This window comes from Triticum aestivum, chromosome 1A (assembly GCF_018294505.1).
Source record: "Triticum aestivum cultivar Chinese Spring chromosome 1A, IWGSC CS RefSeq v2.1, whole genome shotgun sequence".
Classification (NCBI taxonomy): domain Eukaryota; kingdom Viridiplantae; phylum Streptophyta; class Magnoliopsida; order Poales; family Poaceae; genus Triticum; species Triticum aestivum.
Genome location: NC_057794.1, coordinates 200,067,123 through 200,139,211, shown reverse-complemented (window position 1 = coordinate 200,139,211; position 72,089 = coordinate 200,067,123).

Genomic DNA, 72,089 nt, shown 5'->3' with positions numbered 1-72,089 from the left:
GGTGCCCCGATGTTTGAAATTCATGCCCATTTGTTGCATGGGACCTAAGCATGCACCCAAGGACATAGATTTGATTTTTCAACCAATTTATATGCACTGGAGAGTGTGCATGTAGTTCAAATTTGAATTATGCACATAAAAGGCATCGAAAACTCAGTTAATGCATAAAAATGTCCAAACGAACCCCGAAAAATCACAAAAAATCACACAACACTCCTGGTGTTCTTTGTTGACACGAGATCAAAATTTGAAAGCAATAAGATGCAATGGATATTGTTTCGTCCCCAAAGGAGGGAAGTTCCCTACCGAAAACCATCATGCTTGTTGTGAGAAGCTCCAGTTTGTGAGAAGCATATACCCAAACCTGCCCCATATGGGACAAAATTTTTACCACGGCATGTTGATGCCGCTCTATGATAGCATGCCAAGTTTCATGGATTTCAGACGAGTATTGGATTTACTAGAATTTAAAAACCACGGATCTCAATGTTTTGCCGGCAACCAATGGTGCCCAGTGTTTGAAATTCATTCCCATTTCTTGCATGGCAACTAAGCAAGCACCCAAGGACACAGATTTGATTTTTCAACCAATTTATATGCACTGGAGCATGTGCATGTAGTTCAAATTTGAATTATGCACATAAAAAGCATTGAAAAATCTGTTAATGAATAAAAATGTCTAAACGAACCCCGAGAAATCGCAAAACTTCACACAACACTCCTATTGTTCTATGTTGACACGAGAACAAAATTTGAAACCAATAAGAGGCAATGCATATCGTTTCATCCCCAAAGGTGGGACGTTCCCTATCGAAAACCATCATGCTTGTTGTGAGAAGCTCCGGTTTGTGAGAAACATATACCCAAACCTGCCCCATATGGGACAAAATTTGTACCACGGCATGTTGATGCCGCTCTATAATAGCATGCCAAGTTTCATGGATTTCAGACGAGTATTGGATTTACTAGAATTTAAAAACCACGGATCTCAATGTTTTGCCGGCAACCAATGGTGCCCAGTGTTTGAAATTCATTCCCATTTCTTGTATGGCAACTAAGCAAGCACCCAAGGACACAGATTTGATTTTTCAACCAATTTATATGCACTGGAGCATGTGCATGTAGTTCAAATTTGAATTATGCACATAAAAAGCATTGAAAACTCTGTTAATGCATAAAAATGTCTAAACGAACCCCGAGAAATCGCAAAACTTCACACAACACTCCTATTGTTCTATGTTGACACGAGAACAAAATTTGAAACCAATAAGAGGCAATGCATATCGTTTCATCCCCAAAGGTGGGACGTTCCCTATCGAAAACCATCATGCTTGTTGTGACAAGCTCCGGTTTGTGAGAAACATATACCCAAACCTGCCCCATATGGGACAAAATTTGTACCACGGCACGTTGATGCTGCTCCGTGATAGCATGCCAAGTTTCACGGATTTCAGACGAGTTTTGGATTTACTAGAATTTAAAAACCATGCATCTCAATGTTTTGCCGGCAATCAAAGGTGCCCCGATGTTTGAAATTCATGCCCATTTGTTGCATGGGACCTAAGCATGCACCCAAGGACACAGATTTGATTTTTCAACCAATTTATATGCACTGGAGCATGTGCATGTAGTTCAAATTTCAATTATGCACATAAAAGGCATTGAAAACTCAGTTAGTGCATAAAAATGTCCAAACGAACCCCGAAAAATCACAAAAAATCACACAACACTCCTGGTGTTCTATGTGGACACGAGAACAAAATTTCAAAGCAATAAGAGGCAGTGGATATCGTTTCGTCCCCAAAGGTGGGACGTTCCCTACCGAAAACCATCATGCTTGTTGTGAGAAGCTCCGGTTTGTGAGAAACATATACTCAAACCTGCCCCATATGGGACAAAATTTGTACCACGACATGTTGATGCCTCTCCATGATAGCATGCCAAGTTTCATGGATTTCAGACGAGTTTTGGATTTACTAGAATTTAAAAACCATGCATCTCAATGTTTTGCCGGTAATCAACGGTGCCCCGATGTTTGAAATTCATGCCCATTTGTTGCGTGGGACCTAAGCATGCACCCAAGGACATAGATTTGATTTTTCAACTAATTTATATGCACTGGAGTGTGTGCATGTAGTTCAAATTTGAATTATGCACATAAAAGGCATCGAAAACTCAGTTAATGTATCAAAATGTCCAAACGAACCACGAAAAATCACAAAAAATCACACAACACTCCTGGTGTTCTATGTTGACACGAGAACAAAATTTGAAAGCAATAAGAGGCAATGGATGTCGTTTCGTCCCCAAAGGAGGGAAGTTCCCTACCGAAAACCATCATGCTTGTTGTGAGAAGCTCCGGTTTGTGAGAAGCATATACCCAAACCTGCCCCATATGGGACAAAATTTGTACCACGGCATGTTGATGCTGCTCCATGATAGCATGCCAAGTTTCATGGATTTCAAACGAGTTTTGGATTTACTAGAATTCAAAAAACCATGCATCTCAATGTTTTGCCAGCAATCAACGGTGCCCCGGTGTTTGAAATTCATGCCCATTTGTAGCATGGGACCTAAGCATGCACCCAAGGACACATATTTGATTTTGCAACCAGTTTATATGCACTGGAGCATGTGCATGTAGTTCAAGTTTGAATTATGCACATAAAATGCATTGAAAACTCAGTTAATGCATAAAAATGTCCAAACGACCCCGGAAAAATCACAAAAATTAACACAACACTCCTGTTGTTCTATGTTGACACGAGAAAAAAATTGAAAGCAATAAGAGGCAATGGATATCGTTTCGTCCCCAAAGGTGGGACGTTCCCTACCGAAAGCCATCATGCTTGTTGTGAGAAGCTCCGGTTTGTGAGAAGCATATACCCAAACCTGCCCCATATGGGACAAAAATTTTACCACGGCATGTTGATGCCGCTCTATGATAGCATGCCAAGTTTCATGGATTTCAGACGAGTATTGGATTTACTAGAATTTAAAAACCACGGATCTCAATGTTTTGCCGGCAACCAATGGTGCCCAGTGTTTGAAATTCATTCCCATTTCTTGCATGGCAACTAAGCAAGCACCCAAGGACACAGATTTGATTTTTCAACCAATTTATATGCACTGGAGCATGTGCATGTAGTTCAAATTTGAATTATGCACATAAAAAGCATTGAAAACTCTGTTAATGCATAAAAATGTCTAAACGAACCCCGAGAAATCGCAAAACTTCACACAACACTCCTATTGTTCTATGTTGACACGAGAACAAAATTTGAAACCAATAAGAGGCAATGCATATCGTTTCATCCCCAAAGGTGGGACGTTCCCTATCGAAAACCATCATGCTTGTTGTGAGAAGCTCCGGTTTGTGAGAAGCATATACCCAAACCAACCCCATATGGGACAAACTTTGTACCACGACATGTTGATGCCGCTCCATGATAGCATGCCAAGTTTCATGGATTTCAGACGAGTTTTGGATATACTAGAATTTAAAAACCATGCATCTCGATGTTTGGCCGGCAATCAACGGTGCCCCGGTGTTTGAAATTCATGCCCATTTGTTGCATGGGACCTAAGCATGCACCCAAGGACACAAATTTGATTTTTCAACCAATTTATATGCACTGGAGCATGTGCATGTAGTTCAAATTTGAATTATGCACATAAAAAGCATTGAAAACTCAGTTAATGCATAAAAATGTCCAAACGAACCCCAAAAAATCACAAAAATTCACACAACACTCGTATTGTTCTATGTTGACACGAGAACAAAATTTGAAACCAATAAGAGGCAATGGATATCGTTTCGTCCCCAAAGGTGGGACGTTCCCTACCGAAAACCATCATGCTTGTTGTGAGAAGCTCCGGTTTGTGAGAAGCATATACCCAAACCTGCCCCATATGGGACAAAATTCGTTCCACGGCATGTTGATGCCGCTCCATGATAGCATGCCAAGTTTCATGGATTTCAAACGAGTTTTGGATTTACTAGAATTCAAAAAACCATGGATCTCAATGTTTTGCCGGCAACAAACGGTGCCCCGGTGTTTGAAATTCATGCCCATTTCTTGCATGGGACCTAGGCATGCACCTAAGGACACAGATTTGATTTTTCAACCAATTTATATGCACTAGAGCATGTGCATGTATTGCAAATTCGAATTATGCACATAAAATGCATTGAAAACTCAGTTAATGCATAAAAATGTCCAAACGACCCCGGAAAAATCACAAAAATTAACACAACACTCCTGTTGTTCTATGTTGACACAAGAAAAAAATTGAAAGCAATAAGAGGCAATGGATATCGTTTCGTCCCCAAAGGTGGGACGTTCCCTACCGAAAGCCATCATGCTTGTTGTGAGAAGCTCCGGTTTGTGAGAAGCATATACCCAATCCTGCCCCATATGGGACAAAATTTGTACCACGGCATGTTGATGCCGCTGCATCATAGCATGCCAAGTTTCATGGATTTCAGACGAGTTTTGGATTTACTAGAATTTAAAAACCATGCATCTCAATGTTTTGCCGGCAATCAACGGTGCCCCGGTGTTTGAAATTCATGCCCATTTCTTGCTTGGGACCTAAGCATGCACCCAAGGACACATATTTTAATTTTCAACCAATTTATATGCACTTGAGCATGTGTGATGTAGGGTGGAACCCTAATCACCCGATCTTTCACAAAAGGAGCGGATCCCGCGAAGAACACGATGAGGGAAACGAGGGAAAACACAAGGGGAAACACAAGAGGAACACTCATACTAACAAGAACAAGTCACACATGTGCTAGATCCTCGGACACATAGAACGATACACGCATCCACGGACAACTAAGGACGATAAAAGGGTAGCCGGTTCTTCTCTGTGAGGAGGTCTTGAATCCAGAAGGGGATCTTCCCATAAAGGGGTCTTGAATCCACGGTGGATCTTCTCCGAAGAGGGGCCGCGGTCTCTCTCAAGGAGTAGATCCGATATGGATGAGTGAAGCTCTATCTCTGAGTATGAGCTAAACCAACGCTAACCCTAGAAAGGAGGAGGTGGAGGAGTATATATAGTCTAGGTCCACGAAGTGTAAGTGAGGGGCGAAAGGGTACATGGGCTTCGGCCCGAGTGTCTGCACGCAGGCAGGGCCAGAAGTTCCAGGGACGGCCGGAAGGTCCGGGCACCGGAGGTTCCTGGCGAAGGTCCAGGCAGGGTCCGGGCTATCCAGAGAGTTGGCACACTCTTGGATGGCTTCGGTGCAGCAGGGTCGGAAGCTCCGGGATGGCCGGAGGTTCCGGTGGCCGGAAGTTCCGGGCTTTCCAGAAACTTGTCCAGGCTTCTTCTTCCTTCTCTTCCACGCTTCCCTCGCGGATGGTGTAGGTGATCCTTGGCGCTTGCACTCCTCCTCGTCATCCGTGAAGCTCTGACAATACCTATGCATGCACGATGGAGGGTCAAGTAGTATACCATCCTCGAAGGGGTCAAGTGAGCACGTGTAAAGGAGAGGATTCACCTTTATGTATGTGAAGTAGATGTCGCACGTGTCACTTGCCGAATGAACTCTTGACATGGTGATGTCCATAGGATGCTCCGCATCATCCCCTCCCCCTTGGGAAAGATCCGACCTCGGATCGAAATCCAAATCACCATGGGAAAGAGATGGCATCGCCGTCTAGTAGTGGTCTATCACCAAGTTCTCGTCATGTTGAAGCTTGAAATGGGAACTCTCCAATGTCGCATCGTCTCGTGATTCCTTCAAAAGGAGCAAGGAGAACAAACACTTGGAAAAACAAATGCGGTTAGCGTTAGTGCAAAACCAAGCATTCAAGAGGTGATTCACCCAACAAGTGTTGTCATCGAGCATAGCATATGGTGTGACAAAGGATTGTGACATGGCATGTAATCACATAAATTGAGCACAAAGAAGAACATCATGGAAACAAGCATGTGAATGTGAGGTAGTGATGCCAATATGTGTGACAAGAGAAGAAGCATCTACCTCAAGTTCATAGCAAGCATTCACAAATTACTCAATGTAAGGTCGATGGTAGGCATATGAATCATTCACAATACCAAGTAAAATGAAGTGTCTAAACACATGGGTCAAGTGCATGACAATCCAAGCATAATGTGCATGGGGTGTAGTGAACATAGTGTGGCACTCAACACAATAGAAAGAGCAATTGTTCATCATGTGTGAGGCAATCATGTCAAGCATAGTAATTGATGTAGGGTAGAGACCCTATAGGCCGATCTTTCACGAAAGGAGCAGATCCCAATGATGAACACGAAGAACACGGGGAAGAAGACGAGGGGCAACACAAGAGAGTCACTCAAACCAAACAAGAACAAGTCACACATGTGCTAGATCCTCGGATACATAGAACGATACACGAATCCACGATCAACTAAGGACGATACAAAAGGGTAGCCGATTCTTCTCCGAGAGGAGGTCTTGAATCCACAAGGGGGTCTTTCCGTAAAGGGGTCTTGAATCCAAAGTGGATCTTCTCCGAAGAGGCCGCGGTCTCTCACGAGGAGTAGATCTGATGTGGATGAGCGAAGCTCTATCTCTAAGTATGAGCTAAACCAACGCTAACCCTAGAAAGTTGTACGGGATAGAGTATTTATAGTCTAGGTAACGAAAGGGTACACGGGCCTTGGCCCAAGTGACTGCGCGCAGGCAGGGCCGGTAGTACCGGTCAAGGGGGCGGTTGTTCCGCTGGGAGCTCATGCATGGCGGAAGTACCGGTCCTGGAAGGCGGTAGTTCCGCTGGGAGGTCTGGTGCTGGCTTGCGGAGATGGACGTCGAAGGGTCCAGCGGTTGCACCGGTTGTCGGGGCGGCAGTACCGGTCTTTTGGTAGTTACTGGTACATCCGGTGTAGTGCCGGCCTTGCACTGCTCGATCACAGAAGGCAGACCGGTTGTTGGGCGGTAGTCGGCCGGTTGTTCCGCCCGGGCGGTGGTCGGGCGGTTGTTCCGGTCCTTCAGGGCTGGGCAGAATGTCTCCATGCTCTTGATGTCCATCTTGCACCGTTCCATCTCCTTGGTTGCTTATATGGTACCTAAGCACACAAAGCAACTCCGATTGAGGTAGTAGCCATGTCTCACGTGGGTCAAAGGGAAGTTCAACAAGGAGAGAGTTAACCTCGTTCTCGATGGTTCTCGCACGGGCTCTTGTCATGGGTCCAAGTGGTGTCGTGGGAGATGTAGGTAGGTCCATGGGGATGGCCTTGGGATGCTCCGCATCATCTCCCCTCCCTTGGGGAAGATCCGTCCTCGGATCAAATTCTTCATCACCATGGAAGGGAGAGAGATCTTTGACGTTGAAAATGTCGCTCACGTTGTACTTGTCGCGCGAGAGGTCGATCTTGTAAGCGTTGTCGTTGTAGCGTGCAAGCACCTTGAAGGGTCCATCCGCTCGTGGTCGAAGCTTGGACTTGCGTTCTTGTAGAAAGCGGTCCTTGCGAAGGTGTAGCCACACGAGATCACCAGTGTTGAAGACCATAGGTTGCTTGTTGACGTTGAGCTTGGTCGCAAGGCGTTGTACTTGGCGCTCGATGGTGTTTCTTGTATCTTCATGCACCTTCTTGATATGGGTCGCTCGTGCACTTGCGTCCAAATTGATTCGCTCTTGGAGTGGTAGAGGTAGAATGTCCAATGGTGACAAAGGGTTGAATCCGTAGACGACCTCGAAAGGGGACTTGCCGGTTGTTGAGTGTCTTGCTCGGTTGTAGGCGAACTCGGCGATGGGTAGACACTCCTCCCACTCCTTGATGTTCTTCTTGATGAGTACTCGAAGTAGAGCGGAGAGTGTGCGGTTTGTCACCTCCGTTTGGCCGTCGGTTTGAGGATGGTATGCCGTGGAGAAGAGTAGCTTGATTCCGAGCTTGGCGCATAGGGTCTTCCAAAAGTAGCTAAGGAACTTGACGTCGCGGTCCGAGACGATAGTCTTTGGCACACCATGTAGACGCAATATTTCCCTACAAAAGAGATTAGCCACATGTGAAGCATCGTCTATCTTGTTACAAGGAATAAAGTGTGCCATTTTCGAGAAACGGTCCACAACGACAAATATGGAATCTTTCCCATTGCGAGTCCTAGGCAAACCAAGTACGAAGTCCATGCTAATGTCTTCCCAAGGTTGGTATGGAATTGGTAAAGGCATATAGAGACCATGAGATTGAGCTTTGGACTTAGCTTTGCGACATGTAGAACACCGGTTGGTGAAGCGATTGACGTCCCGAAACATCTTTGGCCAAAAGTAGCTCTTTGAGAGCGTGGCGAACGTCTTGTCGCGTCCGAAGTGTCCCATTAAGCCGCCTCCATGAGATTCCTGCAAAAGCAACAAACGAAGCGAGGACTCGGGAATGCAAAGTTTGTTAGCTCTCATAAGGTAGCCATCTTTGATGTAATAGCGTTCCCAAGATGTATTCGACAAACACTTGGCATAAGGAATGGCAAAAGTCGTATCATGCTCATATAAGTCTTTGATATGCTCGAAGCCAATGACATCTAATCAAGTTGCGTGACAAGCATGCAAATGCGGGAAAGCGCATCCGCCACAACATTTTCTTTACCCTTAATGTACTTGATGACATAAGGAAAAGACTCAATAAATTCACTCCATTTAGCATGACGCTTGTTCAACTTAGTCTGTCCCTTAAGATACTTGAGAGTCTCATGATCGGTATGAATGATAAACTCATGGGGACGAAGGTAGTGTTCCCATTCATGCAAAACGCGGACTAAAGCATATAGCTCTTTGTCATAGATGGGGTAATTGAGTGCGCTCCGGAAAGTTTCTCACTAAAGTAAGCTACGGGGCGCTTCTCTTGCGTTAACACACCTCCTATGCCATTACCACTAGCATCGCAATGAATTTCAAAGGGTTTGTCGAAGTTGGGTAAAGCAAGCATGGGAGCATGAGCAAGCAAATTGTTAAGCTCATTGAATGCGGTATCTTGGGATGGTCCCCAAACAAAAGGCGCATTCTTCTTGCTGAAAGCATGCAAAGGCGAAGCAATGGTGCTAAAATCCTTTACAAAAGGACGATAGAAGCCCGCAAGGCCAAGGAAACTACGCACTTGATGCAAGTTGGTTGGTTGCGGCCAAGTCTTAATAGCATTGATCTTGGACTCATCTACATGAACACCCTTAGAAGAGACAACAAATCCTAAGAAAATGAGCTTATCAACACCAAAAAGGCATTTCTCCATATTAGCATAGAGACGCTCTTTCCTAAGAGTTTGCAAAACGGTGCGGACATGGGTGACATGCTCTTGTATAGATTTGCTAAAGACAAGAATGTCATCGAAGTAAACCACAACAAATATACCAATGTAAGGGCGAAAGACATGATTCATAAGGCGCATAAAAGTGCCCGGTGCTTCCGAGAGACCCATAGGCATGACTAACCACTCATACAAACCAAACTTGGTTTTGAAGGCGGTTTTCCATTCATCGCCCTCTTGTATGCGGATTTGATAGTAACCACTCTTAAGATCAATTTTGGAAAATATAGTGGCACCGCTAAGCTCATCGAGCATATCATCTAGGCGTGGAATGGGATATCTATAATGAATGGTGATAGCATTGATAGGTCTACAATCGGAACACATGCGAAAACTACCGGCACGCTTTGGCACAAGAATGACCGGTACGGCACAAGGGCTCAAACTTTCACGCACATGTCCATGGTGTATGAGATGTTTTACTTGCCTTTGAATTTCTTTGGTTTCTTCGGGGTTGACGCGGTAGGGAGCTTTGTTCGGAAGCGGTGCTCCGGGTATGAGGTCGATTCGGTGCTCAATGCCTCGGAGAGGGGTTAGTCCCGGAGGTAGCTCACCAGAAAAACATCTTGAAATTCCTACAAAAGAGAAGACAACACTAGAGGAAGAGTGTGAGAGGTGTTAGTTTGTGGTGCATTGTCCTTGCACACGAGGACGTAGTGTAGGACACGAGATGGGTTGTCACACACTTCTCTCATCTCATGTTTGGTTGCAAATAGAACGAAGTTCTTGTTTTCGCTCATCGTGGAGGCACTCAATTTGGGCTTGTGGCGCTCACTCTCTTTTTGGTGGCTCACTCTCTCACCATTCTCTCCATGATGGGTGGTATGTTTGTCGGCGAGCACTTGACTTGGCGACTTTGGACGGAGGACGTACTCCTTCCCCTTCATCTTCAAAATGTAGTGGTTCGTTCGACCATTGTGGACGACTCCTCTATTGAATTGCCATGGCCGTCCAAGGAGAAGATGACAAACGGTCATTGGAACAACGTCACACTCCAAGGTGTCTTCGTATGCGCCGATGTTGAAGGAGACTTGTACTCGGTGCTCGACTTGGATGGTGCCGGAGTCACTAAGCCATTGCACTTTGTAAGGATGTGGATGCTTCGTCTTGGGCAATTGGAGCTTGGAGCAAAGTTCTTCACTTGCGAGATTGTGACAACTCCCTCCAGCGATGATGACCTTGACGGATCGTCCATTTATGCCGGCCTTGGTGTGGAATATGTGGCATCGTTGGTCTTCTTCTTGGTGATGTTGGAGAGTCAAGACTTTGGAGACAACAAGTGCGGGACTCGAGTCTTCATCACAAAAGACTTGTTCTTCTTCATTGTTCACTTGGCGGTGCATGGCGACTTGCTCAAGTGCTTCCATTTCACCTTCACTCATGGAGTCATAAGTGCCATCGTCGTTGAAGACCATGGTCCGCTTGTTGGTGCACTCGTAGGACTTGTGGCCTCGGCCTCCGCAAGTGAAACACTTGAAGGAACTTGTCTTGACGGTCTCATCGGTTGGGGTTGATGATGATGAAGCTCTCGGCTTGAAGTTGCTCGTAGGAGGATGACTTGTAGTTGACGAAGCTTTCTTGGAAGTCGGCTTGTCGGTGTTGGAAGTAGACGTTCTTGTAGTCGGTGTTGGAGTCGTTGAAGCTTGGTTATTGGAGAAGCCGTAGGACTTGGATGAGAACTTGGCGTACTTGAAGTCATCTTGCACTTGGCGTTCCGCTTTGGTAGCTTGGTGCACGAGCTCGATGAGATTTGAGTATGGTTGGAAGTCGGCGATCTTCTTGATAGGGTGATTGAGTCCATTCAAGAAACGTGCCATAGTTTGCTCATCATCTTCCGTCACATTGGCTCTTATCATTGCAATCTCCATCTCCTTGTAGTAATCTTCAACGCTCTTTGTTCCTTGCTTGAGTTGTTGGAGTTTCTTGAAGAGGTCGCGGTTGTAGTAGGTAGGCACGAAGCGTGCTCTCATGACATCCTTCATTTGTGCCCAAGTATTGATGGGTGGATCACCTCTTGCCTCGCGGCGCTCAATGACTTGTTCCCACCAAATGAGGACATAGTCTTGGAACTCAAGGGATGCCATCGCGATCTTCTTATCTTCTTCATAATTGTGCAAACGGAAGATCTTGTCAACTTTCAATGCCCATGAAAGGTATTCTTCGGGATCGTTGCTTCCGTTGAACTTGTGCATGGTGAACTTGAGCTTGCCGTAGCGTTGCTCTTCATTGTGTTGGGGTCGGGAATGATGACGCCCATGTTGTAGATGATTGTTCAACTCATGGTGCACTTGTCGCGGAGGGTTGTCAATCTCGTGTTGCTCTTGTTGCGGAGTATTCCCGGTGTTTTCATGCTCTTGATGAACTTGATGGTCTTGGCGAGCTTGTGGAGGAGCGCGTCGAGCTCGAGGAGGAATTTGACGATTCATGCGAGCTTGAAGTCGTCGTTCGAGAATTTCTTCGCGAAGTGCTTCCTCTTCTTCACGGGCTTGACGGCCTCGGTCGGCAACGGCTCGACTCGCATCGCGTAGAGCTTGTTGCGCCTCAAGTGCTTGAGCGTCACGGAGTTGTTGTTCTTTACGTTGAGCCTCAACATCTTGTGCATTTTGGTGTAGACGCGCGCGTTCTTCCTCTTCATGTTGGCGTTGTTGTTGCCGTTCTCGAGCTAGCGCAAAGGCTTCTTCGGCTTGACGTCGTCGGCGCTCTTGAGAGTCGGTGTCTCTAAGTGGATTGAGGTGTGCTTGAAGGTCGGTGCGCGCGGCTCGACAAAGAGTGTTCGATGTCGGTGTACTTGAGCCGGAGAGGGTAAAGTCGGAATGGTGACTTGAACGGCTCCTTCTTGAAGTGGAGGAAGAGCGGTTGAGCAACAAAGCGCGAATCTCGTCCATCCTTGCGTCATTTTCTTGCTTGTGATCGTCGAGCTTGTTGTCGAAGTAGTCCCTTGTACGTTGCTCGGAGAGTCGTAAGTCGGCGGCAAGGTTGTCGATGCGTTCACTCATAGCTTGCTGCTCTTGATGTAAAGCACGTTGTGCACCAAAGAGGTGACTCTTGGTGACGAAGGAGTTCATGTCGTCATCTTGCTGCATGAAGAGTGGGTTGGTATAAGTACTTGGCCTATCCATCATTCCAAGACAAATGTGAGTGGTAGAAAGAGAAGAACGAATACCAAATGTACCTTGACCGAAGTTGAATGTGGATCGAGGATCACTCCAATGTAGGACAAGGAAATAGCACAATTGGTATGAGTTCTTGTCGGTTTCTCACACCTACACAAGTAAAAGCTTTCGGTGGAGCTTGGTTAGGATGGTGGCACAAAAATTTGATGTAATTGTAAGTGAGCTTCAATAATGTTGGAAAAGATTCGCAAGATGCAACGTAACAAGTAGACCAAGCATATAAGGTACACGGAAACACACGCGCAAAAAGATAAGTGGGGTTGTGCAACCAAGGGTGAGCCAAATTGTGGAATCCACAAAAAATGCTCTTGTTGCACAACACTAGAGAGACGCTAGCACGATTGCACGATAGGCGGATACAAGAACTTGTGCACAACCTACTTAGCAAAAATGCAACGACTTCTATCCCAAATATTTTGTATGCAAGGTGTGGCTATGATATGATCCAAGATGATCGAGTATGACAATCTTAATGTCGTAGGATGCTATGCTTCTTGCTTAAAAGCTCTTTGCGTATCTTTCCTCTTTGCTTAAAAGCTTGTTTGGCTCTTTGATGTTTGAGCTCTTTTCTCATGCAATGCTTGACGAACCAAGATAGCAAGTTAGTATGCGATGACAATTTGGTGACACAAAAGATGATACCAATATAGGCAACAATGACGGATGTATGCTATGGGAAGTATGATCACTAATGTGCACAAGTCTCGTTGCCGGCAATACTCAAAGGCTAGTCTCGATGGGTAAGCAACACAAATAAGGCTATGATGGCTATCAATGTAATGGCAAGAGTGATATGTCCAATACCAAGATGAGGTTACCGGTCTTGCTTCCGGTATGGTGTCAAAATGGTGGCACGAATACCAAGTCATAGTCAAGGTGGTCGTTGTTGATGACGCGTCTGTGGCGAAGATGAGCGGCGGTGGTGTCGATCTCGAACCGTACCTAAATAGCCGAAACACAAAAGGATACGGTACCGCAACTCAAATTCTCAAACCTCGAAGTGGCAACACGTGTCGGAGTGCGAAACGGGCACAAAAAGGGGGTAGTATGCGGAAGTGGTGATGGTGTATAAGTGGTTGGCAAAGATGCCAGTCGGTTTCAACTGAAACTGGGTGGGGCGGTAGTACCACTTGTGAAGGCGGTGGTACCGTTTGGTGCCTTAGCGCTAGTTCCGCTCGTGGGGGCGGTAGTCCCGCTGGGGTCGGGAAGATCACAAAATCTGGATCGGTGATGGGTTTTTGGGACGGAAAAGGATGATTTCGTAGTCAAAATTCGAGCGATTTCAAGGAAGGAAAGTGGAGGGAAAATGGGGAGATGCTAGATCCACTTGAAACCAAGCAAATCCACAGATCAGATCCAACAAAACATCAACACACCAACAAATCACAAAAAAATTTGGGGCTATTTTTGGTGGGGATTTTTGAATTAGGACGAAAAACAACAAAATTAGGCTAGAAACACAACGGGGAGGCTCCGAAATCGTGATCAACCTTGCTCATGATACCAAGATGATGTAGGGTAGAGACCCTATAGGCCGATTTTTCATGAAAGGAGCGGATCCCAATGATGAACACGAAGAACACGGGGAAGAAGACGAGGGGCAACACAAGAGAATCACTCAAACCAAACAAGAACAAGTCACACATGTGCTAGATCCTCGGATACATAGAACGATACACGAATCCACGATCAACTAAGGACGATACAAAAGGGTAGCCGGTTCTTCTCCGAGAGGAGGTCTTGAATCCACAAGGGGGTCTTCCCGTAAAGGGGTCTTGAATCCAAAGTGGATCTTCTCCGAAGAGGCCGCAGTCTCTCACGAGGAGTAGATCCGATATGGATGAGCGAAGCTCTATCTCTAAGTATGAGCTAAACCAACGCTAACCCTAGAAAGTTGTACGGGATAGAGTATTTATAGTCTAGGTAACGAAAGGGTACACGGGCCTTGGCCCAAGTGACTGTGCGCAGGCAGGGCCGGTAGTACCGGTCATGGGGGCGGTTGTTCCGTTGGGAGCTCATGCAGGGCAGAAGTACCGGTCCTGGAAGGCGGTCGTTCCGTCGGGAGGTCTGGTGCTGGCTTGCGGAGATGGACGTCGAAGGGGCCAGCGGTTGCACTGGTTGTCGGGGCAGCAGTACCGGTCTTTTGGTAGTTACTGGTACATCCGGTGTAGTGCCGGCCTTGCACTGCTCGATCACAGAAGGCAGACCGGTTGTTGGGCAGTGGTCGGCCGGTTGTTCCGCCCGGGCGGTGGTCGGGCGATTGTTCCGGTCCTTCAGGGCTGGGCAAAATGTCTCCATGCTCTTGATGTCCATCTTGCACTGTTCCATCTCCTTGGTTGCTTATATGGTACCTAAGCACACAGAGCAACTCCGATTGAGGTAGTAGCCATGTCTCACGTGGGTCAAAGGGAAGTTCAACAAGGAGAGAGTTAACCTCGTTCTCGATGGTTCTCGCACGGGCTCTTGTCATGGGTGCGCGAGGTGTCGTGGGAGATGTAGGTAGGTCCATGGAGATGGCCTTGGGATGCTCCGCATCATCTCCCCTCCCTTGGGGAAGATCCATCCTCGGATCAAATTATTCATCACCATGGAAGGGAGAGATATCTTTGACATTGAAAATGTCGCTCACGTTGTACTTGTTGCGCGGGAGGTCGATCTTGTAAGCGTTGTCATTGTAGCGTGCAAGCACCTTGAAGGGGCCATCCGCTCGTGGTCGAAGCTTGGACTTGCGTTCTTGTAGAAAGCGGTCCTTGCGAAGGTGTAGCCACACGAGATCACCAGTGTTGAAGACCATAGGTTGCTTCTTGACGTTGAGCTTGGTCGCAAGGCGTTGTACTTGGCGCTCGATGGTGTTTCTTGTATCTTCATGCACCTTCTTGATAGGGGTCGCTCGTGCACTTGCATCCAAGTTGATTCGCTCTTGGAGTGGTAGAGGTAGAATGTCCAATGGTGACAACGGGTTGAATCTGTAGATGACCTTGAAAGGGGACTTGCCGGTTGTTGAGTGTATTGCTCGGTTGTAGGCGAACTCGGCGATGGGTAGACACTCCTCCCACTCCGTGATGTTCTTCTTGATGAGTACTCGAAGTAGAGCGGAGAGTGTGCGGTTTGTCACCTTCGTTTGGCCGTCGGTTTGAGGATGGTATGCCGTGGAGAAGAGTAGCTTGATTCCGAGCTTGGCGCAGAGGGTCTTCCAAAAGTAGCTAAGGAACTTGATGTCGCGGTCCAAGACGATAGTCTTTGGCACACCATGTAGACGCAATATTTCCCTACAAAAGAGATTAGCCACATGTGAAGCATCGTCTATCTTGTAACAAGGAAGAAAGTGTGCCATTTTCGAGAAACGGTCCACAATGACGAATATGGAATCTTTCCCATTGCGAGTCCTAGGCAAACCAAGTACGAAGTCCATGCTAATGTCTTCCCAAGGTTGGTATGGAATTGGTAAAGGCATATAGAGACCATGATATTGAGCTTTGGACTTAGCTTTGCGACATGTAGAACACCGGTTGGTGAAGCGATTGACGCCCCGAAACATCTTTGGCCAAAAGTAGCTCTTTGAGAGCGTGGCGAACGTCTTGTCGCATCCGAAGTGTCCCATTAAGCGGCCTCCATGAGATTCCTGCAAAAGCAACAAACGAAGCGAGGAATCGGGAATGCAAAGTTTGTTAGCTCTCATAAGGTAGCCATCTTTGATGTAATAGCGTTCCCAAGATGTGTTCGACAAACACTTGGCATAAGGAATGGCAAAAGTCGTATCATGCACATATAAGTCTTTGATATGCTCGAAGCCAATGACATCTAACTCAAGTTGCGTGACAAGCATGCAAATGCGGGAAAGCGCATCCGCCACAACGTTTTCTTTACCCTTCTTGTACTTCATGACATAAGGAAAAGACTCAATAAATTCACTCCATTTAGCATGACGCTTGTTCAACTTAGTCTGTCCCTTAAGATATTTGAGAGTCTCATGATCAGTATGAATGATAAACTCATGGGGACGAAGGTAATGTTCCCATTCATGCAAAACGCGGACTAAAGCATATAGCTCTTTGTCATAGATGGGATAATTGAGTGGCGCTCCGAAAAGTTTCTCACAAAAGTAAGCTACGGGGCACTTCTCTTGCGTTAACATACCTCCTATACCGTTACCACTAGCATCGCAATGAATTTCAAAGGGTTTGTCGAAGTTGGGTAAAGCAAGCACGGGAGCATGAGTAAGCAAATTCTTAAGCTCATTGAATGCGGTATCTTGGGATGGTCCCCAAACAAAAGGCGCATTCTTCTTGCTCAAAGCATGCAAAGGCGAAGCAATGGTGCTAAAATCCTTCACAAAGCGATGATAGAAACCCGCAAGGCCAAGAAAACTACGCACTTGATGCAAGTTGGTTGGTTGCGGCCAAGTCTTAATAGCATTGATCTTGGACTCATCTACATGAACACCCTTAGAAGAAACAACAAACCCAAGAAAACGAGCTTATCAACACCAAAAAGGCATTTCTCCATATTAGCATAGAGGTGCTCTTTTCTAAGAGTTTGCAAAACGGTGCAGACATGGGTGACATGCTCTTTGATAGATTTTCTAAACACAAGAATGTCATCGAAGTAAACCACAACAAATATACCAATGTAAGGGCGAAAGACATGATTCATAAGGCGCATAAAAGTGCCCGGTGCTTCCGAGAGACCCATAGGCATGACTAACCACTCATACAAACCAAACTTGGTTTTGAAGGAGGTTTTCCATTCATCGCCCTCTTGTATGCGGATTTGATAGTAACCACTCTTAAGATCAATTTTGGAAAATATAGTGGCACCGCTAAGCTCATCGAGCATAACATCTAGGCGTGGAATGGGATATCTATAACGAACGGTGATAGCATTGATAGGTCTACAATCGGAGCACATGCGAAAACTACCGGCACGCTTTGGCACAAGAATGACCGGTATGGCACAAGGTCTCAAACTTTCACGCACATGTCCATGGTCTATGAGATGTTTTACTTTCCTTTGAATTTCTTTGGTTTCTTCGGGGTGGACGCGGTAGGGAGCTTTGTTCGGAAGTGGTGCTCCGGGTATGAGGTCGATTTGGTGCTCAATGCCTCGAAGAGGGGGTAGTCCCGGAGGTAGCTCATCGGGAAAAACATCTTGAAATTCCTGCAAAAGAGAAGACAACACTAGAGGAAGAGTGTGAGAGGTGTTAGTTTGTGGTGCATTGTCCTTGCACACGAGGACGTAGTGTAGGACACGAGATGGGTTCTCACACACTTCTCTCATCTCACGTTTGGTTGCAAATAGAACGAAGTTCTTGTTTTCGCTCATCGTGGAGGCACTCAATTTGGGCTTGTGGCGCTCACTCTCTTTTTGGTGGCTCACTCTCTCACCATTCTCTCCATGATGGGTGGTATGTTTGTCGGCGAGCACTTGCCTTGGCGACATTGGACGGAGGACGTACTCCTTACCCTTCATCTTGAAAATGTAGTGGTTCGTTCGACCGTTGTGGACGACTCCTCTATCGAATTGCCTTGGCCGTCCAAGGAGAAGATGACAAACGGTCATTGGAACAACGTCACACTCCAAGGTGTCTTCGTATGCACCGATCTTGAAGGAGACTTGTACTCGGTGCTCGACTTGGATGGTGCCGGAGTCACTAAGCCATTGCACTTTGTCAGGATGTGGATGCTTCGTCTTGGGAAATTGGATCTTGGAGCAAAGTTCTTCACTTGCGATATTGTGACAACTCCCTCCATCGATGATGACCTTGATGGATCGTCCATTGATGCCGGCCTTGGTGTGGAATATGTGGCATCGTTGGTCTTCTTCTTGATGATGTTGGAGAGTCAAGACTTTGGAGACAACAAGTGCGGGACTCGAGTCTTCATCACAAAAGACTTGTTCTTCTTCATTGTTCACTTGGCGGTGCATGGCGACTTGCTCAAGTGCTTCCATTTCGCCTTCACTCATGGAGTCATAAGTGCCATCGTCATTGAAGACCATGGTCCGCTTGTTGGTGCACTCGTAGGACTTGTGGCCTCGGCCTCCGCAAGTGAAACACTTGAAGGAACTTGTCTTGATGGTCTCATCGGTTGGGGTTGATGATGATGAAGCTCTCGGCTTGAAGTTGCTCGTAGGAGGATGACTTGTAGTTGACGAAGCTTTCTTGGAATTCGGCTTGTCGGTGTTGGAAGTAGACATTCTTGTAGGCGGTGTTGGAGTTGTTGAGGCTTGGTTATTGGATAAACCGTAGGACTTGGATGAGAACTTGGCGTACTTGAAGTCATCTTGCACTTGGCGTTCCGCTTTGGTAGCTTGGTGCACGAGCTCGATGAGAGTTGAGTATGGTTGGAAGTCGGCGATCTTCTTGATAGGGTGATTGATTCCATTCAAGAAACGTGCCATAGTTTGCTCATCATCTTCTGTCACATTGGCTCTTATCATTGCAATCTCGATCTCCTTGTAGTAATCTTCAACGCTCTTCGTTCCTTGCTTGAGTTGTTGGAGTTTCTTGAAGAGGTCGCGGTTGTAGTAGGTAGGCACGAAGCGTGCTCTCATGACATCCTTCATTTGTGCCCAAGTAGTGATGGGTGGACCACCTCTTGCCTCGCGGCGCTGAATGACTTGTTCCCACCAAATGAGGACATAGTCTTGGAACTCAAGGGATGCCATCGCGATCTTCTTCTCTTCTTCATAATTGTGCAAACGGAAGATCTTGTCGACTTTCAATGCCCATAAAAGGTATTCTTCTGGATCGTTGCTTCCGTTGAACTTGGGCATGGTGAACTTGAGCTTGCCGTAGCATTTCTCTTCATTGTGTTGGGGTCGGGGATGATGACGCCCATGTTGTAGATGATTGTTCAACTCATGGTGCACTTGTCGCAGAGGGTTGTCAATCTCGTGTTGCTCTTGTCGCGGAGTATTCCCGGTGTTTTCATGCTCTTGATGAACTTGATGGTCTTGGCGAACTTGTGGAGGAGCACGTCGAGCTCGAGGAGGAATTTGACGATTCATGTGAGATTGAAGTCGTCGTTCGAGAATTTCTTCGCGAAGTGCTTCCTCTTCTTCATGGGCTTGACGGCCTCGGTTGGCAACGGCTCGACTCGCATCGCGTAGAGCTTGTTGCGCCTCAAGTGCTTGGGCATCACGGAGTTGTTGTTCTTTACGTTGAGCCTCAACATCTTGTGCATTTTGGTGTAGACGCGCGCGTTCTTCCTCTTCATGTTGGCGTTGTTGTTCCCGTTCTCGAGCTAGCGCAAAGGCTTATTCGGCTTGACGTTGTCGGCGCTCTTGAGAGTCGGTGTCTCGAAGTGGATTGAGGTGTGCTTGACGGTCGGTGCGTGCGGCTCGACGAAGAGTGTTCGATGTCGGTGTACTTGAGCCGGAGAGGGTAAAGTCGGAATGGTGACTTGAACGGCTCCTTCTTGAAGTGGAGGAAGAGCGGTTGAGCAACAAAGCGCGAATCTCATCCATCCTTGCGTCATTTTCTTGCTTGTGATCGTCGAGCTTGTTGTCAAAGTAGTCCCTTGTACGTTGCTCGAAGAGTCGTAAGTCGGCGGCAAGGTTGTCGATGCGTTCACTCATAGCTTGTTGCTCTTGATGTAAAGCACGTTGTGCACCAAAGAGGTGACTCTTGGTGACGAAGGAGTTCATGTCGTCATCTTGCTCCATGAAGAGTGGGTTGGTATAAGTACTTGGCCTATCCATCATTCCAAGACAAATGTGAGTGGTAGAAAGAGAAGAACGAATACCAAATGTACCTTGACCGAAGTTGAAAGTGGATCGAGGATCACTCCAATGTAGGACAAGGAAATAGCACAATTGGTACGAGTTCTTGTCGGTTTCTCACACCCACACAAGTAAAAGCTTTTGGTGGAGCTTGGTTAGGATGGTGGCACAAAAATTTGATGTAATTGTAAGTGAGCTTCAATAATGTTGGAAAAGATTCGCAAGATGCAATGTAACAAGTAGACCAAGCATATAAGGTACACGGAAACACACGCGCAAAAAGATAAGTGGGGTTGTGCAACCAAGGGTGAGCCAAATTGTGGAATCCACAAAAAATGCTCTTGTTGCACAACACTAGAGAGACGCTAGCACGATTGCACGATAGGCGGATACAAGAACTTGTGCACAACCTACTTAGCAAAAATGCAACGACTTCTATCCCAAATATTTTGTATGCAAGGTGTGGCTATGATACGATCCAAGATGATCGAGTATGACAATCTTAATGTCGTAGGATGCTATGCTTCTTGCTTAAAAGCTCTTTGCGTATCTTTCCTCTTTGCTTAAAAGCTTGTTTGGCTCTTTGATGTTTGAGCTCTTTTCTCATGCAATGCTTGAAGAACCAAGATAGCAAGTTAGTATGCGATGACAATTTGGTGACACGAGAGATGATACCAATATAGGCAACAATGACGGATGTATGCTATGGGAAGTATGATCACTAATGTGCATAAGTCTCGTTGGCAGCAATACTCAAAGGCTAGTCTCGATGGGTAAGCAATGAAAATGAGTAAGGCTATGATGGCTATCAATGTAATGGCAAGAGTGATATGTCTAATACCAAGATGAGGTTACCGGTCTTGCTTCCGGTATGGTGTCAAAATGGTGGCACGAATACCAAGTCGTAGTCGAGGTGGTCGTTATTGATGACGCGTCTTTGGCGAAGATGAGAGGCGGTGGTGTCGATCTCGAACCGTACCTAAATAGCCGAAACACAAAAGGATACGGTACCGCAACTCAAATTCTCAAACTTCGAAGTGGCAACACGTGTCGGAGTGCGAAACGGGCACAAAAAGGGGGTAGTATGTGGAAGTGGTGATGGTGTATAAGTGGTTGGCAAAGATGCCAGTCGGTTTCAACTGCAACTGGGTGGGGCGGTAGTACCGCTTGTGAAGGCGGTGGTACCATTTGGTGCCTTAGCGCTAGTTCTGCTCGTGGGGGCGGTAGTACCGCTGGGGTTGGGAAGATCGCAAAACCTGGATCGGGGATGGGTTTTTGGGATGGAAAAGGATGATTTCATAGTCGAAATTCAAGCGATTTCAAGGAAGGAAAGTGGAGGGAAAATGGGGAGATGCTAGATCCACTTGAAACCAAGCAAATCCACGGATCAGATCCAACAAAACATCAACACACCAACAAATCACAAAAAAAAAATTTGGGGCTATTTTTGGTGGGGATTTTCGAATTAGGACGAAAAACAACAAAATTAGGCTAGAAACACAACGGGGAGGCTCCGAAATCGTGATCAACCTTGCTCATGATACCAAGATGATGTAGGGTAGAGACCCTATAGGCTGATCTTTCACGAAAGGAGCGGATCCCAATGATGAACACGAAGAACACGGGGAAGAAGACGAGGGGCAACACAAGAGAATCACTCAAACCAAACAAGAACAAGTCACACATGTGCTAGATCCTCGGATACATAGAACAATACACAAATCCACGATCAACTAAGGATGATACAAAAGGGTAGCCGGTTCTTCTCCGAGAGGAGGTCTTGAATCCACAAGGGGATCTTCCCGTAAAGGGGTCTTGAATCCAAAGTGAATCTTCTCCGAAGAGGCCGTGGTCACTCACGAGGAGTAGATCCGATGTGGATGAGCGAAGCTCTATCTCTAAGTATGAGCTAAACCAACGCTAACCCTAGAAAGTTGTACGGGATAGAGTATTTATAGTCTAGGTAACGAAAGGGTACACGGGCCTTGGCCCAAGTGACTGTGTGCAGGCAGGGCCGGTAGTACCGGTCAAGGGGGCGGTTGTTCTGCTGGGAGCTCATGCAGGGCGGAAGTACCGGTCCTGGAAGGCGGTAGTTCCGCTGGGAGGTCTGGCGCTGGCTTGCGGAGATGGACGTCGAAGGGGGCAGCGGTTGCACCGGTTGTCGGGGTGGCAGTACCAGTCTTTTGGTAGTTACTGGTACATCTGGTGTAGTGCCGGCCTTGCACCGCTCGATCACAGAAGGCAGACCGGTTGTTGGGCGGTGGTCGGCAGGTTGTTCCGCCCGGGCGGTGGTCGGGCGGTTGTTCCGGTCCTTCATGGCTGGGCAAAATGTCTCCATGCTCTTGATGTCCATCTTGCACAGTTCCATCTCCTTGGTTGCTTATATGGTACCTAAGCACACAGAGCAACTCCAATTGAGGTAGTAGCCATGTCTCACGTGGGTCAAAGGGAAGTTCAACAAGGAGAGAGTTAACCTCGTTCTCGATGGTTCTCGCATGGGCTCTTGTCATGGGTGCAAGTGGTGTCGTGGGAGATGTAGGTAGGTCCATGGGGATGGCCTTGGGATGCTCCGCATCAGTAATCAAGTCATGCAATCTAGTAGTGCGAAGATGCAACATACTAGACTAAATCATGGCAATCATGTCTTGAGAGCAAATAATAGGCATAGGCAATGCACATGACATATCGCAAGTATCATCATAGGCATGGGGTACAAAGCAAACATAGCAATAGCAAGCAATATCTCCACCAAGCTTGCAAATACACATACAAGTATGAGAATCAATCATCATGTGTAATGCAAAGCATGGGTCATGAATGCATGGCAAAAGCATAGTAATGAGCATAACATGCAAAGTTAACATGGCAAGATGGGCATAGAAAATGTAATGGACAATAATCCATAACCATGTGAGGGACATGTAGAATAAATGCACGAAGACTTTGCGTGAAGAGAGCGGCGCAAAATGCAATCTATGGGATCCCAAGTCATCATTGCTCTCTAGAGCTCGTTTTGTCAACTCATGGGATTGCGAGGTTGACAAGAATTCATGGGTACCTACACAAAGAGACACAAACCAAATAAATTGTGCGCGTGGTAAATGTACACATCATCCATCATGATGTGTATGTGCACGTGTGAGTTAGCACAATATAAGCATCGGTCAAAGAAATTTGATGCATGGTATAAGAACATGTCATCCATCATGAAAGAATAGTTATTGTGTATAGCATGATGAGAATGCAAATTGACTATACAAGTATATGGCACATCAATAGCATGTTTATTCATGGGAAGCATATTGTGCACATAAGTATTGGGATCATGCAATGGATGGGAGTGATCAAAATCTCCAAACATGTATGAGGAAACTATGGGGGTCTCCTCATGAGCAATAATGGGAACATCATATGGAGAAAATGGACAGTATCCAAAACAATGCATATCCGAAGCTAGGTGGTTATGGCATGGCATATGAGATAAATGATGCAAAGGTAGCATGTCAATATCATCACAAGAGGAACAAATGCCAATAACCATAGGCTTGTCATCTATGCCATAAGTGCAAATTGGATTAATCTGAATGGCATATGCATAGTCACTATGAAGAGATTGCAAATATGACATATGATTGATCTCATGCATAGCATATGACAAGTCAAGCGGATTGGCAAACATGATGTGACCGAGAGAATTAGCACAAGAAATCCTATGTAACATGGCATCACAACTAATAGAATCCACATGGCAATCATCATACTCATCATAAATGGGTAAATCATCGCATGGGGAAATCATACTAGCATGAAGCATGTCAATAGGGGGATCAACATCATGCAAGCAATCAATGTCATGAATGTCCACTAGTGGGACTAGAGCATCACCTTCACCTATGTTACCTTGTTCATTCCACTCAAGTGGTGTAGGTGAGGTGGGAAAGACCAAATGGTGGTCAAGATCATCATTGTGATGGAACCATGTGGGGGTGCATCATATTCCACCATGGCCGTCGTCTTGTCCAAAGGTAGGACGGAGTCGTCGAGAAGCGGCGCATCATCATATAAGGGACCTAGCACCAAATGAGAAGACACAATAGAGGTAGATGTCAAGTCATTAGTGTTAAAAGTGGCCTCACATGACCTATCAACTATCTCACTCTCTCTATGTGGTGGTTCACTCACTCCCTCAGAATAGGTGCACTCAAACTCACATATGGTGGAGTCACTCATCTCACTCAAGAGGTGGGGTTTGTGGCTCTCCTCACGTGGGAATAGTGGAAACACATGATATATGGGGCTAGTGGTGAAATCACTCTCACTCTCAATATGGTGGCTAAAGTCACTCAAGTCATCACATGTCGCCGTGGTCGAAGGGAAAATCCCATGCTCAACCGTCTCGTAGTCGTCGTTGTGGATGAAGCACGAAGATGGCACAACATCACTCTCGCCGTGGATGAAGGCCGAAGATGGCACATCATCACTCTTGCCTCCTAAGATGGAAGCATCATCCTTGCTCGCCACCTTGTCGCTCGCCTTTAAAGCTTGGTCCTTGAGGGTCTCCGTAGTCATACTCGTCGCCGCACCGTCTTGAAAAAGAGTCATGGAGGACTTGGGAGTAGCATCTTGGAGCTCGTCAGGCTTGGACATCGTGGTGGTACTAGCCTCATACTCGTTCTCATGGAGCTTGGTCGCCGCGAAGTGAGCTTGGGGTAGAGAAAATTTGGCCTTCATGAGTTCTTGTTCCGCCTTGAGAACACCAATGTAGTTGTCGTTGAGGGACTTGTAGTTCTCGAGGAAGATCGTCTTGGAGATGTCGTTGTGCAATCCCATCATGAAGTGGAACTTCATCGAAATGGGGTCGTCCACGCCGGCTCGTCGCAAGGCAATCTTCATCTCCTTGAAGTACTCGTCGATGGACTTGGATCCTTGGATGGTGTTCTCCAATTGGCGTTGAAGTTGTTCCGTGTAGGTTGGAGACACAAACTCTCGCCGCAAAGCTCTCTCCGTCTTGGACCAACTCATGTCGTAGCTCTCCGAAGGTGTGTGAAGCCACCATGTGGACGCGTAGTCATGGAAGTTCCTTGTGGCGCACTTCACTTGATCTTCGGGAGGGACTTGATGTAGCTTGAGGTAGTCGTCCATCAAACGCTCCCACTCGAGATACTCCTCGGGTTCTTGAGTCCCATAGAAAGGAACCGTGTGGTCGATGTCGAGGTCGTAGTAGCTCGTGGAAGTCGCGGACTTGAGCTTGGGGAGCTTCGTTTGAGCGTAGTCTTTAGGTGCTTGTTGGCGAAGATGCCATATATCCGAAGGCGAAGATGCCTTGAAGTTGCTTGGCGAAGATGCCAAAGTGGTTGGTGTAGCCGTAGCTCCGTCTTGGTGGTGCTTGTCTCGCGGTCTTCTCTTGTGGTCATGAAGTTTGGACTTGGTGTGAAGTAGGGCTTGTTGCGACTTGTAGGTAGGCGCATCTCGAGCATCTTCATGATGATGTTGTCATTGTCGTGCTTGAGCTCGATGTAGATGTCGTTCGTCGTTGTCGTGCACATGTTGCTTGGAGGTGACTTGCCCTTCATGACAAGGTGGATCACAAACATGATGGTGGTTGCCATGGAGATGTGGACAAGGACGACTTGCGCTTGCATCATTTTTGCGCTCCGAAGACTTGTGACTTGAACGTCACAGCCTTGAGGATGATGCAGGGGAAGAACGGTTGATCAACAAGGTCCGAATCTCCTCCATCCTTGCATCTTGCTCCTCCTTTTGTGCGGAAAGATTGTTGTTGATGTAGTTGTACACGCCGTCGTTGTTGTGGAAGACCGGAGATGAAATGCCTTGCCTATCCATCACAAGATTCGAGCCAATATGAGTGGAGAAAGAGAAGAACGACTACCAAATGTACCTTGACCGAAGTTGAAAGTGGATCAATGATCACTCCAATGTGGACAAGGAAATAGCACAATTGGTACCAATTCTTGTCGGTTTCTCACACCTACACAAGTAAGGCTTATGGTGGAGCTCAGTGAGGATAGTGGCACAAAAATTTGATGAAAAATGTTAGCAAGAGTCAATAATGTTGAAAGAGATTCACAAATTCGCAAGTGTAACAAGTAGACCAATAGCAATATGTGGCACACGAAAACACACACACGGATAGATAAATGGGGTCGTGCAACCAAGGATGAGCACAAAATGTGGAATCCACGGAAAACGCTCGTGTTGCACAACTCAAGAGAGACGCTAGCACGATTGCTCACTAGGCGGATACGACACTTGTGCACAACCTATAAGATGCAAAATGTATGAACTTTCTATCCGGAGTATGCTATGTATGTATGGTTCCCGGTGTTTCTCACAAGGTGATCCAAGATGATCTTATATGCAATGTGGTATGATGCTATGGCTATTGCTTACGAGCTCTTTTGTTTCTCTCTTTTTCTTTGCTTAAAAGCTTATTCTCTTTTTTTCGTATATGGCCACTTTGCGAAATGCACAAACCAAGATAGCTATTATGTATATGCGGGAACAAACTTGAGGCACACGAGATGATATGATACCAATACGGTATGGTATGTATGCAATGTATGGTGTAGATCACTAATGTGCACAAGTAACGTTGCCGGCAATACTCAAATGGCTAGTCTCGATATGCAAGTGACGCAAAATGGGCTAGGGGTTATCAATACAATGGCAAGGGAATATACAATGGAGGGATACCACGATGCCAAGATGATATGGAGGTTACCGTCCTTGGCGATGATGAGTGGCGGTGATCTTGATGGAGATACCAAGATGATGGAGACTCGTCCCTAAGTAGCCGAAACACCTTAGGAAACGGAAAAACCACGAACTCAAAATCTCAAATCTGAAATGGTGGTAGCGGGAATGCAGTGGTTTTGTGGAAGCTCAATGGAATTGCGGAATGTCAATGATGGGTTGTGGAGTACGCAATGCAAAAATGGAGGGTAAGGTGGTGGACTATACACGGTGTCGGAGTTGGAAGCACGGTCCCTAAGTAGCCGAAACACCTTAGGAGACACAACTCACAACACAAACAAAATTGGGTTAGGTTGGGGTGTAAGAAGTGTATGGTTGGTAAGCCTATGCGGAAGTTATGGTGGTGGTGGTTGATGAAGAAGAAACCGTCCCTAAGTATCCTAGACACCTTAGGAGACTCAAATCACTCCTCAAGGAACCACATATGCGATGGGGAACAAAATTGGTTAGGTTGCGGAAGTCTGCGGTGGTGTAGTAGATGATGTGGTGGAAGCCCTAGGCAAAGATGCCAAAATTCACAAAATTTGATGGTTTCAAAAGGTGGTGAAACCAAGGTGGGGTCCTCGGGCACATCGATAGCTTCAAAACAAGCCAAAGAACACTCAAATCGGAGTTTGGAGTGAAAAGTTGTGACCAAAACGGTGAAGAAGGCTGATGCTGAAATTATGTGTAATGTTTCGGGTTAGGCCGGAAGTTTCGGGCTCCGGAAGTTCCGTGGGTGGCCGGAAGTTCCGGGGGTCGCGGAAAAAGTCTCGGGGAAGCCGGGGGATTTTGGGTAAACTCTCTGTTTAGCCCGGAAGTTCCGGGGTAAGGACGGAACTTCCGGGGGACGTAAGTTCCGGGGGAGTCCGAAAGTTCCAGGGGTTGTGGAATTTCATCCGGGACGAACCCTAAATTCTAGATCTGAGAATGGGGGCGGAAAAACTTGATTTCCATGGTCAAAATTGGGAAGATTTTGTGAATAGAAATGGCGGAAAAGATGGGGAATGCTAGATCCACTTGAGACACAACGAATCCATGGATCAAAATCAACAAAACATCATCAAAACCAACAAATCACAAAAAAAATTGGGGCTATTTTTGGTGGGGATTTTCAAAATTGGGAAAGAACACAACAAAATTAGGCTAGAAAACGAAAAGGGGAGGCTCCGAAATCGTGATCAACGTGGCTCTAGATACCAAGATGATGTAGGGTGGAACCCTAATCGCACGATCTTTCACGAAAGGAGCGGATCCCGCGAAGAACACGAAGAACACGAGAAGGGAAACGAGGGAAAACACAAGGGGAAACACAAGAGGAACAATCAAACTAACAAGAACAAGTCACACATGTGCTAGATCCTCGGATACATAGAACGATACATGAATCCACGGACAACTAAGGACGATACAAGGGTAGCTGGTTCTTCTCCGTGAGGAGGTCCTAAATCCACAAGGGGATCTTCTCTTAAAGGGGTCTTGAATCCATGGTGGATCTTCTCCGAAGAGGGGCCGCGGTCTCTCTCAAGGAGTAGATCCTATATGGATGAGCGAGGCAAACAAGCGGACGTCCGGTCCGGACCGGACGACCGGCGCACCTGCACCCGAACCAAAGTCAGCGGAAGACCGACGTTTCTGGACGTCCGGCACCCCCATCACAGAGCAGAACCAACGGACGACCGGAGGTCACCGGACGTTTGGTACCTGTCTGCGCACAATGTTCGGGCCCGAGGCCCATGTACCCCTTCACTTCGCCCCCATTTGCACATAGACTATAAATAGACCCCCATTCATCCTAGCTATGGTTAGCATTGGTTTAGCTCCATTGAGAGATAGAGCATTGCTCATCCATATAAGATCTACTCCACGAGAGAGACCGCTGCCCCTCTTCAGAGAAGATCCACCTTGGATTCAAGACCCCGTTACTGGAAGATCCCCTTGTGGAATCAAGACCTCCTCACAGAGAAGAACCAGTTACCGTGGGACGTCCCTAGTTGTCCGTGGATTCGTGTATCGTTCTATGTACTCGAGGATCTAGCCCATGTGTGACTTATTCGTGTCGGTTTAGTGATTTCCTCTTGTGTTTTTCCTTCCGTTCTTCCTCGTGTTCTTCGTGATTTCCCCGGGATCCGCTCCTTTCTTGAAAGATCAGGCGATTAGGGTCTCTACCCTACATCATCTTGGTAACATAGCAAGGTTGATCATGATTTCGGAGCCCCCCTCTTCGTTTTTCTAGCTTGATTTTGTTGTTTTTCGTCCCAATCCGAAAACCCCACAAAAATAGCCCAAAAAATTTTCTTGTGTTTTGTGAGTTTTGATGATGTTTTGTTGGTTTCGATCCATGAATTTGTTGTGTTGCAAGTGGATCTAGCCTTCCCCCACCATCTCTGATGTAGGGTGGAACCCTAGATGGCCGATCTTTCACGAAAGGAGCGGATCCCTATGAGGAACATGAAGAACACGAGGGGGAAACACAAGAGAAACACTCAACCAACAAGAAATAGATGACACATGTGGTAGATCCTCGAAACACAGAGAGATACACGATGATCCATGGTCAACAAAGGATCATACAGAGTAACCGGTTCTTCTCCTAGAAGGAGGTCTTGATGGGGCCGCCCAAGAGGGGGGGGTCTTGAATCCAAGTTGATCTTCTCTGAAGAGGGGCCGCAGTCTCTCTCGAGGAGGAGATCTGTATGGATGAGCGAAGCTCTATCTCGAAGTATGAGCTAAACCAACACTAGCCCTAGCTAGGATGAATGGGGGGTCTATTTATAGTCTAAGTGCAAAAGGGGGGCGAAGTGAAAGGTTACATGGGCCTCGGGCCCGAATCTGGACGCAGCAAGGTATCGGACGTCCGCTGGGGACCGGTCGTCCGGTGTCTCAAGAGCGGCCGGACGTCCGGTGTCCTCCGGTCGTCCGCTGGTTCTGCTCTATGATGGGGGTGCCAGACGTCCGGTATCTCCGGACTTCCGCTGAAGTTGGCTCGGGTGCTGGTGCGCCGGTCGTCCGTTCCGGACCGGACGTCCGCTCGTTCGCTTCGGGTGCAGGGGCACCGGTCGTCCGGTCTGTGCCGGACGTCCGCTCGCTGGGGTTCGACTGAGGCTTCAGGCGCCGGACGTCCGGTCCCGGCCGGTCATCCGGTGGCTGGGACTTTTCCTGCATCCCTTCTTCTTCTCCGTCTTCTCATCCATCTTCCTCTTCTTCTTGTCCTTGCTCCTTAGCTTCTCCATTGTACCTGAGTATGCACAAAGTATCCATATGAGGTAGTAGCCATGCTTCATGCGCATCGAAGTGGAATTGTGAGAGGAGAGATGTCACCTCGGTTTCAAGGGATCTTGCACGTGATCAAGTCATGGGTCCGGTAGGCACTTGATGAGATGATGGTAGGTCCATGGGGATGACCTTGGGATGCTCCACATCATCTCCCCTCCCTTGGGGAAGATATGTCCTTGGATCAAAATCTTCATCACCATGGAAAGGTGTCACACCCTAGCTAGTTCATGCATTAGAGTGTTGCATCATGTTTATTCTTTCATCAGAAACCTGAAATGGGGATGACAGAACCCCCAGCCCCCTCTGAAACCAACTAGGGTTTACTAAAAACTTTTTCAATGAACCTGAAATGCCCTTCTAAAATGCCCATCATTTTTGTCTTGGTTCAGAACCTCTGCCAGAAGTGATGCACATTTTCCTAGGTCATCTTAGGGTCTTTGAATTAAATCATAGATATTTGAATTTGGGCATTTAAAATTATATAAAATATTTGAATGCTCAAATATCTCCAAACTAAAATGTTTCATGTTGGAAATAATCCAACAATGGACCAGGAGTAGTTTGGTGATTTTAGGAGTTGCCTAAGTATTTTTATTAATTCAACAAAGTTGCAGAAGTATTAAAAAAACAGAAAACAGGAAAAATAGAAAAACTTACCTGGCGCCCAGCACCCGGCCCACCTGCCGGCCCAGCCCAGCACCGCTCCAGCGAGCTGCTTGCCGGCCAGGCAGGCAGGCAGGTGCCCGACGGCGACCGCAGCGCGCGCCACGCACCTGCTCGCCGCCTCGCCGCTCCCCTCGCCCGGTGACGTCGTGGATCGCTCCCCCTCTCTTCCCCGAACCTCCTAGACACCCCCTCTCCTCTCCAGCTCCTCCCCCTCGCGCCCCCCCCAGCCATGGCCGACGCTACCGCCGCCGTGCCTACGTCGTAGCCGTGCTCCCCGCCACCCGTGCGTCCTCTCATCGTGTCCAGGAGCTCCGCCGCTGTCCACTTCATCGAGCAAGCCGAGCCTCGAGCACTCGCAACGCCCGAGTCCACCGCAACGACCTCGCCCGAACCGCCGTCGCCGAAGATCCCCTTAAACGCCGTCGTCGCTCCGGTCCGTCCCCGGCCGCACCAAGGGCTTCGTCGAACTCCCCGTGACCTTAGCCATCTCCCCCTCCCTTCTTTTCTTGCTCCCGAGCCGTGTAGCGACCTCCCGGAGCTCAACCGCACCCACCGCCGTGGAGCTCGTCGCCGACGTGCTCCCAGTCGTCCTCCGGCCACTCCACGGTGTCCATCATGCTCACTGCGTCACGTAGCACCTAACTAGCTACTCCCCGCACCTCACCGACCCCTCTTGCGACAAGTTCGACTTCGGCCGAACTCCGGTGGCCGCCAAAGTCGTCGCCGGCGCCAACTCCGGCCACCCCGACCCCAACGGACTCCACCAAGAGCTGCGGTTCGTCCTCAGCTCCTCTCCGGTGGCCTCCGCGGCTCGTTTGGTTGCCGGAACGGAAAAAACCACTTCCGCCGCCGCGTCGGGCTCGCCGGCGGCTAAACGCCGGTGCAGCCGACCCGGGTTTGACCACGGGTGGGCCCTGGTTGACTCCCCTGAGTCAATGACATGTGGGGCCCATCCCTGTTAACTAATTAGGATTAGTTTAAATTAATTTTAGTTTAACTAATCACACTGACACGCGGGACCCACTGTCAGGTTTGACCCGGACCGTGTCCCGTTGACCTGCTGATGTCACACTGACGTCAGGCTGACGCAGTAATTGATTTTCTGGATTTAATCTAATATAGGAAATTCCAGAATATAGTTTAAATTTCAAAAATTCATAACTTTTATTCTGTAACTCCAAATCAGACAAATTATATCCAATCTATCCATCTGTACTATTTTCATGCATGATTAAACAAGTTAACTTGATGTTTAATGCAGAACAAGATATAACACCTTAAAGGGCCATGTATGAGTTTGAAATTTGAATCTTTGGTTCAAATTGGTTCAAACCCTTCTGGTCTTAGTTGCATTAGCCCAACACACTCATATTGCCATGTTTCATGCATGCCTCATATTGTCGCACATTGTTTGGTGATGGTTGTGTATCGGTGTTCTTTGCGGCAGGTTCTGCCTCCGAGGAGTACCGTGATTACCCTAACGAAGAACCGTATCAGTGCATCGAACCATCAGGCAAGCAACCAACCATTTGATCATATCGATACAATCCCATGTTCTCGCTCCTGCTCTCTTTTACTGCATTAAGACAACGCGTTTCAAACTGCTGTGTGCTACGGTAGTTGAACCCACTTCCTTTGCATGACCTGTCATTGCCACAGTAACTAGATGAAACCCACTAGCATGTGTAGGAGTTAATTGAGCCATATGTATGTGTTGTTCCTACCTTGCTATGCCTGCTATGCTTAGAGTCGTGTCAGGTCTGGTTCATCTGGGTGATGGGCTAGAGTGAAATGATTATGTTGGTAATGAGAGTGGTGTGGTGAACACGATTTGGTAAAGGTATCGATGAGAGGCCATGTAGGAGTACATGGTGGGTTGTTTCATTGAAGCCGACCTTAAGCACTGAGATCTGTATGTGTGATTTAAGATTCAGCTACTACCATGCATTGGGCCCGAAACCAATGGACCCTCTCGACTTCTTATTCACCCTAGTTCTCTGTCCAGGAGTTGCAAGTAGTTTCTGGTGTTTGTAGCCTACTGGAGGCCGTGGACAGCGCTGACCGTAGGGGTGGGCTGTGATGCGGTAGGTACGTGGCACGGTGTACCGAATACCCGTTAGGTATCTCGGGAACCCTGTTCACATCGTTTGGGGCTGTGAGCGAAACCTCGGCCGGATCTCCTCATGGATGGAACCCGAATAGGCGATAAACCTGGACTAGAGGCTTAGGTGATTAGGTAGGTCGTGGCCGACACCCACGTTGGGCTTCCGCTTGAAGGTTGCCGAGTACATGTCGTGTAAACGACGGTAAGTGGTGAGAGCGTGTATGAAGAAGTACACCCCTGCAGGGTTATCATGATCTATTCGAATGGCCGCGTCCGCGGTAAAGGACTACTTGGTTGCCTATACAGTTCATAGACAAGTAAATGGAAACTACTAAAAGCCTCAAGATAAGTGTGAGTGCCGAGGATGGCTCTTCCGTAGGAAGACGGAGGTGGATCCTCGGTAGTGTATTGAAGTGGTGAGTAGTGGACTCGTGTGCGCAAAACCATTTCAAGTTGGAGTCTCGTAGGATAGCCTAGCCAAGAGTCAAAGCTGGCTTGCTGCAACAACTCCACCAACCCTTCTTGATAATGTGCATGTATGTAGGATCTGATGTAAGTCTTGCTGAGTACCTTTGTACTCATGTTGCTATAATTTACATTTTTACAGAAGACGCTGCAACCCCTTCTGATGGGTTCTTCGTAGACGTTGACATCAATGAGTAGGCTAAGGCCCAGGTGGTGATCCTGAGCTTGTGAAGGACCACGTAGTACAGCTAGGCTTTCCAAGCCTCTTCTATTTTACTAGTTGTCTGTACTCAGACAAGCTACTTCCGCTGCTGGTTTGTATGACTGTATGACTTGAATGCTGGGTCGTGTGACCAGTACCTATGTGTATGTTATGTATGGCTCTCTGAGCCTTAAATAAAGTACTTGTGTCGTAGAGTCATGTTGTGATGCCCTGTTGTATTTGCACATATCGAGCATATTGTGTGTATGTTATTGAAATGCTTGGTATGTGTGGGATCTGACTATCTAGTTGTTTATCTTTAGTAGCCTCTCTTACCGGGAAATGTCTCCTAGTGTTACCGCTGAGCCATGGTAGCTTGCTACTGCTCTGGAACACTTAGGCTGGCCGGCATGTGTCCTTCTTCGTTCCCGTGTCTGTCCCTTCGGGGAAATTTCACGCATTGAGTACCGGAGTCCTGTTAGCCCGCTACAGCCCGGTTTACCGGAGTCCTGCTAGCCCAGTGCTACAACCCGGACCCACTTGCTGATGACCGACACGTTCGAAGCTGGGTCATGGATGCCTGTCCCTGTAAGTCTGTGCCACTTTGGGTTTACGATTAGTCATGTCAGCCCGGGCTCCTTATCATATGGATGCTAGCGACACTATCATATACGTGAGCCAAAAGGCGCAAACGGTCCCGGGCAAAGGTAAGGCGACACCCGTGGGGATACCGTGCGTGAGGCCGCAAAGTGATATGAGGTGTTACAGGCTAGATCGATGTGACATCGAGTCGGGGTCCTGACAGCGTTGGCATCAGAGCCAGGACTGCCTGTAGGTTCTCCAAGCCAAACTGGTCGATGTTGAGTCTAGAAATTCTTTAGTTATATGTAGGGGAATTGTTTGTGGGTTGGAATGTAAGGCTCTTTTTACTTCTTTACCTTATGACATTCTGATCTGAGTCAGTCTATTCTTCCACCGGGGGTTAAGGAATTAGGATCTTTTCTCTCTATCAGGATCACGTGTTACTAATCAGTAGTACCTTATAGGTTTGATGGATACAAGCCTAGTTCAGTTCTACTACCACATTATGTTGTTAGGATGGGCTCAGAACTTTGATATGATGATGTTGAGTGTGTATGAAATCCTTTGTCAAATGTCTCAAAATCCTTCTTGAGCATTTACAGCTGTTATGCTGCCGAAATTTTGCTAGAAATTCTAATGCCTTTGCATTATGGTTGTGCTTTCAGATGGCCACTCGCGACCTCAATCAAGTGGTTCGCCTGACTCGATGCCTAGATGTACCCGGCCATACCGCCATGTTGGTCAGGGTAATGACTGAGGCTGGATACCGTTGGTATCCCGAGTACACGGTCGAAGAGCAATTTCGAGACTTTAATCAAAGCCAGTATCTCTGCACTGTCAGGATATTTCCATCTTATCCTGGATCCACCGAGCCCCTTCACTGTTCCTATGGACTCGGGGTTACTATGGAGATGGCTGTGCAGGACGCCGCCTACTCTATGATGACCATCATGCGGGTCAGTTCTGGTCTATTTTGGGACTCTGATTTCCGGTATATGCCAGGATCACTTCCGGGAGCACAAGGGTATCTCCAGGCTATCTATGCTGACCCCACTCAGGAGGATTCACGGACACGCACCACTGCTGAGATGCTCGAGGATAAGGACCGTGAAAATCGGGCCTTCAGGCTAGAGCTCTTCAATACCCGTGCTGACCATTGGGCCACATTGACTCGGTTTGCACCGGCGGTGCAAGCTGGATATTCGGATATGCGCGATCTCTATCCTGTGAGATCTGCTTTGCCAGACGTGATGGGTTGGCGTGATGTAGGAGGCATCACCCCACCTCGCGGTCCCCGCAGGCCACCGTCTGTTGGTCCAAGACCTCATCCTAGCCCCTATGGTCCACAAGCTCCGCGAGATCGTCTGTTCCCGGATGATCATGTTGAGCTTCCAGGCTATGGAGGTGACTTCTACGAGAACTACTACGGGTCGGTCTGAGTTAGTGGTAGTGTCACTAGTTCGTACTAGCTGTGTCGTCTATCGTCCCGCGTGACTCGTGGGATATGACCTAGTTTGTACTCATTCCGGAGGGTCTCATGGACCGTAAACGTGAGGAATTTTGCAATTTCACCCAAGGCCGACTCTCTGTGGATGCTTATAGCAGGGAGTTTGGTAACCTCGCACGATATGCAACTGAGGAAGTTTCTACTGATGCTAAGAAGAAAGCAAGGTTCCGTAAGGGACTTAGTCCTGAGCTTCGCCGCGACCTCCGTCTGCATGAGTGCACATCTTTTCAGAAGCTTGTTAACAAGGCCCTCAGTGCTAAGACTGGTCAGACTGATTATGACGCAACACGCAAGCATGGCCGTGACGTGGGTTCCTCATCCAGTGTTGGTCCTCAGAAGCGCCGCGTGTGGGTGCCCAACACTGCCCTACCACCCAGGTTCACACCGAGGCCATCCTTCCAGGTGCCTCGCCCCGTTCAACAGTCTGCACCAGCCAAGTCCTATGGTGGTCCAACCAACAATGCTCCTCCACGTACCAGTTCTGTGACTTGCTTCAAGTGTGGGGAATCTGGCCACTATATGCGCGAGTGTCCCCAGACCAACCCCAACCAATCTGCTAAAGTTGTTGGCCGTGGCAAGCTGACAGGGAAAGTGTTCCACGCCAAGCCGGCCACCGCTGCTCGTGGCCATGTCAACTGTATCTCTGCCGAAGAAGCTCAAGAGGATCCCAACGTCGTTCTCGGTACGCTCCTTGTTAATTGCCACCCGGCATCTGTTCTTTTCGATACAGGAGCATCTCATTCATTTATATCCGAGAGCTATGCTTGTCTGCATAACACCGCATTCTGTGACATGCCATCCGCTATGGTAATTCAAACTCCGGGATCCAAATGGCAAACTTCTAGAGTAAGCCATGGAAATGAAATCCAAGTCGACAGACTTGTTTTCCTTGCATCTTTGATAGCCCTCAAATCTTCAGATATTAATATCATCTTGGGTATGGACTGGATGTCAGCCCATCATGCCAACATTGATTGTTTCTCTAGGACTGTTCAACTCACCCATCCTTCGGGAAAGATAGTCAATGTCTTGACCCGAATAGCCAAGCGACAGTTATATTCTCTTAACGCCAGCCCTTTGCCAGACCTTGAGGACGTTCCGGTAGTCCGTGACTTTCCGGATGTCTTCCCAGAGGAATTGCCAGGTGTTCCACCTGACAGGGATGTGGAGTTTGTAATAGACCTCATTCCAGGAACCGTCCCGATTGCTAGAAGACCCTATAAGATGGCACCACTAGAACTAGCCGAGCTTACGAAACAACTCGATGAGTCCTTGAAAAAGGGTTTCATCCGACCTAGTTCATCTCCGTGGGCTTGCCCTGTCCTCTTTGTCAAGAGGAAGGATGGTACGGACCGGATGGTTGTAGATTATCGACCTGTCAATTTGGTCACAATCAAGAACAAATATCTGCTCCCCAGGATCAACGACCTGTATGATCAGCTCGTTGGATCCTCAGTCTTCTCCAAAATGGATTTGAGGTTGGGCTACCATCAAATCAAAATCAGGAACGGGGACATTCCTAAAATGGCCTTTGTTACTCGTTATGGCCAATACGAGTACACCGTCATGTCCTTCGGTTTAACCAACGCTCCAGCCATGTTTTCTCGGTTAATGAACTCAATCTTCATGGAGTATTTGGATAAATTCGTCGTGGTTTACCTCGATGATATACTCATCTACTCCAAGAGCGAGGAAGAACATGCCGAACATCTAAGGCTAGTGCTGAAGAAACTTCGAGAGCATCGCCTTTATGCCAAATTTTCTAAATGTGAATTCTAGTTGTCAGAAGTGACCTATCTGGGTCATGTAATATCTGGTAAAGGTATTGCTGTTAACCCTGAGCGAGTTCAAGCCGTCCTTAATTGGACTCCACCTGAATCGGTCAAGCAAGTTCGGAGTTTTCTGGGCTTAGCGAGCTATTGCCGTCGCTTTGTCGAAAACTTCTCCAAAGTTGCTAAACCTCTAACCGAACTCCTCAAGAAAGATAAAAAGTTCGAATGGACTCCACAATGTGAGCATAGTTTTCAGGAACTGAAAAGACGTCTGACTTCTGCTCCCGTACTGGTACCGCCAGATTTCTCTAAGGACTTTGTTATCTACTGCGACACCTCGCGACAAGGACTAGGTTGCATTCTCATGCAAGATCGACACGTAATTGCTTACGCTTCACGGCAATTGCACCCACATGAGGAGAATTATCCTACTCATGATCTAGAGCTTGCAGCCGTAGTCTATGCACTTAAAACCTGGCGACATTACCTCCTTGGTAATCGCTGCGAAATATTCACTGATCACCAAAGTCTGAAGTACATCTTCACCCAACCGGATTTGAATCTCAGGCAAAGATGTTGGGTCGAGTTGATCACAGATTTCGACTTAGGAATAACTTACACCCCAGGGAAAGCCAACGTCATGGCTGATGCGCTAAGTCGTAAATCTTATTGTAACAACCTGATGTTACAACAAAGTCAAACGCTTCTCCATGAGGAATTTCGGAAACTTAATCTCCACATTGTTCCTCAAGGATTCCTTTCCACCTTGGTGGCGAAACCTACCCTTACGGATCAGATCATCAAAGCACAGAAGGTAGATCCGGGAATTTCCCGCATCAGGAGAAACATCAAGAAAGGAGTTGCGAATTGTTTCTCCATTGATGATCAAGGGGTCGTATACTTCAGGAATCGACTAGTGGTTCCCAAAGTGCGAAACCTGAGGCGATTGATCCTTAAGGAAGCTCATGAATCTCCTCTCACCATTCATCCCAGTAGTACCAAGATGTATCAGGACCTACGCCAGAGGTTCTGGTGGACTAGGATGAAGAGAGAAATTGCTCAGTATATTGCTAATTGCGACGTCTGCCGTCGTGTAAAAGCAGAGCATCAACGGCCTGCTGGCACCCTTCAACCCTTAGCTATTCCTGAATGGAAATGGGATAAAATTGGTATGGATTTCATTACCGGTTTTCCCAGGACCAAGAGAGGGAATAATGCTATCTTCGTCGTTGTCGATCGTCTTTCCAAAGTGGCCCATTTCTTACCTGTTCGTGAGAGTATAACTGCTAGTCAGTTGGCAGACTTATACATCTCCCGAATAGTGTCTCTCCATGGTGTTCCTTTGGAAATTAACTCGGATCGAGGAAGTCTTTTCACCTCTCGATTTTGGGAAAGTTTCCAAAATGCTATGGGAACCCGCCTTTCTTTAGCACCGCTTTTCACCCTCAATCGAGTGGTCAGGTAGAACGCGTCAACCAGATCCTAGAAGACATGCTTCGAGCCTCTGTTATCTCATTCGGAATGGAGTGGGAGAAATGCCTTCCATTTGCCGAATTTGCTTATAACAACAGCTATCAATCTAGCTTGGGTAAAGCCCCTTTTGAAGTTCTCTATGGACGACGGTGTCGAACACCCCTTAACTGGTCAGAAACCGGGGAAAGACAATTCTTTGGCCCGGATATGATTCAGGAAGCAGAAGAGCAAGTTCGCATCGTTCGTGAAAAGTTGAAAACAGCCCAATCTCGTCAAAAGAGTCAATATGACCGAAAACATAAGGCTATGACTTTCGAGGTTGACGAGAAGGCTTACCTTCGGGTTACTCCTCTGAAGGGAACCCATCGTTTCGGTATCAAAGGCAAATTGGCTCCTCGTTACATTGGACCTTTTCGTATTCTCGCTAAACGAGGAGAAGTTGCCTACCAGTTGGAACTACCTCCGCATCTCTCCAGAGTCCACGATGTCTTCCACGTTTCTCAACTCAGGCGTTGCTTCTCGGATCCTATCCGTGGAGTGGACCACGAAACGCTTGATCTCCAAGATAATCTCACGTATCGAGAGTACCCCATTCGTATCCTCGATCAGGCCGAGCGTACCACTCGACGTCATAATATCAAGTTTCTCAAAGTTCAATGGTCGCACCATTCTGAGGATGAAGCAACTTGGGAAAGGGAGGATCGTCTTCGACTCGAGTATCCCGCCTTCTTCCCGGAGGAACCCAAATCTCGGGACGAGATTCTTTTGAGTGGGGGTGAGTTGTCACACCCTAGCTAGTTCATGCATTAGAGTGTTGCATCATGTTTATTCTTTCATCAGAAACCTGAAATGGGGATGACAGAACCCCCAGCCCCCTCTGAAACCAACTAGGGTTTACTAAAAACTTTTTCAATGAACCTGAAATGCCCTTCTAAAATGCCCATCATTTTTGTCTTGGTTCAGAACCCCTGCCAAAAGTGATGCACATTTTCCTAGGTCATCTTAGGGTCTTTGAATTAAATCATAGATATTTGAATTTGGGCATTTAAAATTATATAAAATATTCAGATGCTCAAATATCTCCAAACTAAAATGTTTCATGTTGGAAATAATCCAACTATGGACCAGGAGTAGTTTGGTGATTTTAGGAGTTGCCTAAGTATTTTTAATAATTCAACAAAGTTGCAGAAGTATTAAAAAAACAGAAAACAGAAAAAATAGAAAAACTTACCTGGCGCCCAGCACCCGGCCCACCTGCCGGCCCAGCCCAGCGCCGCTCCAGCGAGCTGCTTGCCGGCCAGGCAGGCAGGCAGGTGCCCGACGGCGACCGCAGCACGCGCCACGCACCTGCTCGCCGCCTCGCCGCTCCCCTCGCCCGGTGACGTCGTGGATCGCTCCCCCTCTCTTCCCCGAACCCCCCAGACACCCCCTCTCCTCTCCAGCTCCTCCCCCTCGCGCCCCCCAGCCATGGCCGACGCTACCGCCGCCGTGCCTACGTCGTAGCCGCGCTCCCCGCCGCCCGTGCGTCCTCTCGTCGTGTCCAGGAGCTCCGCCGCTGTCCACTTCATCGAGCAAGCCGAGCCCCGAGCGCTCGCAACGCCCGAGTCCACCGCAACGACCTCGCCCGAACCGCCGTCGCCGGAGATCCCCTTCAACGCCGTCGTCGCTCCGGTCCGTCCCCGGCCGCACCAAGGGCTTCGTCGAACTCCCCGTGAGCTTAGCCATCTTCCCCTCCCTTCTTTTCTTGCTCCCGAGCCGTGTAGCGACCTCCCGGAGCTCAACCGCACCCACCGCCGCGGAGCTCGTCGCCGACGTGCTCCCGGTCGTCCTCCGGCCACTCCACGGTGTCCATCATGCTCACTGCGTCACGTAGCACCTAACTAGCTACTCCCCGCACCTCACCGACCCCTCTTGCGACAAGTTCGACTTCGGCCGAACTCCGGTGGCCGCCAAAGTCGTCGCCGGCGCCAACTCCGGCCACCCCGACCCCAACGGACTCCACCAAGAGCTGCGGTTCGTCCTCAGCTCCTCTCCGGTGGCCTCCGCGGCTCGTTTGGTTGCCGGAACGGCAAAAACCACTTCCGCCGCCGCGTCGGGCTCGCCGGCGGCTAAACGCCGGTGCAGCCGACCCGGGTTTGACCACGGGTGGGCCCTGGTTGACTCCCCTGAGTCAATGACAGGTGGGGCCCAGCCCTGTTAACTAATTAGGATTAGTTTAAATTAATTTTAGTTTAATTAATCACACTGACACGCGGGACCCACTGTCAGGTTTGACCCGGACCGTGTCCCGTTGACCTGCTGATGTCACACTGACGTCAGGCTGACGCAGTAATTGATTTTCTGGATTTAATCTAATATAGGAAATTCCAGAATATAGTTTAAATTTCAAAAATTCATAACTTTTAATCTGTAACTCCAAATCAGACAAATTATATATGAAAAATGATCAGAAAAATCCAATCTATCCATCTGTACTATTTTCATGCATGATTAAACAAGTTAACTTGATGTTTAATGCAGAACAAGGTAAAACACTTTAAAGGGCCATGTATGAGTTTGAAATTTGAATCTTTGGTTCAAATTGGTTCAAACCCTTCTGGTCTTAGTTGCATTAGCCCAACACACTCATATTGCCATGTTTCATGCATGCATCATATTGTTGCACATTGTTTGGTGATGGTTGTGTATCGGTGTTCTTTGCGGCAGGTTCTGCCTCCGAGGAGTACCGTGATTACCCTAACGAAGAACCGTATCAGTGCATCGAACCATCAGGCAAGCAACCAACCATTTGATCATATCGATACAATCCCATGTTCTCGCTCCTGCTCTCTTTTACTGCATTAAGACAACGCGTTTCAAACTGCTGTGTGCTACGGTAGTTGAACCCATTTCCTCTGCATGACCTGTCATTGCCACAGTAACTAGATGAAACCCACTAGCATGTGTAGGAGTTGATTGAGCCATATGTATGTGTTGTTCCTACCTTGCTATGCCTGCTATGCTTAGAGTCGTGTCAGGTCTGGTTCATCTGGGTGATGGGCTAGAGTGAAATGATTATGTCGGTAATGAGAGTGGTGTGGTGAACACGATTTGGTAAAGGTATCGATGAGAGGCCATGTAGGAGTACATGGTGGGTTGTTTCATTGAAGCCGACCTTAAGCACTGAGATCTGTATGTGTGATTTAAGATTCAGCTACTACCATGCATTGGGCCCGAAACCAATGGACCCTCTCGACTTCTTATTCACCCTAGTTCTCTGTCCAGGAGTTGCAAGTAGTTTCTGGTGTTTGTAGCCTACTGGAGGCCGTGGACAGCGCTGACCGTAGGGGTGGGCTGTGATGCGGTAGGTACGTGGCACGGTGTACCGAATACCCGTTAGGTATCTCGGGAACCCTGTTCACATCGTTTGGGGCTGTGAGCGAAACCTCGGCCGGATCTCCTCATGGATGGAACCCGAATAGGCGATAAACCTGGACTAGAGGCTTAGGTGATTAGGTAGGTCGTGGCCGACACCCACGTTGGGCTTCCGCTTGAAGGTTGCCGAGTACATGTCGTGTAAACGACGGTAAGTGGTGAGAGCGTGTATGAAGAAGTACACCCCTGCAGGGTTATCATGATCTATTCGAATAGCCGCGTCCGCGGTAAAGGACTACTTGGTTGCCTATACAGTTCATAGACAAGTAAATGGAAACTACTAAAAGCCTCAAGATAAGTGTGAGTGCCGAGGATGGCTCTTCCGTAGGAAGACGGAGGTGGATCCTCGGTAGTGTATTGAAGTGGTGAGTAGTGGACTCGTGTGCGCAAAACCATTTCAAGTTGGAGTCTCGTAGGATAGCCTAGCCAAGAGTCAAAGCTGGCTTGCTGCAACAACTCCACCAACCCTTCTTGATAATGTGCATGTATGTAGGATCTGATGTAAGTCTTGCTGAGTACCTTTGTACTCATGTTGCTATAATTTACATTTTTACAGAAGACGCTGCAACCCCTTCTGATGGGTTCTTCGTAGACGTTGACATCAATGAGTAGGCTAAGGCCCAGGTGGTGATCCTGAGCTTGTGAAGGACCACGTAGTATAGCTAGGCTTTCCAAGCCTCTTTTATTTTACTAGTTGTCTGTACTCAGACAAGCTACTTCCGCTGCTGGTTTGTATGACTGTATGACTTGAATGCTGGGTCGTGTGACCCGTACCTATGTGTATGTTATGTATGGCTCTCTGAGCCTTAAATAAAGTACTTGTGTCGTAGAGTCATGTTGTGATGCCATGTTGTATTTGCACATATCGAGCATATTGTGTGTATGTTATTGAAATGCTTGGTATGTGTGGGATCTGACTATCTAGTTGTTTATCTTTAGTAGCCTCTCTTACCGGGAAATGTCTCCTAGTGTTACCGCTGAGCCATGGTAGCTTGCTACTGCTCTGGAACACTTAGGCTGGCCGGCATGTGTCCTTCTTCGTTCCGGTGTCTGTCCCTTCGGGGAAATGTCACGCATTGAGTACCGGAGTCCTGTTAGCCCGCTACAGCCCGGTTTACCGGAGTCCTGCTAGCCCAGTGCTACAGGCCGGACCCACTTGCTGATGACCGACACGTTCGAAGCTGGGTCATGGATGCCTGTCCCTGTAAGTCTGTGCGACTTTGGGTTTACGACTAGTCATGTCAGCCCGGGCTCCTTATCATATGGATGCTAGCAACACTATCATATACGTGAGCCAAAAGGCGCAAACGGTCCCGGGCAAAGGTAAGGCGACACCCGTGGGGATACCGTGCGTGAGGCCGCAAAGTGATATGAGGTGTTACAGGCTAGATCGATGTGACATCGAGTCGGGGTCCTGACAAAAGGAGAGAGATCTTTGACGTTGAAGATGTCGCTCACGTTGTACTTGTCGCGTGGAAGGTCGATCTTTTAAGCGTTGTCATTGTAGCGTGCAAGCACCTTGAAGGGTCCATCCGCTCGTGGATGAAGCTTGGATTTGCATTCTTGTGGGAAGCGGTCCTTGCGAAGGTGTATCCACACTTGATCACCAATGTTGAAGACCATAGGTTGCTTGTTGAAGTTGAGCTTGGTCGCAAGGCGTTGAACTTGGTGCTCGATGTTGTTTCTTGTATCTTCATGCATCTTCTTGAGATGTGTCACACGCGCACTTGCGTCCAATCTGATGCGCTCTTGGAGTGGTAGAGGAAGAATATCCAATGGTGACAAAGGGTTGAATCTGTAGATGACCTCGAAAGGGGACTTGCCGGTTGTTGAGTGTCTTGCTCGATTGTATGAGAACTCGGCAATGGGTAGACACTCCTCCCACTCCTTGATGTTCTTCTTGATGAGTACTTGAAGTAGAGCGGAGAGTGTGCAGTTTGTCACCTCCGTTTGGCCGTCGGTTTGAGGATGGTATGCCGTGGAGAAGAGTAGCTTGATTCCGAGCTTGGCGCATAGAGTGTTCCAAAAGTAGCTAAGGAACTTGACATCGCGGTCCGAGACGATAGTCTCTGGTACTCAATGAAGGCGCAAGATTTCCCTACAAAACAAATTTGCAATATGTGAAGCATCGTCTATCTTGTTGCAAGGAATGAAATGAGCCATTTTGGAGAAACGGTGCACGACAACAAAAATGGAATCCTTGCCATTTCGAGTTCTAGGCAAACCAAGCACAAAGTCCATGCTAATATCTTCCCATGGTTGGTATGAAATCGGTAGAGGCATATAGAGGCCATGGGATTGATCTTTGGACTTATCTTCGCGGCATGTCGAACATCGGTTGGTGAAGCGATTGACGTCCTGAAACATCTTTGGCCAAAACTAGCTCTTCGAGAGTGTGGCGAACGTCTTATCGTGTCCAAAGTGTCCCATTAATCCTCCTCCATGCGATTCCTGCAAAAGCAATAAACGAAGGGACGACTTGGGAATGCAAAGTTTGTTAGCTCGCATAAGGTAGCCGTCTTTGATGTAATAGCGCTCCCACGATGTATTCGACAAACACTTGGCATAAGGGGTGGCAAAAGTTTCATCATGCGCATACAAATCTTTGATATGCTCGAAGCCAATAACATCTAACTCGAGTTGCGTGACTAGCATGCATATGCGGGAAAGAGCATCCGCGATGATGTTTTGTTTACCCTTGATGTACTTGATGACATAGGGAAAAGACTCAATGAATTCACTCCATTTAGCATGACACGTTTTCAACTTAGTTTGACCCTTGAGATACTTGAGGGTCTCATGATCGGTATGAATGATAAACTCGTGGGGACAAAGGTAATGTTCCCATTCATGTAAAACGCGGACTAAAGCATATAGCTCTTTGTCATGGATGGGATAGTTGAGTTGCGCTCCGGAAAGTTTCTCACTAAAGTAAGCTATGGGGAGCTTCTCTTGCGTTAGCACACCTCCTATGCCATTACCGCTAGCATCGCAATGAATCTCAAAAGGCTTGTCGAAGTTGGGTAAAGAAAGCACGGGAGCATGAGTAAGCAAATTCTTAAGCTCATTGAATGCGACATCTTGGGATGGTCCCCAAACAAAAGGCGCATTCTTCTTGCTCAAAGCATGTAAAGGCGAAGCAATGGTGCTAAAATCCTTTACAAAGCGACGATAGAAGCCCGCAAGACCAAGGAAACTACGCACTTGATGCAAGTTGGTTGGTTGGGGCCAAGTCTTAATAGCATTGATCTTGGACTCATCTACATGAACACCCTTAGAAGAGACCACAAAATCCAAGAAAACGAGCTTATCAACACCAAATAGGCATTTCTCCATATTAGCATAGAGACACTCTTTTCTAAGAGTTTGCAAAACGGTGTGGACATGGGTGACATGTTCTTGGATAGATTTGCTAAACACAAGAATGTCATCGAAGTAAACCACAACAAATATACCAATGTAAGGGCGAAAGACATGATTCATAAGGCGCATAAAAGTGCCCGGTGCTTACGAGAGACCCATAGGCATGACTAACCACTCATACAAACCAAACTTGGTTTTGAATGCGGTTTTCCATTCATCACCCTCTTGTAAGCGGATTTGATAGTAACCACTCTTAAGATCGATTTTGGAAAATATAGTGGCACCACTAAGCTCATCTAGCATATCATCTAGGCATGGAATGGGGTACCTATATCTAACGGTGATAGCATTGATAGGTCTACAATAGGAGCACATGCAAAAGCTACCGTCACGTTTTGGCACAAGAATGACCGATACGGCACAAGGACTCAAACATTCACGCACATGTCCATGGTCTATGAGATGCTTTACTTGGCTTTGTATTTCTTTGGTTTCTTCGGGGTTGACGCAGTATGGAGCTTTGTTGGGAAGCGGCACTCCGGGGATGAGATCAATTCGGTGCTCAATGCCTCGTAGTGGAGGTAGACCCGGAGGTAGCTCATCGGGGAAAACATCTTGGAATTCCTGCAATAGAGAAGATAACACCAAAGGTAGATCGTGAGAGTTGTTAGTTTGTGTGACCTCGTCCTTGCACAATAGGACATAGTGTAGGACACTTGATGGGTTCTCACACACTTCTTTCATCTCACGTTTGGTGGCAAAGAGAACTAAGTTTTTCTTGTCGCTCATCGTGGAGTCACTCAATTTGGGCTTGTGGCGCTCACTCTCTTTTTGGTGGATCGCTCTCTCACTATTTTCTCCACGATGGGTGGCTTGCTTGTCGGCGAGCACTTGGCTTGGAGACATATGACGTAGCACGAACTCTTTCCCTTTCATCTTGAAGCTATAATTATTTGTACGCCCATTGTGAATGACACCTCGGTCAAATTGCCATGGCCGTCCAAGGAGGAGGTGGCAAACGGTCATCGGAAGGACATCACATTCTAATGTGTCTTCATAGGCGCCGATCTTGAAAGAGACTTGTACTCTATGCTCGACTTGTATGGTGCCGGTGTCGCTTAGCCATTGAACCTTGTAGGAGTGAGGGTGCTTCATCTTGACCAATTGGATCTTGGAGCATAGTTCTTCACTTGCTAAGTTGTGGCAACTCCCTCCATCGCTGATGACCTTGACGGATCGTCCATTGATGCCGGCCTTGGTGTGAAAGATATGGCATCTTTGATCTTCGTCTTGTTGATGTTGAAGAGTCAAGACCTTGGAGACAACAAGAGCGGGGCTTGAATCTTCATCGCAAAAGACTTGGGTCATCTTCATCTTCATTGTTCACTTGTCGGTGCATGGCCACTTGATCAAGAGCTTCCATTTCTCCTTCACTCATGGAGTCATAGGTTCCGTTGTCGTTGAGGATCATGGTGCGCTTGTTTGTGCACTCGAAGGACTTGTGGCCTCGGCCGCTGCATGTGAAGCATTTGATAGAACTTGTCTTGATGGTCTCATCGGGTGGAGTAGATGATGATGGAGCTTTCTTGAAGTTTTTTGTAGTAGGAGGACGACTTGAGCTTGTCGAAGCTTTCTTGTAACTTGACTTGTCGCCGTTGCTTGTAGAAGGCTTGGTTGAGGTAGAAGGTGTTGGAGTTGTCGAAGCTTGATTGTTGGAGAGGCCATAGGACTTGGATGAGAACTTGGCATACTTGAAGTCGTCTTGTTCTTGCCGTTCCGCTTTGGTAGCTTGATGCACTAGCTCGATGAGGTTCGAGTATGGTTGGAAGTCGGTGATCTTCTTGATAGGATGATTGAGTCCATTCAAGAACCTTGCCATAGTTTGCTCATCATCTTCTTTCACATTGGCTCGTATCATGGCAATCTCCATTTCCTTGTAGTACTCTTCAACGCTCTTGGTTCCTTGCTTGAGTTGTTGAAGTTTCTTGAAGAGGTCGCGGTTGTAGTAGTTTGGCACGAATCATGCTCTCATGACATCCTTCATTTGTGCCCAAGTAGTGATGGGTGGTTCACCTCTTGCCTCGCGGCGCTCAATGACTTGTTCCCAACAAATGAGGACATAGTCTTGGAACTCAAGGGATGCCATCATGATCTTCTTCTCTTCTTCATAATTGTGCAAACGGAAGATCTTGTCAACTTTCAATGCCCATGAAAGGTATTCTTTGGGATCATTGCTTCCGTTGAACTTGGGCATGGTGAACTTGAGCTTGCCGTAGCGTTGCTCTTCATTGTGTCGGGGTCGGGGAAAATGACGCCCGTGTTGTAGATGATTGTTCAACTCGTGATTCTCTTGATGCGGAGGGTTGTCAACCTCGTGTTGCTCTTGTCGTGGAGTATTCCCATTATCGTCATGCTCTTGATGAACTTGATGTTCTTGTCTCGCTTGAGGGGGAGCTTGTCTATCTTGACGAGGAGCTTGTTGACGCACACGTCTTTGGAAAATTCTTTCTTGAGCTTCATCCGAAGTGCTTCTTCATGTAGTCGAGCTTGTCTGCGTCGGTCGGCTATGGCACGACTTAATTCATGAAGGGCATGTTGCGCTTGAAGTGCTTGATCTTCACGTTGTTGTTGTTCTTGGCGTTCCGCCTCGGCGTCTTGTGCACCTTGATGTTGTTGTGCTTGCTCCTCTTGTTTGTGTTGACGTTGGCGTTGCCGTTCCCGAGCTAGCGCAAAGGCTTCTTCGGCTTGATGTCGTCGATGTTCTTGCGAGTCGGTGTCTCTAAGTGGATTGAGGTTTTCTTGATGCTCGTTGCGCGCGGCTCGACGGAGAGTGTTCGATGACGGTGTACTTGAACCGGAGATGGTGTCATCGGAGTGTCGACTTGAACGGCTCCTTCTTGAAGTGGAAGAAGAGCGGTTGAGCAACAAAGCGCGAATCTCGTCCATCCTTGCGTCATTCTCTTGCTTGTGATCGTCGAACTTGTTGTCAAAGTAGTCCCTTGTACGTTGCTCGAAAAGTCGTAAGTCGGCGGCAAGGTTGTCGATGCGTTCACTCATAGTTTGTTGGTCTTGATGCAAAGCACGTTGTGCACCAAAGAGGTGACTCTTAGTGACGAAGTAGTTCATGTCGTTGTCCTGCTCCATGAAGAGCGGGTTGGTACAAGTACTTGGCCTATCCATCATTCCAAGACAAGTGTGAGTGGAAGAAAGGGAAGAACCAATATCAAATGTACATTGACCGATGTTGACAATGGATCAAAGTGACTCCAATGTGTAACAAGGAAATAGCACAATTGGTACCAATTCTTGTCGGTTTCTCACACCTACACAAGTAAAAGCTTATGGTGGAGCTTGGTTAGGATGGTGGCACCATTTTTAATGTGAATGTAAGAAAGATTCAATAATGTTGGAGAAGATTCGCAAGATGCAATGTAACAAGTAGACCAAGCATATACGGTACACACAAACACACACACACAAAAAGATAAGTGGGATTGTGCAGCCAAGGGTGAGCCAAAATGTGGAATCCACAAAAATGCTCTTGTTGCACAACACTAGAGAGACGCTAGCACGATTGCATGATAGGCAGATACAAGAACTTGTGCACAACCTACTTAGCAAAAATGCAACGACTTCTATCCCAAATATGTTTTATGCATGGTGTTGCTATGATATGATCCAAGATGATCGAGTATGACAATCTTAATGTTGTATGATGTTATGGTTCTTGCTTAAAAGCTCTTTGCTTATCTTTCCTCTTTGCTTAAAAGCTTGTTTGGCTCTTTGATGTTTGAGCTCTTTTCTCATGCAATGCTTAACGAACCAATATAGCAAGTGAGTATGCGATGACAGCTTTGTGACACAAAAGATGATACCAATATAGGCAAGAATGATGTATGTATGTATGCTATGGGAAGTATGATCACTAATGTGCACCACTCTCGTTGCCGGCAATACTCAATGGCTAGTCTCGATGGGTAAGCAACGCAAATGAGTAAGGCGATGATGGCTAACAGTGTGATGGCAAGAGTGGTATGTCCAATACCAAGATGAGGTTACCGGTCTTGCTTCCGGTATGGTGTTAAAATGGTGGCACGAATACCAAGTCATAGTCGAGGTGGTCGTTGTTGATGACCGGTGTTGATGATGCGTCCGTGCGAAAATGAGCGGCGGTGGTGACGATGTCGAACCGTACCTAGATAGACGAAACACAAAAGGATACGGTACCACAAATCAAATTCTCAAAACCAAAGGCGACCAAAATCGTCTACGAGGAACACGAAGAACACGAGGGGGAAAACGAGGGGAAACACAAGAGAAACACTCAACCAACAAGAAATAGATCACACATGTGCTAGATCCTCGAAACACCAAGAGATACACGATGATCCAAGGTCAACAAAGGACAATACAGAGTAACCGGTTCTTCTCCTAGAAGGAGGTCTTGATGGGGCCGCCCAAGAGGGGGGTCTTGGATCCAAGTTGATCTTCTCCGAAGAGGGGCCGCAGTCTCTCTCGAGGAGGAGATCGGTATGGATGAGTGAAGCTCTATCTCGAAGTATGAGCTAAACCAACGCTAGCCCTAGCTAGGATGAATGGGGGGTCTATTTATAGTCTAAGTGCAAAAGGGGGGGCGAAGTGAAAGGGTACATGGGCCTCGGGCCCGAATCTGGACGCAGCCAGGTACCGGTCGTCCGCTGGGGATCGGTCGTCCGGTGTCTCAGGAGCTGCCGGACGTCCGGTGTCCTCCGGTCGTCTGCTGGTTCTGCTCTGTGATGGGGGTGCCGGACGTCCGGTATCTCCGGACTTCCGCTGATGTTGGCTCGGGTGCTGGTGCACCGGTCGTCCGGTCCGGACCGGACGTCCTCTTGTTCTCTTCGGGTGCAAGGGCACCGGTCGTCTGGTCTGGGCCGGACGTCCGCTCGCTGGGGTTCGGCTGAGGCTTCAGGCGCCGGACGTCCGGTCCCGGCCGGTCGTCCGGTGGCTGGGACTTTTCCTGCATCCCATCTTCTCGTCCATCTTCCTCTTCTTCTTGTCCTTGCTCCTTAGCTTCTCCATTGTACCTGAGTATGCACAAAGTATCCATATGAGGTTGTAGCCATGCTTCATGCGCATCGAAGTGGAATTGTGAGAGCAGAGATGTCACCTCGGTTTCAAGGGCTCTTGCACGTGATCGAGTCATGGGTCCGGTAGGCACTTGATGAGACGATGGTAGGTCCATGGGGATGACCTTGGGATGCTCCGCATCAATCTCCACCTCGAAATCCCTCCCAAAATCCCCAAAATCACCTCCCGGATCTGAAATTTCGCGTTGACCCCGACCACCGGATGACCGTCACTTTATCGGATGTCCGGCGACCCAGGTAGCACCGGACGTCCGACCTGGCCGGACGACCGGCGACCGGACATCCGTCCACTTCCGGACGACCGCTACTTCCACCACATCATCAGCTACTGCACCTCCAACTTCCGCAAACCGTTCCAATATCCCAACCCACACCACCACTTAACTGCTACCTACTCTGACGATTTTGCTCGCCCTTGGTTTTGAGAATTTGAGTTGTGGTACCGTATCCTTTTGTGTTTCGGCTATCTAGGTACGGTTCGACATCGACATCACCGCCGCTCATTTTCGCCACGGACGCGTCATCAACAACGACCACCTCGACTACGACTTGGTATTCGTACCACCATTTTGACACCATACCGGAAGCAAGACCGGTAACTTCATCTTGATATTGGACATATCACTATTGCCATTACATTGATAGCCATCATCGCCTTACTCATTTGCGTTGCTTACCCATCGAGACTAGCCATTGAGTATTGCCGTCAACGAGACTTGTGCACTTTAGTGATCATACTTCCCATAGCATACATACATACATCATTGTTGCCTATATTGGTATCATCTCTTGTGTCACAAAGTTGTCATCGCATACTCACTTGCTATCTTGGTTCAGCAAGCATTGCATGAGAAAAGAGCTTAAACATCAAAGAGCCAACCAAGCTTTTAAGCAAAGAGCTTTTAAGCAAGAACCATAGCATCATACAACATTAAGATTGTCATACTCGATCATCTTGGATCATATCACAACAACACTTTTTATAAAACATATTTGGGATAGAAGTCATTGCATTTTTGCTAAGTAGGTTGTGCACAAGTTCTTGTATCCGCCTATCATGCAATCGTGCTAGCGTCTCTCTAGTGTTGCGCAACAAGAGCATTTTTGTGGATACCACATTTTGGCTCATCCATGGTTGCACAACCCCACTTATCTTTTTGCGCGTGTGTTTCCGTGTATCGTATATGCTTGGTCTACTTGTTACATTGCATCTTGCGAATCTTCTCCAACATTATTGAATCTTGCTTACATTCACATTAAAAATTGTGCCACCATCCTAACCAAGCTCCACCATAAGCTTTTACTTGTGTAGGTGTGAGAAACCAACGAGAATTCGTACCAATTGGGTTATTTCCTTGTCCGACATTGGAGTGATCATCGATTCACTTTCAACTTCGGTCAAGGTACATTTGGTATTCGTTCTTCTCTTTCTACCACTCACACTTGTCTTGGAATGATGGATAGGCCAAGTACTTCTACCAACCCACTCTTCATGGAGCAAGATGACGACATGAACTCCTTCGTCACCAAGAGTCACCTCTTTGGTGCACAACGTGCTTTGCATCAAGAGCAACAAGATATGAGTGAACGCATCGACAACCTTGCCGCCAACTTGTGACTTTCCAAGAAACGTACAAGGGACTACTTCGACCACAAGCTCGACGCTCACAAGCAAGAGAATGACGCAAGGATGGACAAGATTCGCGCTTTGTTGCTCAACCGCTCTTCTTCCACTTCAAGAAGGAGACGTTCAAGTCGCCACTCCGACTTCACCCTCTCCGGCTCAAGTACACTGACATCGAACACTCTTTGCCGAGCCGCGCGCACCGACCATCAAGCAAACCTCAATCCACTTCGGGACACCGCCTCTCAAGAACGCCGACGACATCAAGCCGAAGAAGCATTTGCGCTAGCTCGAGAACGACAACAACAACGCCAACATGAAGAGGAAGAACACGCGCGTCTACAACAAAATGCACAAGATGCCGAGGCTCAACGTCAAGAACAACAACTCCGTGGTGCTCAAGCACTTGAGGCGCAACAAGCTCTACGTGATGCGAGTCGAGCCGTTGCCGACCGAGGCCGACAAGCCCGTGAAGAAGGGGAAGCACTTCACGAAGAACTTCATGAACGACGATTTCAAGCTCGCCTGCATCGTCTAGTTCCCCCTCGAGCTCGACGTGCTCCTCCACAAGCTCGCCAAGATCATCAAGTTCATCAAGAGCATGAAAACAATGGGAATCCTCCACGACAAGAGCAACACGAGGTTGACAACCCTCCGCGTCAAGAGCACCACGAGTTGGACAATCATCTACACCATGGGCGTCATCATCCCCGACCCCAACACAATGAAGAGCAACGCTACGGCAAGCTCAAGTTCACCATGCCCAACTTCAACGGAAGCAACGATCCCGAAGAATACCTTTCATGGGCATTGAAAGTTGACAAGATCTTCCATTTGCACAATTATGAAGAAGAGAAGAAGATCGCGATGGCATCCCTTGAGTTCCAAGACTATGTCCTCATTTGGTGGGAACAAGTCATTGAACGCCGCGAGGCAAGAGGTGATCCACCCATCACTACTTGGGCACAAATGATGGATGTCATGAGAGCACACTTCATGCCTACCTACTACAACCGCGACCTCTTCAAGAAACTCCAACAACTCAAGCAAGGAACCAAGAGCGTTGAAGAATACTACAAGGAGATGGAGATTGCAATGTTAAGAGCCAATGTGACAGAAGATGATGAGCAAACTATGGCACGTTTCTTGAATGGACTCAATCATCCCATCAAGAATATCGCCGATTTCCAACCATACTCAAATCTCATCGAGCTCGTGCACCAAGCTACCAAAGCGGAACGCCAACTGCAAGATGATTTCAAGTATGCCAAGTTCTGATGAGGACATCAATACCATTGTTACTGAAGGAAATATGCCCTAGAGGCAATAATAAAGTTATTATTTATTTCCTTATATCATGATAAATGTTTATTATTCATGCTAGAATTGTATTAACCGGAAACATAATACATGTGTGAATACATAGACAAACAGAGTGTCACTAGTATGCCTCTACTTGACTAGCTCGTTGATCAAAGATGGTTATGTTTCCTAACCATAGACATGAGTTGTCATTTGATTAACGGGATCACATCATTAGGAGAATGATTTGATTGACTTGACCCATTCCATTAGCATAGCACTTGATCATTTAGTTTGTTGCTATTGCTTTCTTCATGACTTATACATGTTCCTATGACTATGAGATTATGCAACTCCCGTTTACCGGAGGAACACTTTGTGTGCCACCAAACGTCACAACGTAACTGGGTGATTATAAAGGTGCTCTACAGGTGTCTCCGAAGGTACTTGTTGGGTTAGCGTATTTCGAGATTAGGATTTGTCACTCTGATTGTCGGAGAGGTATCTCTGGGCCCTCTCGGTAATACACTTCACTTAAGCCTTGCAAGCATTGCAACTAATGAGTTAGTTGCAGTATGATGTATTACGGAACGAGTAAAGAGACTTGCCGGTAACAAGATTGAACTAGGTATTGAGATACCGACAATCGAATCTCGGGCAAGTAACATATCGATGACAAAGGGAACAACGTATGTTGTTATGCGGTCTGACCGATAAAGATCTTCGTAGAATATGTGGGAGCCAATATGAGCATCCAGGTTCCGCTATTGGTTATTGACTGGAGATGTGTCTCGGTCATATCTACATTATTCTCGAACCCGTAGGGTCCGCACGCTTAAGGTTTCGATGACAGTTATATTATGAGTTTATGAGTTTTGATGTACCAAAGGAGTTCGGAGTCCCGGATGAGATCGGGGACATGACGAGGAGTCTCGAAATGGTCGAGACGTAAAGATCGATATATTGGACGACAATATTCGGACATCGGAAAGGTTCCGAGTGACTCGGGTATTTTTCGGAGTACCGGAGAGTTACGGGAATACGTATTAGGCCTTATTGGGCCATACGGGAAAGAAGGAAAAGGGCCTCCAGGGTGGTCGCTCCCCTCCCCTTGGTCTGGTCCGAATTGGACTAGGGAAGGGGGGCGCCCCCTTCCTTCCTTCTCCTTTTCCCTTCCTCTTTTCCTATTCCATATGGGAGGTGGAATCCTACTAGGACTAGGGAGTCCTATTAGGACTCCACACTTGGTGCGCCCCCTTCTAGGGCCGGCCTCCTCCTCCCTTGCTGCTTTATATACGGGTGCAGGGGGCACCTCTAGACACAACAATTGATCATTGATCTCTTAGCCGTGTGCGGTGCCCCCTTCCACGATAATCCTCGATAATATTATAGCAGTGCTTAGGCGAAGCCCTGCGACGGTAGAACATCAAGATCGTCACCACGCCATTGTGCTGACTGAACTCATCCCCGACACTTTGCTGGATCAGAGTCCGGGGATCGTCATCGAGCTGAACATGTGCTAGAACTCGAAGGTGCCGTAGTTTCGGTGCTTGATCGGTCGGGCCGTGAAGACGTATGACTACATCAACCGCGTTGTCCTAACGCTTCCGCTTCCGGTCTACGAGGGTACGTAGACAACACTCTCCCCTCTTGTTGCTATGCATCACCATGATCTTGCGTGTGCGTAGTAAATTTTCTGAAATTACTATGTTCCCCAACAGTGGCATCCGAGCCTAGGTCTTATGCGTTGATGTTATATGCACGAGTAGAACACAAGTGAGTTGTGGGCGGTATAAGTCATACTGCTTACCAGCATGTCATACTTTGGTTCGGTGGTATTGTTGGATGAAGCGGCCCGGACCGACATTACGCGTACGCTTACGCGAGACTTGTTCTACCGACGTGCTTTGCACACAGGTGGCTGGCGGGTGTCAGTTTCTCCAACTTTAGTTGAACCGAGTGTGGCTACGCCCGGTCCTTGCGAAGGTTAAAATAGCACCAACTTGACAAACTATCATTGTGGTTTTGATGCGTAGGTAAGAACGGTTCTTGCTAAGCCTGTAGCAGCCATGTAAAACTTGCAACAACAAAGTAGAGGACGTCTAACTTGTTTTTGCAGGGCATGTTGTGATGTGATATGGTCAAGACATGATGCTAAATTTTATTGTATGAGATGATCATGTTTTCTAACCGAGTTATCAGCAACTGGCAGGAGCCATATGGTTGTCGCTTTATTGTATGCAATGCAATCGCGTTGTAATGCTTTACTTTGTCACTAAGCGGTAGCGATAGTCGTGGACGCATAAGATTGGCGAAACGACAACGATGCTACGATGGAGATCAAGGTGTCACGCCGGTGACGATGGTGATCAGACGGTACTTCGGAGATGGAGATCACAAGTACAAGATGATGATGGCCATATCATATCACTTATATTGATTGCATGTGATGTTTATCTTTTATGCATCTTATCTTGCTTTGATTGATGGTAGCATTATAAGATGATCCCTCACTAAAATTATCAAAGTATAAGTGTTCTCCCTGAGTATGCACCGTTGCGAAAGTTCTTCGTGCTGAGACACCACGTGATGATCAGGTGTGATAGGCTCTACGTTCAAATACAACGGTTGCAAAACAGTTGCACACGCAGAATACTCAGGTTAAACTTGACGAGCCTAGCATATAACAGATATGGTCTCGGAACACAGAGACCGAAAGGTCGAGCGTGAATCATATAGTAGATATGGTCAACATAGTGATGTTCACCATTGAAACTACTCCATCTCACGTGATGATTGGACATGGTTTAGTTGATTTGGATCACATGATCACTTAGAGGATTAGAGGGATGTCTATCTAAGTGGGAGTTCTTAAATAATATGATTAATTGAACTTTAATTTATCATGAACTTAGTCCTGGTAGTATTAGCATATCTATGTTGTAGATCAATAGCTCGCGTTTAGATCCCCTGTTTTATTTTTGATATGTTCGTAGAGAAAACTAAGTTGAAAGATGTTAGTAGCAATGATGCGGATTGGATCCGTGATCTGAGGTTTATCCCCATTGTTGCATAGAAGAATTATGTTTTTGATGCACCGCTAGGTGACAAACCTATTGCAGGAGCAGATGCAGATGTTATGAACATTTCGCTAGCTCAATATGATGACTACTTGATAGTTTAGTGCACCATGCTTAAACGACATAGAATCGGGACTTCAAAGACGTTTTGAACGTCATGGACCATATGAGATGTTCCAGGAGTTGAAGTTAATATTTCAAGCAAATACCCGAGTTGAGAGATAGGAAGTCTCCAACAAGTTCTATAGCTAAAAGATGGAGGAGAATAGCTCATGCAGTGAGCATGTGCTCAGATTGTCTGGGTACTACAATCGCTTGAATCAAGTGGGAGTTAATCTTCCAGATAAAATAGTGATTGACAGAATTCTCTAGTCACCATCACCAAGTTAGTAGAACTTCGTGATGAACTATAATATGCAAGGGATAACGGAAACGATTCCAAGCTCTTCGTGATGCTGAAATCAACAAAGGTAGAAATCAAGAAAAACATCAAGTGTTGATGGTAAACAAAACCACTAGTTTCAAGTAAAGGGACAAAGGGAAGAAAGGGGAACTTCAAGAAGAACGGCAAGCAAGTTGCTACTCAAGTGAAAGACCCAAGTCTGGACCTAAGCCTGAAACTGAGTGCTTCTACTGCAAAGGGACTGGTCACTAGAAGCGAAACTACCCCAAGTAATTGGCGGATAAGAAGGATGGCAAAGTGAACATAAATATATTTGATATACATGTTATTGATGTATACTTTACTAGTGTTTATAGCAACCCCTCGGTATTTGATACTAGTTCAGTTGCTAAGAGTAGTAACTCGAAACGGGAGTTGCAGAATGAACAAGAGACTAGTTAAGGGTGAAGTGACGATGTGTGTTGGAAGTGGTTCCAAGATTGATATGATCATCATCGCACACTCCCTATACTTTCGGGATTAGTGTTGAACCTAAATAAGTGTTATTTGGTGTTTGCGTTGAGCATAAATATGATTGGATCATGTTTATTGCAATACGGTTATTCATGTAAGTTAGAGAATAATTGTTGTTCTGTTTACATGAATAAAACCTTCTATGGTCATACACCCAATGAAAATGGTTTGTTGGATCTCGATCGTGGTGATACACATATTCATAATATTGAAGCCAAAAGATGCAAAGTTAATAATGATAGTGCAACTTATTAGTGGCACTGCCGTTTAGGTCATATTGGTGTAAAGCACATGAAGAAAATCCATGCTGATGGGTTTTTCGAATCACTTGATTATGAATCAGTTGATGCTTGCGAACCATGCCTCATAGGCAAGATGACTAAGACTCCGTTCACCGGAACAATGGAGCGACCAACAGATTTGTTGGAAATCATACACACTGATGTATGTGGTCCGATGAATACTGAGGCTCGTGGCAGGTATCATTATTTTCTGATCTTCACACATGATTTGAGCAGATATGAGTATATCTACTTGATGAAACACAAAGTCTGAAATATTTGAAAAGTTCAAAGAATTTCAGAGTGATGTGGAGAATCATCATAACAAAAATAAAAGTTTCTACGATATGATCGCAGAAGTAAAATATTTGAGTTACGAGTTTGGCCTTCAGTTAAAACAATGTCAAATAGTTTCACTACTCACGCCACCTGGAACACCACAGTCTAATGGTGTGTCCGAACGTCATAACCGTACTTTATTAGATATAGTGCGATCTATGATGTCTCTTACCGATCTACCACTATCGTTTTGGGGTTATGCATTAGAGACAGCTATATTCACGTTAAAAAGGTCACCATCTAAATCCATTGAGACGACACCGTATGAACTGTGGTTTGGCAGAAACCTAAGATGTCGTTTCTTAATGTTTGGGACTACAATGCTTATGTGAAAAAGTTTCAACATGATAAGCTCGAACCCAAATCGGAGAAGTAAATCTTCATAGGATACCCAAAAGAAAATGTTGGGTACACCTTCTATCACAAATCCGAAGGCAAGTTATTCATTGCTGAGAATGGATCCTTTCTAGAGAAGGAGTTTCTCTGGAAAGAAGTGAGTGGGAGGAAAGTAGAACTTGATGAGGTAACTGTACCTGCTCCCTTATTGGAAAGTAGATCATCACAGAAATCTGTTCCTGTGACTACTACACCGATTAGTGAGGAAGCTAATGATGATGATCATGTAACTTCAGATCAAGTTACTACCGAACCTCGTAGGTAAACCAGAGTGAGATCCGCACCAGAGTGGTACGGTAATCCTGTTCTGGAGGTCATGTTACTTGACCATGACGAGCCTACGAACTATGAGGAAGCGATGATGAGCCCAGATTCCGCGAAATGGCTTGAGGCCATGAAATCTGAGATGAGATCCATGTATGAGAACAAAGTATGGACTTTGATTGACTTGCCCAATGATCGGCGAGCCATTGAGATTAAATGGATCTTCAAGAGGAAGACGGACGCTGATAGTAGTGTTACTATCTACAAAGCTAGAATTGTCGCAAAAAGGTTTTCGACAAGTTCAAGGTGTTGACTACGATGAGAGTTTCTCACTCGTATCTATGCTTAAGTCTGTCCGAATCATGTTAGCAATTGCCGCATTTTATGAAATCTGGCAAATGGATAAACAAAACTGCATTCCTTAATGGATTTATTAAAGAAGAGTTGTATATGATGCAACCAGAAGGTTTTGTCAATCCTAAAGGTACTAACAAAATATGCAAGCTCCAGCGATCCATCTATGGACTGGTGCAAGCATCTCGGAGTTGGAATATACGCTTTGATAAGTTTATCAAAGCATATAGTTTTATACAGACTTGCGGTGAAGCCTGTATTTACAAGAAAGTGAGTGGGAGCACTACAACATTTCTGATAAGTATATGTGAAAGACATATTGTTGATCGGAGATAATGTAGAATTATTCTGCAAAGCATAAAGGAATGTTTGAAAGGAGTTTTTCAAAGAAAGACCTCGGTGAAGCTGCTTACATATTGAGCATCAAGATCTATAGAGATAGATCAAGACACTTGATAAGTTTTTCAATGAGTACATACCTTGACAAGATTTTGAAGTAGTTCAAAATGGAACAGTCAAAGAAGGAGTTCTTGCCTGTGTTACAAGGTGTGAAGTTGAGTAAGACTGAAAACCCGACCACGGTAGAAGATAGAGAGAAAATGAAAGTCATTCCATATGCCTCAGCCATAGGTTCTATAAAGTATGCCATGCTGTGTACCAGACCTATTGTATACCCTGTCCTGAGTTTGGCAAAGGAGTACAATAGTGATGTAGGAGTAGATCACTGGACATTGGTCAAAATTATCCTTAGTGGAATAAGGATATGTTTCTCGATTATGGAGGTGACAAAAGGTTCGTCATAAAGGGTTACGTCGATGCAAGTTTTAACACTGATCCAGATGACTCTAAGTCTCAATCTGGATACATATTGAAAGTGGGAGCAATTAGCTAGAGTAGCTCCATGCAGAGCATTGTTGACATAGAAATTTGCAAAATACTTACGGATCTGAATGCGGCAGACCCATTGACTAAACTTCTCTCACAAGCAAAACATGATCACACCTCAGTACACTTTGGGTGTTAATCACATAGCGATGTGAACTAGGTTATTGACTCTAGTAAACCCTTTGGGTGTTGGTCACATGTCGATGTGAACTATGGGTGTTAATCACATGGTGATGTGAACTATTGATGTTAAATCACATGGCGATGTGAACAAGATTATTGACTCTAGTGCAAGTGGGAGACTGAAGGAAATATGCCCTAGAGGCAATAATAAAGTTATTATTTATTTCCTTATATCATGATAAATGTTTATTATTCATGCTAGAATTGTATTAACCGGAAACATAATACATGTGTGAATACATAGACAAACAGAGTGTCACTAGTATGCCTCTACTTGACTAGCTTGTTGATCAAAGATGGTTATGTTTCCTAACCATAGACATGAGTTGTCATTTGATTAACGGGATCACATCATTAGGAGAATGATGTGATTGACTTGACCCATTCCGTTAGCATAGCACTTGATCGTTTAGTTTGTTGCTATTGCTTTCTTCATGACTTATACATGTTCCTATGACTATGAGATTATGCAACTCCCGTTTACCGAAGGAACACTTTGTGTGCCACCAAACATCACAACGTAACTGGGTGATTATAAAGGTGCTCTACATGTGTCTCCGAAGGTACTTGTTGGGTTGGCGTATTTCGAGATTAGGATTTGTCACTCCGATTGCCGGAGAGGTATCTCTGGGCCCTCTCGGTAATACACATCACTTAAGCCTTGCAAGCATTGCAACTAATGAGTTAGTTGTAGAATGATGTATTACGGAACGAGTAAAGAGACTTGCCGGTAACGATATTGAACTAGGTATTGAGATACCGACGATCGAATCTCGGGCAAGTAACATACCGATAACAAAGGGAACAACGTATGTGGTTATGCGGTCTGACCGACAAAGATCTTCGTAGAATATGTGGGAGCCAATATGAGCATCCAGGTTCCGCTATTGGTTATTGACCGGAGACGTGTCTCGGTCATGTCTACATTGTTCTCGAACCCATAGGGTCCGCACGCTTAAGGTTTCGATGACAGTTATATTATGAGTTTATGAGTTTTGATGTACCAAAGGAGTTCGGAGTCCCGGATGAGATCGGGGACATGACGAGGAGTCTCGAAATGGTCGAGACGTAAAGATCGATATATTGGACGACTATATTCGGACATCGGAAAGGTTCCGAGTGATTCGGGTATTTTTTGGAGTACCGGAGAGTTACGGGAATACGTATTGGGCCTTATTGGGCCATACGGGAAAGAAGCAAAAGGGCCTCAAGGGTGGCCGCACCCCTCCCCTTGGTCTGGTCCGAATTGGACTAGGGAAGGGGGGCGCCCCCTTCCTTCCTTCTCCTTTTCCCTTCCTCTTTTCCTATTCCATATGGGAGGTGGAATCCTACTAGGACTAGGGAGTCCTAGTAGGACTCCACACTTGGCGCGCCCCCTCCTAGGGCCGGCCTCTTCCTCCCTTGCTCCTTTATATACGGGGGCAGGGGGGCACCTCTAGACACAACAATTGATCATTGATCTCTTAGCCGTGCGCGGTGCCCCCTTCCATGATAATCCTCGATAATATTGTAGCGGTGCTTAGGCGAAGCCCTGCGACGGTAGAACATCAAGATCGTCACCACGCCGTTGTGCTGACTGAACTCATCCCCAACACTTTGCTGTATCGGAGTCCGGGGATCGTCATCGAGCTGAACGTGTGCTAGAACTCGGAGGTGCCGTAGTTTCGGTGCCTGATCGGTCGGGCCGTGAAGACGTACGACTACATCAACCGCGTTGTGCTAACGCTTCCGCTTCCGGTCTACGAGCGTACGTAGACAACACTCTCCCCTCTCGTTGCTATGCATCACCATGATTTTGCGTGTGCGTAGGAAATTTTTTGAAATTACTACGTTCCCCAACAGTTACACCCACAGCCCCTGCTGCTATACATAATGGACCGATTACTAGAGCTCGCGCACGCCAATTGAATTATCAGGTACTTTCGTTTCTTGGTAACGATTCTAATGTTCATGAGAATATTATGCTGCCTAAATTGGATACATTTGTTTTGCTTACACGTGAAGGGGCTAGCTTGGATAAGAAAGGTGAACCTTGGAGCAAGTTCAAGCATGGAGATGATGGCATGCGCAAGGGGAACAAGAACGGAGTGACAAGTGATGATTACAGGACTCTGAAGCCACCATAATGAGTGCATGAAGCATGAGACTAAATATACAAGATGCCACTTCATAAATTTCGTCCAGAGGCTATTTTAGGTGCTGCGTCACCTTATTATTGGGCCAGGCCCATGTATTTTCGAAGTACTTAAGTATAGGGTGTTTTTAGAGTCCGTATGTGTGGGGAAACAAGAGTTAGGGTTGGTTTCGGACCCCTCCACCAAGGGCCACGAAATTCCCCCTCTCTCCTCCATATATACAGCCCTTAGGGCATCGCTTAGGCTTTGGGATTTGTTTAGATTAAACGTTCACCATAGCTGCAACTTCGCGTACTTCGTTTGTGTTCAACGACCAGACCAAGGTGTCATAGAACCCCACCTTGATCAATAAAGCTTTCATCTTATATTCGCAATATCCAGATTGCAATCTCAGTTTCTTGCTTGTTCTTTGTTTTCTTGCAGGAATCAGACCCTCGTGGTCAGGTTGATCATGCTCTGGCGTGGTCAATAACCCTCGGAAGTTGGTTTAGCGATTGCTAAGGCACGACGTCTTGCACGTTCTTAGTCGGATCGACAAGGTCGACTCCCACAGAAAACGATAGCCACCATCTCATCAAAACATCGGGACACCTTTGCCTCAATCAAGTGGTATCAAATCTTCGGGTTGCTCGGTGAGATTTTACAGTTTTTCGTAGTTTAGATCGAGTCTATTCTTCGTACCTATAGTCCACGAAAAAGCCCAAAAAATTAGGGTTAGTTCATCCTATCCGAACAATTCTGAGCCTTTGCATAATCTTTTCTATATTTGCTTTGTTGAGTTTGCGGTTGCATCGTAATGTCAAGTTGTTGGTCTTAGTGTCTAGTCCTTTAGAGTTTCGAGTTCTGTTCATAGGTTGTCACGTCGCCGCTGCCATATATCACCACCGCATCATTATCATCGCTGCTGCCATATACCACCACCACACCAACTTCATCGTCGCTGCCATATTCACCACCAATCCGAGTCCATATACGCCACCACATATCCGCCGCCATCACGCCAATCCGAGTTCACCTGCAACATATATCCGCCACCAGTCCGATTTCCACCAGATTCATTGCCGCCACCAGTCCGTGATTCCACCAGATTCATCTCCGCCACCAGTCCTACTCTGAATCCAGTAATTGTTGCATTGTTTTCGAGTTCCAAATCACGCCATACACCGAGTCGTGACAGAGTAGGACTCCCGAGATTCCGTGCTACCCGCAGAAGAAAAATAGTTCCAAACTCAAAAAAAAACTAAGTCTGGAAAATTCTAGCTAGGTAGTTTTTAGACCATTTGTAGACTTTTTCGAAAAAAATTTGTTGCGGAGCAAAAAAAAGGAAAAAAGTGCAAAAAAAGTGAAAAAAGGAAAAAAATTCAAAGTGTGCTCCTGCATTGTTTATGTGCAGTGCCGTGATCTTGTTAGTGTTCTAGGCTCGCGTCTCTAGCACGGTCTAGCCTAGGACCAGCACAGTACCGTCGTTGAGCGTTTATTCAACTTTGCATCTCTGAATTGATTATTGCTGACCCTTTTTTCTACCATATTATAAGCCTTCCCAGCTCCACATACATCTACGTTGTGCGTTTGACTCTCCCTGGTAATCGCTCTATCCAAGCTTTGAGAGTTTTGTCTATGACGGTTGCCGATCACCGCCTGCTGCTGGGTAAGAACTGGTAAGAATTTGAGATTTGCTTGACGGATTTGTGACACCACCACCACCTCTTGTTAGTAGTCTGTAGGATCATATTCTTGTGTGTTTCTATTGTTGCTAACCATGGCAGGATCACAAGCCGACGAGACTGACTGGGAGAACATGATGAATAAGGAGTTGCATGATAAATTTCAGCAAATGATGAGTGGACAGGTGCAAGATGTGCTAAACAGATTTGAAGTGGGCATGGAGAAGAAAGATGGCATGGAGAAGACGTTCGAAACAAAGCTCGATAACAGGTTTAATGAATTGCCCGCGTGTCTTCCACCACCACCACCGGCTGCACCTAACGCACCACTACAACAACAACAACAACAACAACAACAACAACGACGACGACGACTACCTACACATCGTGAAACAGCCCTCCGCCGAGCGAGCCGTCTCCCTCTAGCACTTGGCCAAACTGTTGGTGCTGCTGTTGATACTTCTGTGGCTCCTGCTGCTGATGCGGAGGAGGATGATTTTGCCGGAGATTACGAGGATGAGGTTGATCAAAATCAGAACTACGTGCCACCACCAGCACAGCAACCACCAGGTCGTCCACATGCAAATAATGGCAATGGTAGGGCTCAACCTCAGGTACGAGATCATGACCATCTCCCTAAACTAAAATTGAATATTCCACCATTTGAGGGTAGATATGTTCTTGATATATATCTTACTTGGGAGTTAGAAACTGAACAACGATCTACATATTTACAATATCCTGAGGAGAGACGTGTTCCTGCTGCTGTTTGTGCATTCACTAGTTTTGCATGTGTTTGGTGGTCTGAGCATTGTAGATTATATCCTATTCCAGCTACTTGGGCTGCTTTGAGAAGTGCTATGCGTACTCGTTGGGTTCCACCATATTATCAACGTGAATTACTTCAAAAATTGCAGCGTTTAAGACAAGGAAAAAATTCTGTAGAAGAATATTATCATGAATTACAAACTGGCATGATTAGACGTGGTATTGTTGAGGAGAATGAAGCTATGCTTGTACGTTTTATGGGTGGATTAAATAAAGATATTCAGACCATCCTAGAGTATAAGGAGTATAATAATATCACTCGTTTATTCCATCTTGCATGTAAAGCTGAACGTGAAGTGCAGGATCGACAGGCATTGGTGTGAACTAACTTTTCTGCAGGTCGATCTTCATCAGGGACACCACGTGCATCCTCTACTTCCACTCCACCAGCACCTCCATCAGGTGCCACCTCCAGCCGTTATACAAGGAAGAAGGCACTACCACCACTATCTGCCAAGAGCACACCTGCTGGACCTGCGCAGAGCTCTTCTTCTTCCATGGCATCAACAGGGCACACAAGTGATATTATTTGTCGTCGTTGTAAGGGAAGAGGACATTTTGCGAGAGAATGCCAATCTCAGCATGTGATGATTGCTACTGAGGATGGTGGGTATGAGTCCGCTAGTGACTATGATGAGGAGACTTTGGCTCTTATTACACGTGAAGAACACGGTGGAGATGATTCTGATCATGAGACATGTATGAATGTTTAGTTGCTCAACGTGTTTTGAGTGTGCAGGTTACACAAGCTGAGCAAAATCAGAGGCATAATTTGTTCCATACAAAGGGAGTTGTGAAGGAATGTTCTGTTTGCGTCATCATAGATGGAGGGAGCTGCAATAACTTGGCTAGCATGGAGATGGTGGAGAAGCTATCTCTCACCACAAGACCACATCCACATCCTTACTACATCCAATGGTTCAACAACAGCGGCAAGGAGGTAACACGTACTGTTCGTGTGCATTTTAGTATCTCTACATATGCTGATTATGTTGATTGTGATGTGGTACCTATGCAAGCATGTTCCTTATTACTTGGTAGACCATGGCAATTTGATAAAAATTCTATACACCATGGTAGAAACAATCAGTATACTCTTGTTCATAAGGACAAAAATATTACTTTGCTTCCTATGCCTCCTGATTCCATTTTGAAAGATGATATTAATAGAGCTAATAAAGCAAAACAGGAGAAAAATAAGAGTGAAAATCAGATTGTGGCAAAAGAATTTGAGCAACAAATGTAGTCTAATAATAAACAATCTAGTGTTGCTTCTGAAATTAAATTGAAAAGTGCATGTTTACTTGCCACCAAATCTGATATTGATGATCTAGATTTTAGCAAATCTGTTTGCTATGCTTTTGTGTGCAAAGAGGCATTATTTTCATTCGGAGACGTGCCTTCCTCTTTGCCTCCTGCTGTCACTAACATTTTGCAGGAGTTCGCTGACGTCTTTCCACAAGACGTGCCACTAGGATTACCACCTATTTGAGGGATTGAGCATCAAATTGACTTAATTCCCGGTGCATCATTACCCAACCGTGCACCATACCGTACCAATCCAGAGGAGACGAAGGAGATTATGCCTCAAGTACAAGAACTGCTCGACAAAGGTTATATACGCGAATCCCTTAGTCCTTGTGTTGTTCCTATCATTTTAGTGCCGAAAAAGGATGGTACGTTGCGTATGTGCGTTGATTGTAGAGGCATTAATAATATTACTATTCGTTATCATCATCCTATTACTAGGCTAGATGATATGCTTGATGAATTGAGTGACTCTACAATATTCTCCAAAGTTGATTTGCGTAGTGGATACCATCAAATTCATATGAAATTGGGAGATGAATGGAAAACAACATTTAAAACTAAGTTTGGATTATATGAGTGGTTAGTCATGCCTTTTGAGTTAACTAATGCACCTCGTACTTTCATGAGGTTAATGAACGAAGTTTTACGTGCTTTCATTGGACGATTTGTGGTAGTTTACTTTGATGACATATTGATTTATAGCAAATCTTTGGAGGAACATTTGGAACATTTACGTGCTGTTTTTATTGCTCTACGTGATGCACGTTTGTTTGATAACCTTGGAAAGTGCCCCTTTTGCACCGACCGAGCATCTTTTCTTGGCTATGTTGTTACTCCATAGGGAACTGAAGTTGATAAAGCCAAGATTGAAGCTATTGAGAGTTGGCCACAACCCAAAACGGTCACACAAGTGAGGAGTTTCCTTGGCCTTGCTGGTTTCTATAGGGGTTTTGTGAGAGATTTCAGAACCATTGCTGCACCTCTAAATGAGCTTACAAAGAAGGATGTGCCTTTTGTTTGGGGTACCGCACAGGAAGAAGCCTTCACGGTATTGAAAGATAAGTTGACACATGCTCCTTTACTCCAACTTCCTAATTTCAATAAGACTTTTGAGCTAGAATGTGATGCTAGTGGAATTGGACTAGGAGGTGTGTTATTACAAGATGGCAAACCTGTTACATACTTTTCTGAAAAATTGAGTGGGCCTAGTCTGAACTATTCTACTTATGATAAAGAATTATCTGCTCTTGTTCGGACCTTAGAAACATGGCAACATTATTTATGGCCAAAGCAATTTGTTATACATTCTGATCATGAATCTTTGGAACACATTAAAAGTCAAGCAAAACTGAACCGTAGACATGCTAAATGGGTTGAATTCATTGAGACTTTCCCTTATGTCATTAAACACAAGAAGGGTAAAGAAAATGTTATTGCTGATGCATTGTCTCGTCATTATACTATGCTTTCACAACTTGACTTTAAAATATTTGGTTTGGAGACCATCAAAGATCAATATGTGCATGATGCTGAATTTCAAGATGTATTGCAGAATTGTAAAGAAGGTAGAACATGGAACAAGTCGAAGCATCCACATCCATACAAAGTGCAATGGCTTAGTGACTCCGGGACTATCCAAGTCGAGCACCGAGTATAAGTCTCCTTCAAAATCGGCGCCTACGAAGACACCTTGGAGTGCGACGTCATCACAATGACCGTTTGCCATCTTCTCCTTGGACGGCCATGGCAATTTGATACAGGAGTCGTCCACCATGGGCGTACTAACCACTATAGCTTCAAGATGCAAGGAAAGGAGTTTGTGTTATGACCTATGTCTCCAAGCCAAGTGATCGCCGATAAGCAAGCCACCCATCGTGGAGAGAAAGGTGAGAGAGTCAGCCACCAAAAAGAGAGTGAGCGCCACAAGCCCAAATTGAGTGCCTCCACGATGAGAAAAAAGAAGAACCTCGTTCTATTTGCCACCAAACGTGAGATGAGAGAAGTGTGTGAGAACCCATCTAGTGTCCTACACTACGTCCTCATGTGCAAGGACAATGCACCACAAACTAACACTCCTGACACTCTTCCTCTAGTGTTGTCTTCTCTTTTGCAGGAATTTCAAGATGTTTTCCCCGATGAGCTACCTCCGGGACTACTTCCACTACGAGGCATTGAGCACCGCATCGACCTCATCCCCGGAGCACCGCTTTCGAACAAAGCTCCATACCGCGTCAACCCCGAAGAAACCAAAGAAATTCAAAGGCAAGTAAAGCATCTCATAGACCATGGACATGTGCGTGAAAGTTTGAGCCCTTGTACCGTACCGGTCATTCTTGTGCCAAAACGTGACGGTAGTTTTCGCATGTGCTCCGATTGTAGACCTATCAATGCTATCACCATTTGTTATAGGTATCCCATTCCACGCCTAGATGATATGCTAGATGAGCTTAGTGGTGCCACTATATTTTCCAAAATTAATCTTAAGAGTGGTTACTATCAAATCCGCATACAAGAGGGTGATGAATGGAAAACCGCATTCAAAACCAAGTTTGGTTTGTATGAGTGGTTAGTCATGCCTATGGGTCTCTCGGAAGCACCGGGCACTTTTATGCGCCTTATGAATCATGTCTTTCGCCCTTACATTGGTATATTTGTTGTGGTTTACTTCGATGACATTCTTGTGTTTAGCAAATCTATCCAAGAGCATGTCACCCATGTCTGCACCGTTTTGCAAACTGTTAGGAAAGAGCGTCTCTATGCTAATATGGAGAAATGCCTTTTTGGTGTTGATATGCTCGTTTTCTTGGGTTTTGTGGTCTCTTCCAAGGGTGTTCATGTAGATGAGTCCAAGATCAATGCTATTAAGACTTGGCCACAACCAACTAACTTGCATCAAGTGCGTAGTTGATGTAGGGTAGAACCCTAATCACCCGATCTTTCACAAAACGAGCGGATCCCGTGAAGAACGCGAAGAACACGAGGAGGGAAACGAGGGAAAACACAAGGGAAACACGAGAGGAACACTCAAACTAACAAGAACAAGTCACAAATGTGCTAAATCCTCGGGTACATAGAACAATACACGAATCCACGGACAACTAAGGACGATACAAGGGTAGCCGGTTCTTCTCCATGAGGAGGTCTTGAATCCACGGGGGGGTCTTCCCTTAGAAAGAGGGCTTGAATCCAAAGGGATCTTCTCCGAAGTGGCCGCGGTCTCTCACGAGGAGTAGATCCGATGTGGATGAGCGAAGCTCTATCTCTAAGTATGAGCTAAGCCAACGCTAACCCTAGAAAGTTGCACAGGATAGAGTATATATAGTCTAGGTGACGAAAGGGTACACGGGCCTCGGCCCAAGTGGCTGCGCGCAGGCAGGGCCGGAAGTTCCGGGCAAGGCCGGAAGTTCCGGGCGCCGGAGGTTCCGGGGAGGGTTCGGCCTAACCAGAGAGTTGGCGCGGAGGAGATGTGCTGGCATCCGGGGGCCGGAAGTTCCGTGTCGGCCGGAGGCTCTGGGCGCCGGAAGGTCCGGGACAGGGTTCGGGCTAACCCGAGAGTTGGCACGCCTGGGCTGGTCGAAGTCATCGGCGGCCGGAAGCTCCATGTCAGCCGGAAGGTCCGGTGGCCGGAAGTTCCGGGCTATCCAGAGTGTTGACGCCTGTCTCTTCGTCTACAGTCCTCGGCTCCGAGTCTTGAGCATTGTACCTGATGACACATAGTATCTCGGACTTAGGCAGTAGCCATGTCTCACTTGAAGAGGGAGAAAACTCAAGTAGGAGTGATGTCACCACGGATTGAATAGCACGTGCCCTAGCCCTTGCCATTGGTCCGCTTGGAGCTTAGATAGTTGACGTGGCGTCCATGGGGATGGTCGTGGGATGCTCCACATCATCTCCCCTCCCTTGGGGAAGATCCATCCTCGGATCGAATTCTTCATCACCATGGAAGGGAGAGAGATCTTTGATGTTGAAGATGTCGCTCACGCTGTACTTGTCGCGCGGGAGGTCGATCTGGTAAGCATTGTCGTTGTAGCGTGCGAGCACCTTGAAGGGTCCATCTGCCCGTGGTCAAAGCTTAGACTTGCGTTCTTGTGGAAAGCGCTCCTTCTAAAGGTGTAGCCACACGAGATCACCAATGTTGAAGACCTTAGGTTGCCTGTTGACGTGGAGCTTGGTCGCAAGGCGTTGTACTTGGCGCTTGATGGTGTGTCTTGTATCTTCATGCACCTTCTTGAGATGGGTCACTCATGCACTTGCGTCCAAATTGATTCGCTCTTGGAGTGGAAGAGGAAAAATACCCAATGGTGACAAGGGGTTAAATCTGTAGATGACCTCGAAAGGGGACTTGCCGGTTGTTGAGTGTCTCGCTCGGTTGTAGGTGAACTCGGCGATGGGTAGACACTCCTCCCACTCCTTGATGTTCTTCTTGATGAATACTCGAAGTAGAGCGGAGAGTGTTCGGTTTGTCACCTCCGTTTGGCCGTCGGTTTGAGGATGGTACGCCATGGAGAAGAGTAGCTTGATTCCGAGCTTGGCGCATAGGGTCTTCCAAAAGTAGGTAAGGAATTTGACGTCGCGGTCCGAGATAATTGTATTTGGCACACCATGGAGACGCAATATTTCCCTAAAAAAGAGATTAGCAACATGTGAAGCATCGTCTATCTTGTGACAAGGAATAAAATGTGCCATTTTGGAGAAACTGTCCACAACGACAAATATGGAATCTTTCCCATTTCGAGTTCTAGGCAAACCAAGTACAAAGTCCATGCTAATGTCTTCCCAAGGTTGGTATGGAATCGGTAAAGGCATATGGAGACCATGACATTGAGCTTTGGACTTAGCTTTGCGACATGTAGAACACCGGTTGGTGAAACGATTGACATCCCAAAACATCTTAGGCGAAAAGTACCTTTTCGAGAGCATGGCGAACGTCTTGTCGCGTCCGAAGTGTCCCATTAAGCCTCCTCCATGAGATTCCTGCAAAAGCAACAAATGAAGAGAGGACTCGGGAATGCAAAGTTTGTTAGCTCTCATAAGGTAGCCATCTTTGATGTAATAGCGTTCCCAAGATGTATTCGACAAACACTTGGCATAAGGAATGGCAAAAGTTGTATCATGCTCATATAAGTCTTTGATATGCTCGAAACCAATGACATCTAACTCAAGTTGCGTGACAAGCATGCAAATGCGGGAAGAGCATCTGCTACTATGTTTACTTTACTCTTGATGTACTTGATGACATAGGGAAAAGACTCAATAAATTCACTCCATTTAGCATGACACTTCTTCAACTTAGTGTGTCCCTTAAGATACTTGAGAGTTTCATAATCGGTATGAATGATAAATTCATCGGGACGAAGGTAGTGTTCCCATTCATGCAAAACGCGGACTAAAGCATATAGCTCTTTGTCATAGATGGGATAATTGAGTTGCGCTCCGGAAAGTTCTCACTAAAATAAGCTATGGGGCGCTTCTCTTGCGTTAACACACCTCCTATGCCATTACTACTAGCATCGCAATGAATTTCAAAAGGCTTCTCGAAGTTCGGTAAAGCAAGCACGGGAGCATGAGTAAGCAAATTCTTAAGCTCATTGAATGCGGTATCTTGGGATGGTCCCCAAACAAATGGCGCATTCTTCTT